The sequence below is a fragment of the Homo sapiens genome, chromosome 13, assembly GCF_000001405.40.
Source record: "Homo sapiens chromosome 13, GRCh38.p14 Primary Assembly".
In the NCBI taxonomy this organism is placed as follows: Eukaryota; Metazoa; Chordata; class Mammalia; order Primates; family Hominidae; genus Homo; species Homo sapiens.
In genome coordinates, this window is record NC_000013.11 from 80,934,086 (window position 1) to 81,004,578 (window position 70,493).

Consider the following 70,493-nt stretch of genomic DNA (forward strand, 5'->3'; position numbering starts at 1 on the left):
AGTATTGGAAATCAAGAATTGGGTGCTAGGTATGCTTTTTGCTACTCAGGTAACACTTCTTCTATGCGTTCTCTATTCGTCCATACTCGCACTGCTATAACGAATTACCTGAGACTGGGTAATTTATAAAGAAAAGATGTTTAATTCACTCACAGTTCCACAGGCTGTAAAGGAAGCATAATGGTTACTGTGGAGGCCTCAGGAAACTTTCAATGAAAGCAGAATGTGAAGGGGAAGCAGGCACATCTTACATGGCTGGAGCAGGAGGAAGAGAGAACAAGAGAGGAGGTGCTACACACTTTTAAACAGCCAGATCTTGTGAGAACTCACTCACTATATTGTACTAAGGGGGACGGTGTTAAACCATTCATGAGAACTCCACCCTTATAATTCAATCACCTCCCACTAGGCCCTACCTTCAACACTGGGGAGTAGAATTCAACATGAGATTTGGATGGGGACAGAGATTCAAACCATATCACTTTCCTAACTTACAGAACAACTAATCCATGTGTATATACATATATGTGTAAATATTTCCATAGTATGTACCCCCTGTAGGTATATTGACTTAAACATGAGTTTTTAGAATATCTCCAACTCTAATATATTACCGTTTAGATAATTTGAGCATTTTCTCCTTGCCGTACTCCAGAATTGCCACTACAAGACTAACAAACCTGGATCCCACTATTCACAATCCATTTACCTAAATCTTTAATTTCTTTCATTAGAGCTTTGAAGTTTTCTATATATAGAACCTCTGCATATTTTGTTAAATTTATTCCTATGTATTGATTTCATTTTGGGCTACTATTGTTAATGTTCTTAATTTCAAATGTTCTTAATTTCAAGTTATCATTCATTGCTGCTCTATATGAAAGCAATTAACTTATACATATTACCCTTGTATCATGTGACCTTGCTATGATCCCTTATTAGTACCAAGAGAATTTTTATTGATTCTTTGGTATTTACTACATAGACAATCATGTCATTTATGAACAAAGATTTATTTCTTCATTCCCAAGCTGTATACATTTTATTTTCTTGTTTTGTTTTACCGCATTAACTAAAGCTTTCTGTATGTTGTCGAATGGGAGTTATGAAAGGGGACATTCCTGACTTGTTCCTAATCTTAGGAGGAAATTATCTTGTTTTATACCATTAAGAATGAAGATGATAACTACCGATTTTTTGCAAATGTTCTTTATCAAGTTGAAGTTCCCCTGTATTTTGTTTGCTGAGATTTAAAAAAATTATTAATGAGAGTTGGATTATGTTGAATGTTTTTGCTACATCTATTGATATGATCATATGATTTTTGTTCTTTAGTCTATTGATGTGGAGGATTAAATTAACTGAATTTCTGGTGTTGAATTGCTTTTCATACCTGGAATAAATACCATTTTGCTGTAGTATATAATTCTTTTTGTACAGTGTTGGATTAAATTAGCTAATGTATTGTCAAGGATTTTGCATCTATCGTTTGAGATATTGGTCTGTGGTTTTCATTTCTTGTAGTATTTTGTGTGTGTGTGTGTTTCAATAAGGGTAATGCTAGCTTCAAAAAATGAATTAGTAAGTATTCCCTCTTCTTTAATTTTGTGGAGGAAATTGTAAATAATTGTTATCATTTCTTCCTAAAATGCTTGATAGAATTTACCAATGAAATAATCTGAGCCTTCTGTTTCATTTTTAGAAGATTAATAGTTACTAATTAAATTTTAATTTATTTAACTGATATAGGCCTGTTTGTATAATTTATTTCTGTTTTTGTCAATTTTGGTAGTTTGTCTTTCAAGGAATTGGTCTATTACAAATTAATTATCAAATATGGAGGCATAAAGTTATTTCTTTATTTTCCTTTACTGTTCCTGGAATCAGCATTGATGACCACTTTTTCATTTTTAATATTAGTAATATGTATGTTCTCTATTTTTTTGTTAGCCTAGCTAGAGACTTTTCAATTTTATTAATCATTTCAAAGAACTGGTTTTTTGTTTCATTGCTATTATCCCTTGTTCTTCACGTTTTCAATTTTATTGATTTCTTCTCTAATTTATTTTTCTGTTTACTGTAGACTTAAATTGTTCTTTCCTCTCTAGTTTACTTTGTTTATTTATTTATTTTGAGACAAGCTCTCACTCTGTCATCCAGGCTAGAGTGTAGTGGTGCAAACAGGCCTCACTGTAGCCTCCACTTCCTGGGCTGAAAGGATCCTCCTAACTCAGTCCCCCACAGTAGCTGGGATTATAAGCATGTGCCACCACACCTGCCTAATTTTTTTCTTTCATAGATAGTGTCTTATTATGTTACCCAGGCTGGTCTCAAACTCCTGGGCTCAAGTGATCTTACTGCCTCAGCCTCCCAAATTGCTACTATTACAGGTGCGAGCAACTGTACCTGGCCCACTATGTATAAGTTTAGATTAATTATTTTATACCTTTCTTCTTTTCTAATACATGCATATAATGCTATACATTTTCTTCTCATCACTGTTTTCTTTATATTTCACACATTTTTAAAAGTTGTATTTTCACCTACTAAAAAATATTTTTAGTGTCTCTAGTTTTTATTGATATAAATATTGATATACATATTTATGGGCTTCATGTGAAATTCTGTTATGTGCATAGAATGTGTAATGATCAAGTCAGGGTACTCAGGGATCTATCACCTGAGTATTTATAATTTCTATGTGTTGAGTACATTTCAGGTCCCCTCCTCTAGCTATTTAAAAAAAAAAAAAAAGCAATACATTGTTGGTAACTATAGTCACCTGACTCTGCTATGAAACATTCGAATTTATTCTTTCTACCTATCTATATGTTTGTACCCATTAAGCATCCTGTCTTCATCTTCGCTACACCCAGTATACACCCTTCCCATTTCTGGTATCATTCATTTCACACTCTACCTCAATGTGGTCAACTTTTCGAACTCCCACATATAAATGAGAACATGCAATATTTGTCTTTCTGTGCCTCGGTTATTTCACTTAATAACTCCGGTTCCATTCATACTACTGCAAACGACATGATTTCATAAGTTTTTGTGGTTGAATAATATTTTACTATATATATGTACCACATTTTCTTTATCCATTTGTCTGTTGATAGACACAAGTTAGTTCCTTATCTTTGCTACTGTTAATAATGCTGCAATAAGCATGGGAGTGCATGTTTCCCTTTCATATATTGATTTCTTTTCCTTCGGATAAATACCCAGTAGTTGGATTGCTGGATTTAAAAAAAAATTCTGTTTCATTTAGCTCTGTTTTATCCTTATTACTTATCTTTTGCTATTTTTTCTCTTGCTTTTATACTCCTTTGATGAGTATCATTGGATTGTTTCTTTGAAAATTTCCTACTTCTTAATGAAGGTGTTTATTGCTATAAAGTTTCCTCTTAGCACTGCTTTTGCTGTATGCCACAGGTTTTGGTATATTGTGTTTCCATTTTCAATTTTTCCAAAAATATTTTTGATTTCCATCTTCATTTCTTCACTGATCCGGTGGTCATTCAGGAGCATGTTTTTGTTCCATGTATTTGTATGATTTATGAAGTTACCGTTGGTATTGATTTCTAGTTTTATTCCATTGTGGTCTGAGAAGATAGTTGATGTAATTTTAATTTTTGTTAATTTGCTGGGACTTGTTTTATGTCTAACATATGCTCTATCCTTGAGGATGTTCTGTGTGCTGATGAGAAAAATGTGTACTTTGCATTTGTTGACAAAATGTTTTTTAAATGTTTATTAGGTCCATTTCATCTAAAGTTTAGTTTAAATTCAGTGTTCCTTTGTTGATTTTCCATCTAGATGTTCTGTCTAATGTTGAGAGTGGGATGTTGAAATCCCCAACTATTGTCGTATTGCAGTTTATTACTCTTTTTAGATATGGTGCAATTTGCTTTATGAATCTGGGTACTCCAGTGTTGGGTGCATGTATACTTAGAATAGTTATATCCCCTTGCTGGATTGATCGTGTTATAGTTATATAATGACCTTATTTGTCTTTTTGACTGTTTTTGACCTAAAATCTGTTTTATCTGATGTAAGTATAGCTACTCCTGTTCACTTCTGGTTTCAATATGTGTGGGATAACTTCTGCCATCTCTTTATTTTTAGACTATATGTGTCTTTATAGGTAAAGTGCATTTCTTGTGGCAGCATATAGTTGGATCATGTTTTTTAATCTATTCAGCCAATCTGTATGTTTTAAGTGAATAATTTAATTCATTAACATTCAAGATTATTATTGATTTGTGGGTTTTCTTTCCTGTGATACTGTTCTATATCATTGTCTCTTTTTTTCCTTATTGTTTGTCATTGTGATTTGGTGGTTTTATATAGTAGTACCATCTGAGCCCTTTTTCTTAATTGTGTGTTTGCTTTACCAGTGAGTGTTGTAGTTTCATGTTTTATGATAGTAAATTTTATCCTTTTACTTTATGTTTAGGACTCCTTTGAGAATCTCTTATAGGTCTGGTCTAGGTGATTAATTCTGTCAGCTTTTGCTTGTCTGGGAAAAATTTTCGTTTATGAAGGATAATTTTGTTGGGTATAGCACACTGGCTGGAAGATTTTTTCTTTCAACACTTTTAATATATCATCCCATTCTCTCCTGGCATGTAAGGTTTCTGCTTTGGAATCCACTCTTAGTCTGATGAGGGTATCTTTATGGGAAATTAGACACATTTTTCTTGCTGTTTTTAGAATTCTCTTTATGTCTTTCATTTTAAATGGTTTGACTATAATATGCCATGAAGATGACCATTTTGCATTTTATTTCTTCAGAGATTTCTGAGACTCTTCTATTTGGATGTCTAAATCTCTTGCTAGACTTGAAAAATTATTTTCATCTATTACTTCATGAAATAGGTTTTCTTACCCTTTTGTTACATCTTAGCCTTCTGGAATACAGATAGTTCAAGTATTTGGCCGTTTTGTAATGTCCCATGTGTCACAAAACCTTTGGTTTTCTGTTTTTATTCTTTTGGTTTAAATTTTTATCTGACTAGGTTATTTCCAAAGACAAATTTACATTATGGGTATCTTTTCTGCTGATTGATTTAGTCTATTGTTAAAACTTTCAAATATATTTTGTATTTTATTTAATAATAAATATTTCATTCCAGAATTTCTGTTTGACACTTTTTAATGGTATCTATCTCTTTGGTTAATTTCTCATTCATATTCAAATTTGTTTTTCTGATTTCTTTGTATTGTTTTTCAAAATTATCTTTTATCTTACTGAGTTTCATTAGTATCAACATTGTGATTTACTCTTTCAAGATTTTATGAATTTCTTTTTGTTTGGGTCTGTGGCTGAAGAATTATTGCATTCCTTTGGAGATGTCACATTTCCTCAATTTTTCTTTTTCTGTATTCTTATATTGATATCTGCATGTCTTGTGTAACAGTCTCTTCTTCCAATTTTTTGAATTTGCTTTCATAGAGGGGAACTTTTTTTGAAGATATATCTTTGATGCTGGTTGGGCAGGGCACTTTGGTTTCGATTTTGAGTGCATGCAGTAGTGTAGTCTCTGTATGATTTATTTGCCTGAAGGAGCGTCAGTGATGTCTATGAGTATCTTAGTGGCTTAGGGTGTTGTCAGTGGAGGCTATGATGAAGTTTTGCTAGGGACTAGGTCACCAAGTAGGCCAGTCTTTGGGCCCCAGTGGTGGCAGCAGTGAGCTGAACATGCCTGTTCTTGGGCCCCAGGTAGTGTACACTAGCACTTGCATTACTGGGTCCCAGTGGACCAATTTTGGGGCCTTCAGGTGGCTTGTTTGGGTACCAGAAATGGCAGCAGTGGGCCAGGCAGGTGGGTGGGTTCTTAAGACCCTAGACAGTGGGTATGGCACTGGTGATGGCAGTAGAAGTAGTGAAACAACCCTCCTTTCAATGCATTGGGAAGTATCTCCCTGCTCTCAGCTGCTCCTGACTGAATAGGCTGCCTCACTTCCTAGAATGACTCTTTAGACTCTTCTTTGACCCAGGTGTTACTTACACATTTTTTGATTAATATGCAAATATTTCAGAATTTTTCAACTATCCTCTGCTTATTGATTTCAAATATATTTCCTTTGTGTACCACAGATATCTTTTGTATGACTTTATTCTTTTACATTTATTAAGATGTGTTTCATGGCATAGTCTGTACCACTTTTCACAAATGTTCCTTATGAGCTTGATGAGAATATTATGCTGCTTTATTGGATACAGTGTTCTATAAATACCAATTAGACCAAATTGCTTCATAGAGCTCTTCAGGTCAACTATTTTCTCTTCAATTTTCTGACTCCTTCATGTATCAATTACTAAAAGAGGGGTTCAAAATCTTCAGATATAATACTGAGCTTGTCTATTTTTCTCTAAAATTTTGTCAGGTTTTTGCTCACGTATCTTTTATCCTCTATTATTAGGCACATACATATTTAAGGTTGGTATATTTCCTTGGATAACTGGCCTCTTTATTATAATGTAATATTTCTTTTTATCACTGATAATTTTTATTATTCAAAAGTTAGCTTTGTCTAAAATCAATGTACCTATGCCAAATATTTTTGATTGATATTAACATGGTATGTGTTTTATTATCCATTCACTTTCAATCTGTCTGTCCTTGTATATAAAATGGCTTTTTAATAGTTATTTTAAACTTATTTTTAAGCTGCTTTATTACAGTATAATTGGCACATGAAAACGTATTGTTATATAATGTATACAACTTGATTTGTTTGGGGATAAGTATACATTCATAAAATTATCAAACTATCATTTCTCAATGCCATGAACCTACCCATCTGCTCAAAAAGTTTCCTCCTGTTCCTTTAAAGTCACTTGTTTTCAGACTTTATATACTTGTGTGTTATTTGTATTCACTCCCTAATTCTCTGTCTTTAACTGGTGTGTTTAGATCATTCAAAATTAAAGTAATTATTGATATAGTTGCTGTAACATCTGTCATGTCTGTAACTGCTTTATATTCTTTGCACTTATCCTTTGTTTCTTTCATTTTCTTCCTCTGTTTTATAGCTGTTTTCCATTTCTTATTTAGCATGCTATATGATTTCACTTTCTCCTCAGCATATCAGTTATACATCTAACACATTTTTGTAATAGTTGCACTAAAGCTGACATATATTTAAAATCAATCCAAGATTACTTTTAAATAACAGTATACTGCTTCATGGGTGGCGCAGTTATTTTAAAATAGACTATTCCCAATTCTCCTCTCTTATCATTTGTAACATTCCTAACATTCATCTCACTCTTCCATATTTGCAATGACACAGTGCATATTTGGAATTATTACTTTGACTAATTATTTCTTCAAAATGAAGGAGAAATAAGAAGTTTTTTAGACAAACAAAATGTATGTTGAGATAATTAACTGCTAGCAGTACTGCAACAAATGTTGAAAAAGCTTCTCAGGAAGACAGAAAATAATATAGGCCAGAAACACATATACACATAAGGAAAGGAAAAGTATCAGAAAAAAATAAATAAATGAAGGCAATTTTAATTTTAGACAAAGCTAACTTTTGAATAAGAAAAATTACCAGTGACAAAAAGAAATATTACACTATAATCAAGAGGCCAATTATTCAAGGAGATATAACAACTTTAAACATGTATGCACCTAACAATAGAGCATTAAAATATATAATAATACTCATATTATTGCTAATATTATCTATGACATCAATCAAGAATAAGAGAACTATTTTATTTTACCTTCATTTAATTCTCCCCAAATCCATTTGTTTGTCTAAGAAACTTCTTGTTTATCCTTCATTTTGAAGAATGATTTCACTGAGTGTAGAATTCTGGGTTGATAATACTTTTCTTTCAGTAGTTTAATTTTTCTGTTTTTTTGGTTCCATTGTTTCTGACAATTAGTTTTCTGTAATTCTTATTCATTTTCCTCCTTATCCATTTCCTCCTTTGTTTAGTTCTTGCTTTCTTTCAAGATTTTCTCTTTGTCTTAATTTTTGTCGTTTTGAATATGATGTGCCTATGTGCATATTTTTAAATATTTGTCCCATTTGGTATTCTCTCAGCTTCCCAGGTATATGAATTGGCATCTGTTATAAGTTTTAGAATGTTCTCAGACATTATTATTTTAATATTTCTTCCATTCTATTTCCTCTTCCTCCTGCTTTCTCCTCCTCCTCTTCTTCTTCTATCTGAATTACACGTATTTTGCATATTTTTAAATTACCCCAGAGTTCCTATATACTATGCAGTGCCTTTTTAAATTATTTTTCTCTCATTTTATTTAAGTTTGAGACATTTCATTTGACATATATTTTAGGTTACTGATTATTTCATCAGCTGTATATACACTGTTGAGGAGATAATCGAAGCCTTTTTATTCCCTTTTCTGAGCAATTTTCCATTACATTAATGTAGATTATTTTTTATTTTATTCAGGTATTTAATTCAGATCGCTATTATCTTATCCAATGCTATTTTGACATGGCCTAAGATTTGATGCTACATAAGATTTACTAACTACTCAAGAATATATTACTTGGACATGAAAGAACTCAGGTTCAAGTTTATTCATTTACTAAGTTAGTTAAATCATGTGCCTTCTATGAGCCTTCATTTGGTAACTTGGAAAATGGAAATAATAACACTAGTCATATATATTCTACACTGCTACCATATGGACCAAAGGGATTATAGATTACAATCACCATCATTCCTGCTGACAGGTATATAGAAAACAATTTCATTGAAGAAAAGTCCTTACATTTATCCTTTTCCTAATATCTGCATGGGTAAACTAATAAATATAGTCATTAGAAAACCCTTATTATTATTATTAGTTCAATGTGAGAACTGCTGCAGAAAAAATATGCTTTATAATATTTTCTTGAATATACATAATATTCATAAATTTTCAAATCATTGAAAATTACCTTAAAATTGGAAAAAATGTGCATTTCTACTCATATAACAGTATAAAATTCCTATGTCAATCTCTTTTTTTTTTTTTTTGTTTTGAGTTGGAGTCTCGCTCTGTCGCCCAGGCTGGAGTGCAGTGGCACAATCTCAGCTCACTGCAACCTCCACCTCCCAGATTCAAGTCATTCTCCTGCCTCAGCCTCCTGAGTAGCTGGGATTACAGGCATGCGCCACCATGCCTGGCTAATTTTTGTACTTTTAGTAGGGACAGGGTTTCACCATATTGGTCAGGCTGATCTCAAACTCCCGACCTCAGAGGATCCACCTGCCTTGGCCTCCCAAAGTGCTGACGTGAGCCACCGCTCCCGGCCCCCTATGTCTATCTCTAAAAAATAGGCACTGAATTTGTTTCTTAATGTAAAGAATGAATGAATACATATTATTTTGTGAAAGGTATTTCTCTTTCAGTTGAAAAATATAGTTCTTGTATTTCTTTGTACATCAGAGAATTTTGTATATTTTCTACAACATTTATTTTTCTCTTCAGAATTGATCTAGACTCTGGAACAAATGTTTTAGCAAAAAGTATGAGGATAAAACTAGACCAATGGTTTTTAAAGCAATTTCAACTTAGTAGGTTTATTTTTAAGTAAAAATAGTCCAGTGAATTTGTTTTCAGGTGAGCAAGTCTTAATTATAGCATTTATTTGAGTCTCAGCCAATTTGAAACTATTAGAAAATTAAATACTACAAGAGAGCACAATTACTTAAATGCAGTCTTTGTTTCATTCAGTTTTTGATAGCATTATAAAAACTCATTTCGTTGTTTACAGATTTTAATTTTATTATAAATTTAAAATATTTTATATGGTGTTAAATATATAGGGATGCTGACGAATATGCATTTTTGTTTAATGTGTGCTTTCCTTGTAATGTAAAATCTTTATGTTTAATTTATCTTGTTTTTATATATTTATGTCACCATTTAACTTTGCAGAGTTATTTAATCTGTAAGGGCTTTGGAGATGATTTGTAGACTTTATTTTTGGAATCTAGTAGAGAATCAATAATTGAATACAAACGTGTGAAGTAGTTTCAATAAAATAATCAAAGTTAGATCTCTTCCCACTGAAAAGTTACATTCTATTAAAGGGAAAATCAATCATCCCTAGAGGATGTATAAGGCAAATGACTTTTTGCCCACTGGATAAACCTCATGATTTTGAATCAGTCCTTATCTTTTTACTAACAATCAATCCAGCAACCTCATTAAGATAGGTGTGATGAAATGTTAAATTTGACTCTTTGAGTTCCTCCTCTTTTCATCAAAAGTTTTATCACTTTAACAGGTGACACCTATGTGTTTATTATTATTATTAAAAGACATATATGCTTTATAGAAAATGTTTTACTAAACATGAGAAAACGTAAAAGTTTGATACAGATATATTTCTTTCAATTTGCATATGCAAGTACCAGGGAACTTAGCACTGTTTATAGTCTATAAACCATAATACACTTGCAACAATTAGTTTTAGTTAAGATAATCTCTCTACTAAAACAGGTAATATATATGTCTTATCTTTGAGAATAACAGTCTTCAATGACATTTTGAAGTTTTATTTTTTAGTCAAGTTTTCCACTCGTATATTTAATACTCAATTTTAGAGGTCAACATTGTTTTCATAATGAATAGTGTAACCAGCATGTAATAACATTAAAACTATGTTAATGCTATAAACAGAGCCACTTTCTTCCAGAAAACTTCATTTTTCCTTACAGCACTGAAATGAAGATAAAGCTCAAGTAACAACCCACACTTTTATTTCTTGTCAATAATAGTAAAAAGATAACTAGAGAATTTCATTAGCACTTTTTCAAATATAAGATATTTCTTTGACCTCCTTTCACACAGTATTTTAAATTTGCCTGGGGGAAGAACTAAAAGATTTTTCTGTTTTAATTATATTTTAATAACTTTTCCAAAGACAAATGTTGATGTTTATTTTACTGTTCCTAGTTTAAATAATATGTTTGAAGTTTAATATGATGATCTTTATGTTTATATAATTAACAAAAAAAATCTTTCTCATACTCTGAAAATAAACTAATGCTGTGCTTTTCCAACAGTTCTCTAAGCTGATTTATTTTTTTAATTTGGATTTTTGCATATATTCAAATTCCAGAATGGGGAGGCTCATAGAAATAATGAGCATTGCACTGAATGTTGCAGAATATGTATATAGTTAGATTAATAAAGAGAGAGGAACCATTTATACATTATTTAAATTTTCTTAAAATATATACAATCATTTATAATTTCTGATGACTCTCAAGAAGTGGGTCAGATAGAATATCTTTAGTACTGATTTTCTAATCTTGTACATAATACACTAATTACCCTGCAGCAGTGAGGGCATTCAGTGCTGGGACCTTTCCCAGGCTCTGAGCCTCACTCTTTCAATGTGCGCTGCCGGTCTATTAGCCATTAACAGTGTCTCAAACAGCAACTGCCAGCAACTGCAAACATCCGGCCTCTGGTGAGAGGTATAAAGGGCCAATTGATAGGAACAAACTTCAGGATGCCTAGAATTGCCAGGACAATAGCAATTTCATTCTTTGGGATTTAATAGAGAACACAAGTAAAGGAAAAACAGAAACTACTGTTGTCCTTATGTAAGATGCCATTTTAATTTGACATAATTGCAAAGATTATTTTTAATGTGGCTTTTCAAAAAATTCCTGGACGATGGCTATTTCATTCTATGAGTTAAAAAATACTTAATGGAAAACATAAATATAAAATAAGAAATTAAGAAAAAAAAACCTTGTCGTTGAGCTTATTTAACATTCTAGTTCAGTTTGACAAAATTGCACTAATATTTTTCATGTGATTTTTTTCTAAAGTTTTTTTTTAATTCAAGTATCATTGTAGAAAATCTTAACATATTTGACATGATGTTTAATAAACAATCAAGTTGATCTTATAGAAGACTGCAGATTTTTGATGTATCTGTTTTTTCCTGGTCAGAAAGCAGCTAAACAGTTATGCAGCTTCAAAGTTAGCAGGTAATTTAATAGACAAATAAATCTGTTTTTTACAACTGTGGCTTAATGCCCTTTTAGGATTACTCATTTAGTTGTTCTTCCTGTTTCCTGATCAGTTATAAATTTCCATTATCTCTGGATGACTTCTCTGCTATGATTACTTACATTACATCCCTAATTCAAAATGGTAAAAGAAAATGTAGTCTTTTTAATTATGTCATTATCTCTAACAACATATTAAATCATAACATGATGCAATCTTACAATTTTTGAATAAATTATGAAATGTTAGGAAAAAAGATAATCTTCATTTATCAAATAAATATAACTCCAGAATACATATTTTAAAACTGATATTCTCTTTCTATAAAGCAAAACTTAAAACAATGAATTATGGGTTGTCCCAATTTTATGTTTCTTAAGACTAGCTATTGTGACTAAGTAAAACATAGTATTGCATGAGATGCTACGATTAGCTGTGACATCGCTGAAAATTGTTCCTTGAGTTTGTGTCCCATTTAACTAGAATCTAACTGTGGTATATCAATGTATTTGGTGCCCAGCCACTTGGGTATGCACATGAAGAGATTGAAGAAATATAATAACCAGAAGATGTGTTTTGCCAACAATTAACTTCTAGTTATTTGATGTGAAGAGTTGGTTGATTTAAATGGTTTCTTTCTTTTTCAAGCATGAACAGAGTTTAACCTCCTTTTCGTTACGTTTCTGATAGATAGAAGAATAACAAAAAAATCCTCCAAAAATGAAAAATAAAAAAACCCTGTATCATATTATTTTAAACATATTCTCAACATTTGAGATTTTATTGAACTGTTCAACATTTTGTTTGTTTAATTAGTTAATGAAGATAAATAATAGATTAAATAACGACCGAGATGTTTTCAAACATAATACATTTTCAAAGTAGTAATTCTAAAAGATAGCTTTTACATAATGTAATAATTACTGCAGAGGAAGAAGAATGTGGGTATAAACTAAACAAAAATATATCTGTCCTTCTCAAAGCTAGAGAGGATTAGAAAATAGAAGAAAAAGATTAGAAGAGAGGAAAATGGAAATAACAAAGGAAAACAGGGTGTATATTGTTGATAGAAGACATCTCTCAAAGCGTTTCATTTTATTTTTCAGGCTGTTTGTACATGTTAAGGGAAAAACTTCATGTAAGAATTCTGGTAACTGCAACAAGATTTGGCTACACCTCTAAAATTTAGACAAGTAGAGCTCTGAGTTTTCATTTTTTCCAAAGAACATCTCAAACACTCTATACTCCAAATTATCTATAAATAATGCCATGCTAATGATTGTCTCAATCTTTTTTCACAAATGAACCAAAAATTTCTCTTGATAATACTATTTCCTTCTCCATGCAGCCCATATGCCATCGACTGTTGCCTAATGTTCATAAATGAATAATTTCTATATTCATTTTTAACAAGCAATAGATAATGTGATCATTTTAACAATTAAATTATCTCATATATTAAACTTTTAAATTTGATGAATGTCGGAGGTTACTTGTTAAATGATCAGGGATCAATAAATTGTGGCTCATAGATCAAATTTAGTCTACCACCTGTTTTGTGTAGCTTGTAAACTAACATAATTTTTGAAATTTTTAAACGAATGAAGAAAAAGGAAAATGGGGTTTTGCAAAACATGAAAATTGGCCAGTGGCTTGCGCCTGTAATCCCCACACTGTGGGAGGCCAAGGGGGCCAGATCACTTGAGGTCAGGAGTTTGAGACCAGCCTGGCCAACATGGCGAAACTTTGTCTCTACTAAAAATACAAAAATTAGCTGGGTGTAGTGGCGCATGCTTGTAATCCCAGATACTAGGGAGGTTGAGGTGGGAAAACTGCTTGAACCTGGGAGGCGGAGGTTGCAGTGAGCCGAGATTTGGCCACTACACTCTAGCCTGGGCAACAGAGTGAGACTCAGTCTCAAAACAAAACAAAAAACACATGAAAATGATATGAAATTGAAATTACCGTGTCCATAAAGTTTTATTAAAACACAGGCATAACCATTTATTTATCTATTGTGTTAAAATTCTTGCACATTATAAAAGCAGAATTTAGTATTTGCTATAGGGACTACGTGCCTGCAAATTCTAATATATTTGTTATCTGTTGCTTTTAAGATCTGGCCCTTTTACAGAAAATTTTGCTGATTCCTGGTTTAGATAAATCTATTGTAAACATGGACATTAAGCTATTGTTTGATGACTTGTTCATTTGTCCAGTAAACTTATACATATATACTTTCTTGTATAATACCTTTTAAAATATATTTTATTAGTTTCTAGGTCTACATTTTTTGGGACATATAATAATATGCTTCTTGCTTTTAAGTAAAATAAAATTAAATATACATGACTGTTAGAAATCTTCTAAGAGTTAAAGAGAATAAGACAAACTAATGATAATAATACCTTCAATTTTTAGAAACGTTTAAGGGTTTAATTCAAAATGCAGAATCACATATTTAATATCATTTGATTCCAACAGAGTTTTAGTGAAGTAAGCAAATCAGATATCATGTCTGTGTTATATGAATGTACACATTGACTGAAAGTTATGACTTTTCCAAGATAAAGCATCAGAGGTAACTTTACCATGACAAAGTGATATACTTTTCAATATATTACAGTGACAATGGTCATGAAAAACTTCACTATAGTATTTTAATTGGGCAGTGAAGAATCTTGCAGTTGGATTCAATAGAGAGACACTGGAAAAAGAATACACAGAAGAGGCAAAACTGAAATAGCACTAAGTGGAGGTACAAAGATTTGTTAGGCAAATGATAAATAATACACAAATATTGTTGAAGTGTAGTGTTTAAATATTGGTAATTGTAAAATGATAACGTTTCAATGACAAGTGTGACTTTTGGAATTCTTAATAAAAATTTGAAATTAAATCACTTAAATATAACATACAATCTCCGATTCAGATAAAACAATTACATTGGGAAACCCTGCATTTGCTAACTGTGGGAAGAATAAACATAGTACATGGTGCTGGAGGAAAGACAGAAAGTGGGTGGTCTTGAATGCTAGACATTTGAGGTACTATATGTCCATAACATTTTACTCAAAGCCTTTTGTGACATTTTTCTTTTGTTTTGTTTCTTGTCATTTTCTTTCTTGTCTACATTACCTTCTTTTCCTCTATCTTTCTTTCTTTCATTGTTCTAGTTTTATTTCTGTGATTGCTGTTAAAATGGTACATATGAAGTATATTAAATGTATGGTACACAAATGAACTCAGAGGCAGTACCTTATGACCAAATACGGTACTATATCTGCAACAAAACATACAAATATTATTTCTGAGTGGAAAAAAATGACTAAACAGTCTAAGTACAATGTAGGTCAGGCATTACTTTTAAATGAATTTGCCCCAAACATATACATATTTTTTTTTCTTTTCACAACTACTGGCATATTTGCAATTATGAATAAGAGATTGAGAATTTATACTAAATTTTGGAGAAATGTAAACTATTAAAGATCTTTGAGCAAAATTTTGGTAGCTTGTTTCTTAATTATTTCCTTTGTTTTTGAATACAGAATAGAACTGAAGTGAGAGAGAACCTACAGGTAGAGAGAACAATCTATGAACTATAGTATAATTTGCACAAAGTGCTATAGGCTTGAACTAAATGCTAAAGATAGAAATCAGAGGAATAAATTGATCTAAAAGAGGTTGGAATAAATTTGACAAGATTTAATGGCCCCTTCATTATACTTGTTGATGCACTTAAATCTCTATAAATCCAGATTGCACATTCTCAGAATAATAATTTTTAAAAATTTTTAATATTTAATCTCTGTGATGAACATGGAAAGATTATGAATGGAATCAGTTAGTAACAAGTCAGATCACTAAAGATAGCTTCAGAAAGATCTACCCCTGTCTAGTATCAGCACAAATAAAAAATAATTAAGTCCCTACCATTAAATAAACTTTTATTTAACACTTACTATTTTCCTCATGCTATGTGAGACAGAGGACACAAATGTAAAAAAGACAGTCTCTTTTTTTTAAGCCACAGTATTGGAGAAATAAATATATACAAATAATCCCAATTTAGAGTGATAAATGGCATAGCAGTTGAGTATAAAAGGTAGAAAAGGTGAAGGGAAAAAAAGGTAAATTCTTTCTGATGCCTCTAATTACAGAGTAGGGAGAGTGAAAATCAGAAACATTTAGATAAAAAATATACAGCTGAACTGAATCCAAAAGAATGATTTCCACATAGAAAGGAGAGTAAATAATGTTTGCAAACATGCAGACCTGCAGAAGATCACAAGGTGTATAGCGGAACCAAGTAACTTAAAATGTGCAGAATGTGAGCTAAGTTTAAGAAAGAGCCAGAGATAAAACTGAAAAGAAAGGAAAGGTCAAGGTTAAAAAAAAGGCATACTTAGAAGCTCACTTTGGTTACTCTTTATAGGAAAGAATTGGATTGGGAGGGTGAAGCTTTGTATCTTGGCATGAGTCTAGTTTAAAAAAAAAAGACTATTCAGAAATTGAGATAATGTATGTATTATGAAAGTGGAAGCAGAAATGAGTAGAAAGAGATGGATTCAAGAGCTATTTTGGAATTAGAATCCATAGGAAATGTCACATAAAATATTGGTAGCAGGACAGTTGAAAAAAATACATAGGCTACCTTCCACATTGTAATTCCATTTGCTTGGAGGATATTTGGCTCAAAAATCTCAATAAGAAATATAGAAAAAACTGAGTTTGGAGTGGAAATTATTAATATAAGTTTGAAAATTTGAGTTTCAAACACCTATCACACATATAGATAGATGCCAATATGGTATGTAAACAGAGGAACCGATATTATGAATAGGACATGTGATTGATAATCTAGAGCAAGTAGGTAGTAAAATCATGCTATTGATGCTGGAGCCATTGTACACCTCTTGCTTTAAAAAAATAAACCTCAACCTAAACTTCATATCTTATTTAAATTTATCTCAAAATGGACCATTAAATGTAAAATGTAAAACCATTACAATTTTAGAAAAAAAGAACAGAAATAGTCATCATCATCTAGGCTGAGGGAAAGGTTCTGAGACTTGACCCCCAAAATTATCCATAATAAAAAAATTGATAAATTGAGTGCATCAAAATTAAAATATTTTGCTCTACAAAGACTCTGTTACATGGATAAAAAGACAAGCTGTAGACTTGGAGAAAATATTTGCAAACCATATACCCAACAAAAGAATAGTAACTAGAATATATAAAGACATGTCAAAAGACAATAGTATAAAAAAGAAAAATCAAGTAGAAAATGGGCAAAAGACCTGACACATAGTTAAAGCAAAGAGCACATACAGATAGCTAGTAAGTGCGTAAAAAGGTGCTCAACATCATTAGCCAGTAGAGAAATGCAAATTAAAAACCACATTTCACTGCCAGAAGCAGTCTGCATTATACAAAATTAATAAAAGTCACTAATTTCTGCAACTTTCTATTTTATTTGCTTCCATGGCAAATTGTTGATTTTTGTGTCATTTCTCCATTTCTTTTTGAGGTTCCTTCCTTCTTCTTCCCTAAATTGAATGTGACCACTACTCAGCAATATTTTTTTATTTCTGTCTAAAATATTTCTTAGAGATTTTATGTTTATGACTTCAAATTCCAAATTTTCATTAATGATTTAGTGTGAATTGTTTCTTTAAGCTTTAAGTGAGTAAAAAGTAATATCTATCAGAATGGCTAAAATTTAAAAAAAATGACATCAGATGTGGGTGAGGATGGGAAGAAACTAGATTGCTGGTGGGAATATAAAATAGTATAGCCACTCTGTATAACAGTTTGGCTGTTTCTTATAAAACTAAACATTCAACTACCATATTACCCTATAATCATTTCCTTGGGCATTTATCTCAGAGAAATAAAAACTAACATTTATGCCCCAAAATTACATAAATATTTGTATTAGATTTATTTATAATAGCCAAAAACTGGAAAAATTCAGATTTCCTTCAACAGATCAATAGTTAAAAGATAACCCCCAAAACTCTGGTACACGCATATCATGAAACATTACTCATCAATCAAAGTAAACAAATTATCAATACAATGCGATAACCTGGGTGCATCTATAAAGAATTATATTGAGTGAGAAAAGTCAGCTCCAAAATGTTACATACTACGTGGTCACATTTGTATAACATTCTTAAGATGAGAATAATGACAGATATACAAGACAGATTGTTAGTTGCCAGGGGTTAAGATGGTGTGAAGATAGGAGGGAAGTAGGTGTCACAGTAAAAGGGCAGCTTGTGTGAATAGAAATGTTCTGTGTCTTGACTATGTAAATGTCAATATCCTGACTTGCAAGATGTTACTATTAATAGGGATGAAGTAAAAGGCACACAGGATCTCTCTATATAACATATCATAAATGTAAAACTATAATTATCACAAAAGAAAAAGTTTAAAAAAGTAGAAGTTGATGGATTTGCAGTTGTATCCAGGAGGGTAATGTACATTATTTAGATAGATCAAGTAGACAAAAGTGACAAAGTATAAATAATGTTAATTATAAATTAACAAAACTAAAAAATACCATTAATACTTACAAAATATTATTAATTAAATGTTTATCTGAATTATGCAAATACATTTTATAAATCTATATAAAATTTTCTATCATGAAAACTGAACATATAGCCTTTACAAGTGCCCAGAGAGGAGTAAAAAATAAACATATCATAATGCACATATATATGCTGTGATAAATTCAACAGCACTGCCCAAATTTTCAGGCTACAATATTACAAATTAGAATTGTTAAAATTATTAACAAAGTTCAATCAGTTAGAAATTTATCATACCCTCCAATAATTCTTACAGTGAAAACAGGAGTAAAATTAGACCATGTAGAAAATGAATGTTTGTGCCACCAACAATCATATGAAAAAAAGCTCCAAATCACTGATCATTAGAGAAATGCAAATGAAAACCACAATGTGATATCATCTCACACCAGTCAGAATGGCTCTAATTAATAATTGAAAAAATTGTAGATGCTGTTGAGGTTGTGGAGAAAGGGAACACTTACATGCTGTTGGTGGGAGTTTAGGTTAATTCAACCATTGTGAAAAGCAGTATGGCAATTCCTCAAACAGCTAAAAGCAAAACTTCCATTTGACCTAGCAATCCCATTACTGGTTATATACCCAGAGGAATATAAAGCATTCTGCCATAAAGACACATGCACACAAATGTTCATTGCAACACTATTCACAAGAGCAAAAGCATGGAATCAACTTAAATGTCCATCAATGATAGACTGGATAAAGAAAATGTGGTACATATACACCATGGAATACTATGCAGCCATAAAAAAGAATGAGATCATGTCCTTTGCGGGAATGTGAATGGAGCTGGAGGCCATTATCCTTAGCAAACTAACACAAGAACAGAAAACCAAATACTGCATGTTAGTGGGAGCTAAATGATGAGACCACATGGGGACGTAGAGGAGAACAACACACGCTGGGGCCTGTCAGATGGTGGAGGGTGAGAGGAAGGAGTGGAGGGAGAGGGTCAGGAAAAGTAACTAATAGATGCTAGGCTTAATACCTGGGTAATTAAATAATCTGTACAACAAACTCCCATAACACAAATTTATCTATGTAACAAAACTGCACATGTACCCTTGAACTTAAGACAAAAGTTTAAAAAAGAAGAAAATGAATGTTTGCATATGCAATTAAAAACATATATATTGCATATAATACATGCAAGAAAGAGATATATAATAAAATAATCAGTGTTTATATATTTTAATGCCTTCAGAATACTTTGGTATCTCTACTCATAGCCATAAGTGCTCCCAAATGAAGAAGCTAAAGGCATTCCGATGTGTAAAGTAAGTATTAAATAGGGATGCCAGAGAAGAACATTAAAGCAATCTTAAATGGTAATGAAAATAAAGATAAGATGAAGCATTAATGAATCAATAATGGAATTAATAAAACATAAAGCCAATAGTTGTTTCTTTACAAAAAAGTTTATAGTCAAATAGAAAAATCAATTATACCTCAGAAAAATATAACCATAGATTCTGAAAAAATTAAATATAAGCAATATTAATGACAACTTTAATCTTTTACATGAAAATTTCAGCCTCATCACAGTTTTACAAGATAACAAATGTCCTAAAACTTAACAAGAGAAAGTTAAGAAACTTGAACTCTCCACTAAACATAAAGAAATGTGGCACAGGCTCATATTACTAGTAATCACTTTTAATTTCCCAATACATAGGTAATTGCTATATACAAATTGTGATATTATTTTAACTTTGTATTAATCTCAAAGAATATCACACTTAGAAAACTGCTAAATATGATACCATTACAGTTAAAATATATGCTCTTTGGAAAGCTGAAGTTATATTTCCTCTAGGCTAAATGATACTAACAAAATCTCCAACCATTGGAAATGTGAGCTGTTATTTTGAGCTGTTAAAGAGTAAAAAAGACAGAGCAAGAAAAAAGTAACATAAGTTATTCCTGATTTATTTTATTCCCAACGTTAGCAAAATTCCATGGAATATGTTTTCAATAGTGATGGACACTATACATAGTCATAGGCAATGTCTCTGCACTTTCCCTGATAAGTTAGTAGTGAGATTGAACTCATCAAGTAAAATGAAGTCAATTGCATTTAGCAGAGATTTGCAGCTATTCACGTATCTGGAAGAACTAAAGGAAGAGTTAGCCTTATTTTAACTTTTTGGCAATTGCACCACCTGTCTCTTCAAAAAGACCATATTTAAATGTCCTTTTACAATGTCACTATAAGGTAGCTTAACTCTTAGTTGGTAGTCACCTTTCACTAAAATTTGCATCAATTTTCCTCTAAGAGTTCAATATTTATCAGGCAATCTACAGAAAATTCAACTACTATGTAATTTCCTTGCTGATGAATACATATTTAAAAAGTATGCTATCATTCAAACAGTAATCAAATATAATCATACACCAGAGTATATTTTACCATATAACTCTATTAATATAATGAAATGCAGAGGTAAATGGAAAATATTTACATAGGTATAAAATAATTGGCATATATGAAAGGTTTTCAGAATATTTTCTTTAATATATATAGATATCTTTGAAAGGCAGGAAAGTTTTCTTGGATATCGTCTTGTGCCCTTTGTCTGCCTCTTTCATTAAACCATCTTAAATCTGTTCTTATGTGTTCATATGCCAACCATGTGCAATCTGGCTGTTCGTACTCGTACATTTAATGCATAGAATATCTTTACTACAATAAGTTCATACCCACTGAAAATAGACTAGAGGGAGACAGCAAGTAGGTCATTGCTAGCAAGTCATTGCTAGCTTTGAAATTATCCCTAATCTGATGCTAGATTTGCACTTTGCCATCCATAATTTTCTTGATATTTAACCAGTAATCCATTTGAAATTGACAGTGTTTTTATATTTATGTTACATTTGTGATTAGCTTCTGAACAGATGTACTTCTCCCTGTGATTCATTGTGTGTTTCAATAGGATTTATTTCTGAATTTCTTTCTCTTGTGATGCTGACTCACTAGGAAAACCATATCCTGACCTGTTTCCTCCACTCCACTCAATCTCCTCTATAAGGAAGCAAAATTAAATTATGACTATGTTAATTGCTAGAGATATGCCAAAAAAAAAAAAAAAAAAGCTCCTGGACCAGGAGTCAGAAGCCCCACAACTTAGTCTAAGTTTAACCTGTTGGTGTAACATAGGCCTTCTCTGAGTCTTAATTTCTTTAGTAAATAGAGAAATGTAGTGACATAGATGGAGCTGGAGGCCATTATCCTCAGCAAACTGCATTAGCAGTAGCAGAAACCAAACACTGCACCTTCTCACCTGTAAGTGGGAGCTAAATGATGAGAACACATGGACACAGAAAGGGGAAAAACACATACTGGGGACTATGGGAAGGTGGGAGGTGGGAGGAGGGAGAGGATCAGGAAAAATAACTAATGGGTACTAGGCTTCATACCTGAGTGATTAAATAATCTGTGCAACAAACTCCCATGACACAAGTTTACCTATGTAACAAACCTGCACATGCACCCCTGAACTTAAAAGTATAAAAAAGTACAAATTGGGTCATATCACCCCGCTACCCCCTTTCTAAATCCAATCAATGCCCCTCTTCCTTATTGAATAAAACCTCCTCTTGTCCACATGAACGCCCCCTCCAAAAAAAATTAAAGATTGGTATGTTGAAAGCTTCTGGAGTCCCAAAAGTCTTTAAGACTTCAGGCATCAAAGAAATAAGCCTTAAGGGAATACTGTTAAGTCAGAACATTTGAGAAGATTTGCCTTGAACAAGAGTCCTTGAAATGACATCATTTAAGTAGCTATATATTCAACCTATGCACAAATGTAATATGAAGATATGTTCAATTAAGGCTTGTTGAGTATCTCAGTGCAGTAGCTAAAATTACATTATTAAGTAATGGCAAAAAATTAACTGGGTGTCTTGCTTTAGTGCCAACTAAAAGGAATGGTGAAGTTTGCCCAATCTGATCAGATGTGTTTTCAAAATATTATTTGACTTCAGTTTTTATTAACCTGCTCAGCAAAAATCCGTTTGTATAGCACTCAGAGAAAGGGTAGTGTGTTATCTTGTTCAACTAAAGACATTATATATTCAAGTTATAATTTACTGCCTTGGTGTAATAAAAAGCAAATACATTTTTCCCTAATATTTTTGTCACTCAAATACAAAGTTTTTCAAAATCAAAATATGTTTATGTTTATCTTATATGGTGTTTTACAGCAGGAATATTGAGAATTAGGTTATTTTCAGAGTTAGATTGTGAAATTAAATCTCATAGAGTTAATTTAAATATTTACTGTGGATAAGAAGGGGTGTAACATACTAAATCTAATATATTAATAGTAATAGGCACAGCTATCTAATTTGACTTGTTCTTTTGTTATCTACACATATAATATAAAAATCTTTAGGTTAGATAATTTCTTTTCCGAAAGAATTAGATGTTTCAGTTTTATCTTACTACCTAGGTACACAGACAATCATGGCTCTTTCCCATCCCAGGAAAGGTAAACATTTGTTTTCCCTAGAAATCCCTTAATGCTTATAGAGCAAAGTACTGTTATTTTAAAAATGCATTTCATCCTAACAGCCATACTTTCTAAGTATTTACTTAATACAAAGGAAGTAAGCTACAGTTCCTTTTAAATGTAGGTTATTACTTCAGTCTCCAACCCATTAAGTTTTCTAAACTAGGGCTTGCGGTATTTGGCATCAATTCTCCTATTCTTTTGATAAGTACCTAAACAGGATGTCCTTGAAAATTATATAAGAAATAGCTCTGCAAGTTTTCCGCCCTCAGGAATAAGCATTAAGATTGGCAGATGGCTTAAGTGGAAATACACAGAAATGCACTTTAGCCAGCATTAGAAAGTGTTCCAGCAGATATTACTGAGGTTAATTCATGAAGGACCATCTCACTTCCTTCTGAACTGAAATGTTTTAATGGCCTCAAGTTGAAGATGCTTAATTTGTGTAAACTATTCCAAGTTAGTCTCAGTGAGGGGAACTGGTATATAACTAGCATTATAAAAATGATGTTTGATTCTTTACCACAGGAATTTTATTTTTTGATAATGAAGAAAGAAGAAATATCCCAACTCAAACATTTTCCTAAATCTTGGACTGCTAAGTCATTCTGCATACAATTTAAATTCTCTATCTTTTTATATTTTTTCTCTTCTTATTCCCCTATTCAAGCACATAAAGTTAAAGTAATATGGCAAATATTTCATTATACTCTCAGAATTAAGTGTTCATAAGTTCATGAAAAATTTAAGTGCTCAGTAGTAATGTTATGCAAACATTTGAAACATTTCAATTAATTTTCCAAGTTAAAGATGTCATGTATTAGAAATAATTGGGGAAAGTCCATGAATATGGGAATTGGGAAAATATTAGTGTTTGAAAGTAATACCCTATTTTTATTTAATTCAGTATTTCATAAGCAGCAGGTATCCCTGTAGACTATAATAATTTTTGTGTTGATATTTCTAAAAGTATGAACATAATATATTCAACAAATAGGAAAGTCCTCAGAATTAACTCAAATGGGCAAAACGTGGAATTGTCCAGCATACTCCAGCAGTAGCATTTTTAGTGACATAAATTGAGCTTTCCTGTGCTTAAGTACCAACTAGGTAAAGCATAGGAAAATGCAAATAGAAAATATTCAAGGAATATGAAGAATTTTTAAACTTTTAGTATTAATTTTGTCCTTCAATCTACCAGCTTACTAGCAAGTCAGCTATCCACATTTCATTATGAGGATATACACATATTTGGTTAAACTGGAGGTCAAAAAATAAGGAACAATTAAAAAAATATTGATAATTGAGAGATTTAACTTCTAGGATTTTTCTTTCTTATTTAATTCAAATTGTATTACATAATTTCCTTTCAATCACTCTAACCTTTTACATATTGTATTGCTATCCTGAGAGTGTGTGTACTCTCTTCCCCGCTAACTTCAGTTTAATGGGAACAGAATAGAGTAGAATTCAGCTAAACACTAAACACTAAATGGACACTTATTACTATTTTATATACAGCATGTTCAGCTACCAGACATTCCCTACCTCCATTTATCCACATACTAAATTCTGCCTTGAAATTATCAGTAATATATAAGAACTTGGGGAAGTAAATTCTGTGAGCTAAAATGATCTACGTTCACATGAATCAATATATTTATAGATTTCGGTAACTGTTTTTAAAAACTAAACTTTAATAATAAAAATCACAGGAAAATAAATACATTTATAATTCATGTCATTAAAACAGAAACATTAAGAAACATGCAAAATTCTTCATAGGATATTTTCAAAATGTGTTATAATGCTAACTTGCTCAATTTGTGTGTGTTTATGTGTGTTTGTGTGTATTTTTCTGTATGTGTGTTGATTTTGGCTTTAGTTGTAAATTGAAAACAGAAGGCAAAATTACTTCCTTATTTCCTAAAAATATATACTATATTATCTTTTAAATAAGAGGTTGGAAATGTTTTTATTCAATGAACTACTTTTTTAAAAAAGCGAACTTAATGGTGTTTACATGAATATGAATTGCTATGGTTGTAGTTCTAAATGAGTCCAAATATCTCTGAGATTACCCCACCTTTTCCTTCTCTACTCCCAAGAAACCAAGAACTTTGTTTCTCAATTATTTCTTGTATACATCAAAGCTCCCATATTTCCAGTCCACACCTCTGTCATGAGGCCCAGAAAAGCCAGCTTCAATAAAATAAACCCTACACTGAAATCACTATAGTCATTCTCTTCAATCTGGATTTTTCTTTTGTATTCCCCAGACAATTCCATAGTATTACCCAAGATTATTACCCAAGTATTATTGCAAGAGTAATCTTTTAAAGCAAATATAATTATGTCATTCCTGCCAATAACATCCTTTCTAGAGCTTCATAACCTATACGAAAAAGTAGAAACTCCTCATCATAGCATAGTAGGTCAAGGACTTCCTAATCTAAGATTGTCTACCTTTCCAATTTACACCATACAGTAAGGAGATTCACACTCAACTGCCCTAAAATGCTATGGATTTTTTTTTTTTTTTTTGAGTCAGAGTCTTACTCTGTCGCCCAGGCTAGAGTGCAATGGCACGATCTTGGCTCACTGCAACCTCCATCTCCCAGGTTCAAGCAATTCTCCTGCCCCAGCCTCCTGAGTAGCTGGGATTACAGCCGCCTGCCACTGTGCCTGGCTAATTTTTGTATTTTTAGTAGAGACAGGGTTTCACCATATTGGCCAGGCTGGTCTCGAACTCCTGACTTCATGATCCACCTGCCTTGGCCTCGCAAAGTGTTGGGATTACAGGCATGAGCCACCATGCCTAGCCGCTATGGTATTTTTTATCAAAATTTTTCTTTTGCAGTATGTCATACTGAAATCAAAGTGTACAAATGAAATCATGCCAGTATGGTTGTGTATTTTTCTCTTTCTTTTTTAAGACCTGTCAATTTTTCCTGTGTGTATATTGATCTTAAACATTAGCCGCATTATTACAATTACCATTGTTCACAATTACTAAATTATTAAATTTTTTATTGGATTAAGTCATTTATCATTATAAAGTGTATTTTCTCACCTTTGCTATCACTTATTGCCTGAATCCTACTACCAAAACATCACCACTTTGATTAGTGTTTGCATGCTAATATCCTTTGAGTTTCAGCTTAAAAAAATATTTTTGGTATATTCTCTTGTAACCAGTATATTTTTGGATATTTGTCTTTAATCTAGTGTAAGCATTTCTATTTTTATTAAATATTTGATCTATTTATGTTTAATATATTCACTAATGTAGTTGGTTTCAATTTTGTCATTTTATTATTTCTGCCCTACTCATTTTGTTACTTTAGCTTTCCTTCCCTCCATTATTTTGGGTTAATTAAGTGTTCTTTCATGACTTCATTTTTTTCTCAGCTAGTTATATACTAAGAGTGTCCAAGTCTTGTTCCTGTTTTTCAAAAACAATTCTTTTTTAACTTTTAAAATTTATTTTTATTATTATTTTTTAATTTTTGTGGGTACATAATAGGTATATTTAGTTATGCAGTACATGAGATGTTTTGACACAGGCGTGCAATGTGACATAAGCACATTATGGGGAATGCGGTGTCAATCCCCTTAAGCATTTAACCTTTGAGTTACAAACAATTCAATTACACTCTAAGTTATTTTAGAATGTACAATTAAGTTATTATTGCCTATAGTCACCCTGTTGTGCTATCAAATAGTAGGCCTTATTCATTCTTTCTGTTTTGTTTTGTACACGTTAACCATCCACACCTCCCGCCAATCCCCCTGCTGCCCTTCCCAGCCTCTGGTAACCATCCTTCTACTATCTCCATGAATTCAATTGTTTTGATTTTTAGATCCCACAAATAAGTGAGAACATGCAGTGTTTGTCTTTTTGTGCCTGGCCTATTTCACTTAACATAATGACCTCCAGTTCCATCCATGGTGTTGCAAATGACTGGACAGCATTCTTTTTTATGGCTGAATAGTACTTCATTGTGTATACGTGCCACATGTTCTTTATCCATTCATCTGCTGATGGACACTCAGGTTGCTTTCAATTATTGGCTGTTGTGAACAGTTCTGCAACAAACACGGAATTGCAGATATCTCTTTGATGTATTGATTTCCTTTCTTTTGGGTATATACACAGCAGTGGTATTGCTGGATCCTATGGTAGCTCTTTTCTCAGCTTTTTGAGGAAGCTCCAAACTGTTCTCCATAGTGGTGGTATTAATTTACATTTCCACCGAAATATACAAGGAAATCTGTATGATTTCTGTATGATTACTCATCATTCACATCTTACTCCAAATGCAATGGCCTTTTCTCTAAATTCTTGCCAGCATTTGGGATTTCCTATCTTTGGGATATAAGCCATTTTAACTGGGGTGAAATGATATCTCATTTTAATATTCACTTGCAATTCTCTGATAACTAATGATGTTAAGCACTTTTTCATATGCCTGTTTGTCATTTGTGTGTCTTCTTTTGAGAAATGTCTATTCAAATCTTTTGCCCATTTTTTTGAGAAGAGTATTAGATTTTTTTTCCGTAGAGTTGTTTGAGCTCCTTATATATTTTGGTTATTAATCCCTTATCAGATAGGTAGTTTGCAAATATTTTCTTCCATTCTGTGGGTTGTTTCTTCACTTCGTTGATTATATCCTTTGCTTTGCAGAAGCTTTTAAACTTGATGCGATCAAAAGGAATTCTTCTAACATTACCAATATATTTGTAATAGGTAGTTAGTGAATAAAATGGACATATTTACAAAGCAAAGAAGTTCTCTTCTGGTAATAATTTTAATCAGCTCTATCATGTTTAATAAAAAGATTTATTGATTAGCAAAGCAAGATCCTTCCTTGTTCTACCAAATATGCTTTTTTTCTACATCTTTGAGAAGATCAGACAGTTTGCTTCTACCTAAAAATGTACAGGTAGAAAAAAAATTCCAAGGGCTAAGCCTGATAGCTTCCGTCAGACAGCAAGGCTCCAGCCTCGCACTCCTAATACCCGTATTCCACACAGTAGCCAGAGTGACCCTTCTAACGTTCAACTCAGATCATGATTTTCCTATGATTAATAATGCATTCCAATTTCAACAGTAATTAAATACATATTTATTACTATGGTGACAAGATCTTAGAAGATTAGTCATCCATCTGTTTGCTTGATTCTCATCTCTCGCCTTCCTTCCCTTATTCACTATATTTCAGTCATAATGGCCTTCCATCTCTCAAAATAGTCAAGTGCATTTTTATCTCAAGGCCTTTACATCATCTCTTCCTTTAGTTCGGAATATTTTTACGTATCTAGGGATTACTCATCATTCACATCTTACTCCAAATGCAATGACCTTAGAAGGCGATTTCTTAGCACTATTTCATCCCCATAGGGTCATTTTTTACCCCATATTACTTGTTTATTTATCCTGTGTTTATTTTCTGAATTATACCAATTCTTGTACTTGAATACTTAAATACTAGACTCTGTCTGAGTAATTTGCTGCTATATTCTCAATTTTTCACAGTGCTGGATATACAGTAGGCAAATATATGTGGACTATTTGACTACTTTAATTGCATGTCAAAAATAGAATCCGTGATTATTCCTATCCCAATTTGCTTCCCTCTTAGCACTTTTCCATTTAAGTAAATGACAACATTACTGTGGGTGTGTAAAGTTAAAACTTAGGAGTCACCTTACTTTTTCTTTTCAGTTCAATTCATTTACTAATTCTTGATTCTTTCCACAAAACATATGCTAATACTGTCTACTGATGTCTGTGTATTCTGCAATCATACTATTCCAGGCCAGTGTCATATTTCATTTGTTTGGGTATAAAGGCCCCTTGTGGTGGATTTATTAGTATTCAGAAATAGGTTCTGCCTCTCTCCTGGGAAGCCTTGTCTTTCTTCACACTGATGCTCTGGCTTGGCCGTGTAATTTCCTCTGAACAATTGAATGTGAAAATAAGTGTTACTTCTAGGCAGATTCACTAAGAATTAGAATCTCTAAAGTCAGTCTATCCTTTCCTCTGTTATGAAACAAGAAATTTTTTCAGCCAGAGTCTTCAGCTTCACCCACCTTGTTCTAGAGTGAGGATGAAGTTGAATAGGACTTTAGCCTACAGTGCACATACGATTTGTGCTTATAAACCCCTCATGATGATCATCTATTTGTTTTGTTATTGCAGTCATCTAGAAGTAAAATAACTAGGTCAAAATAATTAAGACATATTACTACAGGTGGTTACAATTTCTATAAAAATTCAAAGCTAAAAGCAGCACTGAGGTCTAGAAATTATATAAATAAATAGTAGTAAACAAAAAAACTATATTTGATTTATGGACTCGCAGAAGATTCATTATATCATCTTCAAGTTACTTATCAAGATGTTACTATCATGCTTAATTTCCTCAGCTAATTTTAAGATACTGTATGTTTGTATCATTAAATATCTCAATGACACTTTAGAGTATAAAGATGTTATTATTCACCCTTGTTTCCCCAGAACTGGAAGAGTATTTCTGTATAGTGAATGCTCCATTCATAGGAATTACTAAAAGAAAGATACATAGACAATGGGTAAATGAACAAATGCATATAGCAAAGCAAACTGAAATAACATATTCCAACATTATATGCATAACTAATTAAATCTTAGATACTGATAAGTGGAAAATTATAGTTGTATCCAAAGACAATATTAAAACTATTTCTTTGATTTGTCTGACGTAATAGGAGATGTCCCTTGTATATCTTCCTTCCAGAACATTTATTTCAATTATACCTGAAATTCCACCATTTGAGGATTGTCCCTTGTTCTCATGCATAGCAGTTTGGTATGGCTTTCTGTATATATGCAGAAATGATATTGTGTATTTTCCAGCTACTAAAATGAATTATTATATAATAATTTATTCCTTCATTTAGCATTTATGAAATGTTTAATATAAACAATAATGTTGGATAACTAAACTAAAAAAGTAAAAAGAGACATAAACCCTCATTTCAATTAAGCAACAGTTTAATGAACAATGTTTTCCTACATTAATGAGGATAACTGAAATTACAGGATTATTTAAAGCTGGCAAACAAGAAAACAAAGAATGAAAGAAAAATTCTAAGTTATAAGAACGAGTCCATGGTATTGAAAAATGAGAGAAAAGTGAAAAAGGGGATTTCAAAATATGAATTTATATTTATAATTTTAAGTAGTTAAAAATAAAGTCTTTGATCTGATACAAAGTGACTTTCTCTGCTATTCAAAACTTTTATCTGCTAAAATACTGATTTAGCCCCAATTTACTCTATCATATTCAATTCTAGGTGCTTTACCGGTGAAGAAATTGAGACTCAGAGCCATTGGTAAATTTTCCTGTCTACACAGTCTTAAGTAGTTGGTCAGTCAGGCTCCAAAGTCCATATATTTTCCCCTACCTAGGTTATTATTCTATAAAGTCAGACATTGTTGATTCAATGATTAAAGTACTGTTAGATTTAATTCTTGTAGTATTCATAATCCTTATTTTCCAGAGGACCAGAAAGGTGAAATAACACAGAAATATTCTGAAAATTACTTATCCTTACCAAAGAGTGTTGCTTGTCTTTTGGAAATCAGAGACATAAAGAAAGGTCTAGTGTCCAGCTGTATGTTCTTTAAAAAATCTTATCTAGCTTTCCCATTCATGCTCACTATTCTGCTACCTTTCTCACTTATGCCTAATTCTATAGTTTGAGACCTCGTGGTTGTTTGTTCGAACACAAAATATAAATTCTGCACTCCATTCTTCAAAGCTTAAAATATTTCAATGTTCAAAGTCCTTGTTTCCAAATGGTAACATACAGTCAGAATATACTTACATATTTTACTTCAGGATTTTGTTTTAAGAATACATACCAAACAGATAGTCAGGATTGTTTTAGAAAGCATGCATAAGTGTGATTTTTGTATTTTCTATTTTAAAAGTCTCTTGAAAAATGAATACCACACTTTGAGTCTAATGTTAGATTACTTTCCCCCAAATGAGAAGACTTTGACTTGAGTTCTTAAATCTGATGACTAAGCACATTTCTTGACATAAAGTGGAGTCTCCCTAAATATGTCTTGACTAAGAATTAATTCTGTGAATAGATATGGCTTTTGATATAGGATTCCTAGTAAAACTCCAATCCTACAGAATGAGCTAGGGAGAAAAAAGTTAAATAATTCTTAGTAGGCTGAAAGGCAAGAGATCTGTCCTAACATATTTAACTCCCTCTAAGGCATACAGATGTTCTTCTCCCAAAGGGAGGAAAGAAGTGGAAGATGAAATTGAAGAGATAGTACTATGTCTTGTCAGCAGTTTCGGAACAACTGCCAATGAGATTCACTATTAGCAAAGAGGTTTCAGAGATAATGCATTGTTACAACTGGCATCCTCACACAGGATGCTTGGCTTTTTAAAAGAATCAATACTTTGCTATTTGCAATAAAGTTAAAGGTAGAGTGCACAGAGACAGAGAGGGATGTGGGGAGAGAGAGAATTCAATTATTGTACAAACACTGAGAGAACCAGGTACTTTACTAAAATGACAATTCTCTATATTTGCTTCTCTAAGTAAAATTTTGCAAGTTAAATTATTAAAAAAATGAGAAAATGTAGGCAGATATAATTCTCATGAGAGAATGATAAGAAATAGGATGGCCTTTTGTCAAATTTCCTTCCTTTTTTCGTCCTTCTTCCTCTCTCATTTTCGTACCTTTTCCTCTTTCTTTCTTCCTCTTTTTCTCTATTTCTTACTTTCTTTTTTTCATTCTCTCCCTTTCTATCTCTTCCTCTCTTATTCTTTCATGTTTCTGTGATTCTTTCATTTTAAAAGTTGTTTTTTAAACTACCAATGGAATTATTTCCAAGGTCATTAGTGGCAGCATCTGGTATTATTGATGAAAGTGGGATGCCTAGGATTATGTATGGGGGGGAAGAGCAAGAATTCCCTGGGCCCTGTGAAGAAGCAAACTTCTCTTCCATCTGGTTGTGAGCAGCATCCCTAAGGGACAGTGGACAGGAAAGACACTTAAAGGGCAAATTCCTCTCTACTCCAAGATCTGTACCCAGGGCCAAGCTTTCCCACACCTGGACCATGAATGGATTTTTCAATTATAATTAGATAAGAAAGAAACTTTATCATCTATTATTTTCAGGAGCAGAAGTTGGATGGAAATGTTAGTAGCTAGAAAAGAAGAAAAATGAGCTACAGAGTATGCTATTGTGTCTTACTTGGATGAAATTTTGAAATAAATTGGCAATATTAAAATGAAGTTTGATTCTGATTTTCAAGAGATATTGCTTTCAGATTCTCAACTTATTCAGTATTTTTTAAAAAAACTTTTAATATCTTACTACAAAAATACATTGCATTTTGCATATTGATGAGTAACACAACACTTAAAAGAATCCCTGTTCTCTGTTTCCACAGAGGAGATTTATATAAAATAGGTTGTTTTTTGATTTAGAAACAGAAAGTTTTCAACTTACTGTATTCACTTGATACAATAAACACAGCTGTCTATAGAAACATCAGCAGTTGAATTATCAAATACTTTCAAGTAAGTCAGAGTGAGATAAATTTCCTAGACTTTTAAAATTTAACACTCTATGGAATTGAGTGGCCTATTTAAAAAACCTGTATTTTAAAATATTATGTTTATGAATCCCTGAAATCTTACCCATTGTGTAACCGTACTATACAGTCATGCACTGTAATGACGTTTCAGTTAACAATAAACACCAGACACAAGAGTGTTTCCATAAGACTATAATGTAATTGAATAATTTTTATTGCCTAGTGATGTCATAGATGCCATATTCTGTAGCACAGCACATTATCTTTTCTATGTTTAGATATGTTTACATACATAAATATGTACCATTGTGTTACAATTGTCTTTGTTATTCACTACAGTAATATGCTGTACAAGTTTAGCTTAGGAGTAATAGGCTATACCATATAGCCTCGGGGTGTAGTAAGTTATACCATCTAGGCCTGTGTGTACTCTACAACGGTCAAACAATGATGGAATGGCCTAAAGACATATTTCTTAAAATTTATCCTCATTGTTAAGTGATATATGACTACATATCTGTGTGTGTGTGTGTGTGTGTGTGTGTGTGTGTGTATGCATGCATGTGTGTGTGTTCTAGTTCCTGAGAGTTAGGGACTTAAAATTATCACAGGTTAATATATATGTATTCATGTTTTTGTGCATGTTTGTTTGCCTTAGACATTAGGTCAAGCTAAGATTTCCAAATAATCATGTATAAAATAGAAATCATTGGTTTAACATTTGTTATTTGTATATAATCAATTTTCAGGGTATTCTCATTACATTGTGGAAAATAATAGAGGAAAAATAGAGACCTTTCATAGACTAGGTCTATTTCAACTTGTAAACAAGAAGGAATTGCTTTTAATCTGAGACAGTGAAACCACTGCAGAAGATAGGCATTGCTATACGGTAGAGGATGTCAAACCTCAGACGATTTGACTTTGAACTGGTACATGTGCCAACAGCTTTAACATAGAGAAAGTCTCCGTGTGTAGACATAAATTCGGCTGCCATAACAATTACCTGTTTGAACAAGAAATGAAACCAGTAATGATAACCCAAAGATCAATAGGTGAGAGGGGTTACTTCTGGTGAATGGCAAAGAAAAAAATAACCTACAGACATGAGTAAGTGTATAATCATTTACACAGAGAGAGTCAAGAGTAGAAATTTTGGGGGAGATTTGTCTCAAATCCTGGCAAAGAAAACATAAAGAATCTAGAGATAAACATTACCACATTAAACTTTGCTTTAGATTGCCTTTTGTTTCATGCTCTATACTCAGTCATGGACCCCTAGATCTTTATGTAGCTGGTTATAGTCATCATTATAGGGATAGATAGACACATTTAAAAGCCCATTGGAATTTCTGCATGGCCTTAAGTTATTGTATACTTGCCTAAGACTAATTTCTGTCGGCCAGGAAGTATTTATTAACCAACTAACTAGAAGAAAACTGTAACTTTATATCTCTAAGTTAATAAAAATGCCCATTAGTAAATAGCATTCTGCATATTTGCATGCCCCAAACCATCTCATGAAGTTCTTATCCTAAGTTAAAACATACTCTTGTCTATCCATGAAAGTGTTCTTTTAATCCCTAAGGTATAATGTGGCTTTTCTGGCCACTAATATGGCTGGAACTGAATCCAAACCAAGCCACAAATTTAAAAAAATTCCAAATTACATAGATTACAAATAAATTTCTTACAGTCATTTCCTTGGAAAGTATTAAACAAAATTGTTTTATTTTTATTATTATTTTCTGACTTTTGGATTTGCAGACTTTTTTCAGTATTGCTGTGCACTGCTTTTTTATACACAAAGAAGGGTCCTGATATTAAAATTTCCCTTTTTATTCTTACATTTCTTTTTATTTCTTCAGTAGATTTATTTTAATGCAATTCTATTTAAATTATAAAATACTAATAGAGTATTCTTTATTCAAAATGCTTGAGACCATTTCTGAACTTAGGATGTTTTGGATTTTTGGAATATTTGCATATACATAATAAGATATCTTGGAAATAGGGCCCAAATCTAAACACAAAATTTATTTATGTTTCATATGTTAGTTTCATATGTATGTTCATATATATGTTTCATATATATCTTATACATATACATATATGTATTCTTATACATATGCACTTATACATAAACATATATATGTATACACGTACATATACAAGCATACATATATGTATATGTATAAATATACATATATAAGTATATGTATAGGTATATATACTTATACATATACATGTATACTTATACATATATACCTATACATATACATATATGTATACACATATGTATACTTATGCATATACACATATGTATACTTATGCATATACACTTATGTATACTTATACATATATGTGTACTTATACATATATATGTGTACTTACACGTATACTTATACTAGCCTGAAGGTATTTTATACCATATTTTAAATAATTACATGCATGAAACAAAGTTTGTGTACATCGAACCATCAGAAAGCAAAGGTGTCACTATCTCAGCCACCCATGTGGACAGTCTGTGGTTGTTTGACATCATCATTATTTCTTACTCTCAATTTATATGCTATTGATAAGCAATAATTTTCTAACCCTTATTCACACATAATTACTTAACAGTAAAAAAGATATATTAATATAGCAAAAAAATAATATATTTAGAATAATTAAGCAGCACAATAGCATCACCAGAATACCTGAATCATTCTTTAAACAACAGCAATAACAAGCAACAGCAGTCTCCACCTATGACGCTGTGTTTTGATTAAAAGTTTACCGTTCACTGTGTTTTTATTTTCAAGATGAGAAGACACGTCAGAAGCAGGAAATGGGTCCTCTAGGGATTAGGAGGCATTCTGCTAGATGGGTCTTTCAATGTTATTTCTAGAGTCATTTGCCTCGTTAAGAAACATTTTTGTCTTAAAGTGTTTCTTTCATTTTGAAAACCGAAATGATTTCTTGTTCAGTTATGAACGCAAGCTGCTCTAGTCCTTCAATAAGCCCATTATATATTTTCATTATATCATCTCTAGGCACTATTTCTGCAGTGTTGAAGGGGTCATCTTCATCATCACTATTATCACTATCTCCTTGATTCAGAACCATTTCAGTTATTTCACTAGTCAATGAATTAACAAGAACTTCATTATTAATGTTAAAAACATCTTCAATGTTCACTTCTTCGAGCTTACTAACACTCTGAAGGAGTAGTTTTTGCATATGTAAGGAAGTCAGATATCATCTTACTCTCACTTGACACATGGAATCCTTCAAAGTCAACATCTTGTTCTTTATTATCATTGAAAGTAGTCACAGGCCAGTGGTTGTGCCAGGCATGCTCAACTGTGTCTTTAGTCATCGTGTTCCAAGCATTGGCAATAGCATACATGGCATCCTTCATGCTTGTGACACCTAGTTTTAGGTATCCAATTAATTGGCTTAAGGAATACCTAGAAACCTGGTAAAGCATTATTTTTGAGTGTCTTTATGAAGGTGTTTTCAGAGGAAATTAGCATGTAAGCCTGAGTGGACTGGGTGGGGAATATGTGACCTCAACATAGGAAGACACCATCCCATCTGCTGGAGGCCTGGGGAAAAGAAAAACAGAGAAAAGGCAAATATGTTGGTCTATCTTCTAGAGCTGGGATACACACTCCCTCTCCTGTCCATGGACAACAACTCCAGCTCTGCAACCTTTAGACTCCAAGACTTACATCAATGGTTTGGACTGAGAATTACACCATTGGCTCTTCTTGTTCTGAAGCATTTGGACTGATGCATGCAATTAACATCCTGGGGTCTCCAGCTTGCAGAAAGCTTGTCATGTGACTTCTCAGCTTCCGTAATCACATAAGCCAACTCTTCTCATAAGTACTCTTTCATATATATATGTATATGAACTCTGATGAATACAATGCTGACTTCTTTGAAAGCCTTCTGCACCCTTGCCTTTGTTCATTACTGCTAGCATGCTGCTCAAGAAGGGGTTTTTATATTTACTTGTTATTGATTATAGATATCTTGGTTACATGGTTGGATGAATGAATTCACATTTGGAAGTATAACTTGTAATGAGTATTTCAGCTAGAGGATGAGCAGACAAATTTGTCAAGGAATAACAAAATCTCTCATAATAATGAAGTGGTAGGAAACTTACTACTTGAAAAAAGCAAGGATGCAAGATTTCCCCGATCACAGCTAATTTACACTTATGCTTGCCTGCTGCATTAGCACATCCCAGTACAGTTATTCTATCCTTAGCAGTCTTAATTCCTGTAGCGGGTGTCTCATCAGCTGTAGTAAATGTCTTTCTGGGGCAAGAACACAAAAACAGTGATGTTTCATCAGCGTTATTTACTTGGTCTTGTGTCATATTTTTATCAGCAGTTACTTTGGCAAATCAATGAGTTTTTCTGCCGCTTCATGATCAGCAGATGCTTTATTATCACAAATATCTAAAAATGTAATGCCGTGTTTTTTTCTTAAATGTTTGCAACTAGCCTGTTGAGTATTTATAGTTTCCTTCAATTTTCAGTTCATTGTGATAGACCTTTGCTTGTTTCATGATCAGCATACCATTAAGTTGTATGTGTTTACTGCCACACTGATGGATGTACTCCTCTAATACTTGATCTCATTTTTTAGCTTTATGTAGTAGTTTTTTTCTATTTTTCCTTAACTTTTTTTTTTAGACAGAGCCTTGCTCTGTTGCCCAGGCTGGAGTGCAATAGCACAATCTCAGCTCACTGCGACCTCCACCTCCTGGGTTCAAGGGATTTTCGTATCTCAGCCTCCCTAGTAGCTGGGATTAGAGGCGTGCACCACCACAGCTAATTTTGTATTTTTTGTAGAGATGGTGTTTCACCATGTTGGCCAGGCTGGTTTTGAACTCCTGATCTCAAGTGATCCACTTGCCTCAGCCTCCCAAAGTGCTGGGATTACAGGCGTGAACCCCTGTGCCTGGCCTATTTTTCATTAACTTCTGTTCATCAATTTCATCCTAGAACTTTGACAGTTTATCCTTCTGTTTCCTTAGGTCACATGTAGTGGTTATGCTGACATCATAATTTTCTGTAAGTTGTTTTACGTGCACACTGCTGTCCAGTTTCTCCAACAGCTTTACTTTCTGTGAGCATAAACTCATCCTTTTCCTTATCACTGTTACCCACAGGGGCATCATCCAGGCCCTTTGGACATTTTCAACAAAGTCATTTTCAACACCATACAGCAGAAAATAAGCAAGAGCAGTGAGTAATGCACATGGATCTTGGCCCCATGTGGGGCATCGTGTGGAGGCTGCCATTGACATATTCACCCTGCACACATGGCATTTTATTACCCTTTGTGTGTCTCCTTCATGGGGGAATCCGGGTGTGTGTGGAAAAGATATATCACAGATGAAGAAGGCTGGAAAGATTATTTTTACCCCTTCAGGATACTAAGTAAACTTTGTGGTATGCACCTGCATTTTGACTGCAACTCATCACATAATGACAGGCGTAAAATTTTCCACTTGTGGCATCATGTTGGTGCTCAAAAGTTTCAAATTTGAGAGCATTTTGGATTTCAGATTTTTGGATTAGGTATGCTCAACTTATAGTACACATTTAAATAATTTGGGGGTGATATAGAAAAAAAGCCTATTTGTAAAAAATTGTGCTATTGGTAAATTAATTTAGCAAAATTTTAGTATTTTAAAATATGCAGTGAACAATTGCTTTTCAGGTCAGTTGCTAAAATATGAGGAAATATAGAAGCAAATCTAGAACAAATTAATGTTCAGAAAGATTATGTTAATGTGTTGACCATGTTGGAGTTTGCCTGAGCCCTTGCCGTTGGAAAACAGCAAAGATGATAAATTCCCCCACCCTTCCACCTTTTGTGTTCCAAAATGTCTTATCCCAAAGAACTACTGTATTCCCACATATACTTCAATATTCTTAAGTGACTCAGATACGATTTCTATCCATCTTGCTTGTGATTCCTTTGTTTTATAATATCCCAGGTTTTCAATCTCTTCCTTGAGATGTTCCCCATTAATGAAGAATCTCTCTGTTGCAATGACCTGAGTAAAATCATCTCCTTAATGGCATGACGCATTTTTGTCTTTCACTGTGTTGAATTTATATTATTACTCCTGGCAACTGTCAGTTAGAGAGACAACATGACGGCTAGGGTTCTGCATTTTGAAACCATCACTCTGGACATGAAATATACTCTTTTAAAGTAGTGGGTATTTTAAATCTATTTTTAAAAATCAATGTATACATGTACCCTGTTAAAAAAAGAGGAGATTTGGCAGTTTTTTTGTTTTGATTAGCATAGATCTTCATTCAATTATATATTTGTTCATGGCTTAATTGTGCTCAAGAATGAGTTATGTGACTTACAGGTTATATAACTTATCAGCTGTGTAAACTCAGGGAAATGACTTAGGCTTACTAATCCTTTGTTTCCCTATATTCCTTATTTCCTACTTCATAGGATTATTGTGAAGATTCAATTAGGTAATATAAAAACTGGCACTGTTGGAGTTGGCTATTGTTATATAATCTATCATTTTATTAAATCTTTAAGTTTTTTTTTTTTTTTTGAGACAGAGTTTCACTCTTGTCACCCAGGCTGGAGTGCAATGATGCAATCTTGGCTCACTGAAACCTCTGCCACCCAGGTTCAAGCAATTCTCCTCCCTCAGCCTCCAGAGTAGATGGGATTATAGGCGCCCACCATCATGCCAGGCTAATTTTTGTCTTTTTAGCAGAGATGGGGTTTCACCATGTTGGCCAGACTGCTCTTAAACTCCTGACCTCAGGTGATCTGCCCACCTCGGCCTCCCAAAATGCTGGGATTACAGGTGTAAGCCAACTTGTATGGCCTAAGCTTCATTTTTTAAAGGTGTAGATTTCATTATTTCAAGCTCCATTCAAGGAGACTTAAGTAAAGAGGTTCCAGGAAGATTTCATTATAGACCACCACTCTAAATTCCTATCACAGTCCTTAGGATTTTGATTAGCATAGATCTTCATTCAGACAATTATATATTTGTTCATGGCTTAATTGTGCTCAAGAATGAGTTATGTGACTCACCGGTTATATAACTTATCAGCTGTGTAACCTCAGGGAAATGACTTAGGCTTGCTAATCCTTTGTTTCCCTATATTCCTTATTTCCAACTTCATAGGATTATTGTGAAGATTCAATTAGGTAATATAAAAACTGGCACTGTTGGAGTTGGCTATTGTTATATAATCTATCATTTTATGAAAGCGCTAAGATTTTTTTTTTTTTTTTTTTTTGAGACGGAGTTTCACTGTTGTCACCCAGGCTGGAGTGCAATGACGTGATCTCGGCTCACTGCAACCTCTGCCACCCGGGTTCAAGCAATTCTCCTGCCTCAGCCTCCACAGTAGATGTGATTAGTAGAGAGTGCTGAAAACCCTGCTCTACATCATTTATTTGAAAAATAACTAAATATATATTATGTTTTTATAGAATATTTTCAGAATAATCATTTTATTCCATAAAGGCAGATTGTTTTTCGTTTTGTTTTATAATCATGATTCCCCTTTTCTAGGAGTTATATAATAAAATAATAAACAAAAACGACCTGGATTCTTGGGTGGAGCTATGCAGCATTAAAGATACAGCTCAACAAATAAACAATTGTACAAATTAAATTTTACCCACAATTCTAAGTGACTACATAGGTGAGTAAGCAAGTTGGCCATGATTTTCCTGTAGCTGATGGAACTCTCTAGATTAGCAATAGCCTCCTATCAGCTTTTCTGCATTATTAAAAATAAAAATTATACTTTTATTGTAAGATGCGGACCATGCATACCCCAGAAATTAAATTATCAGACCTAAGTAGGATTTACTGTTTTGAAGAATGTTAGCAAAGTAACATGAGTAGCAAATTTAGTTGATTGGCTAGACGTATGCTAAAAATGTTTCTAGAAAAAAAAGGAACGAAAGAAAGAAAAAAGGAAGAAAGAAAATAAAGAAAAGTAAAAAGCTATACTAGAAATGATCATATCTTTTAGTTGAGAGTGAGTGACTTCAGTATGTTGCCAATTGTAAGTGCTGCTCTTTGTCATTTATGGTATGAGCTATTCTTCTTGAATTCAGAAGTAAATGTAGGCCAACTGGATATACGGTTGTTACTGCTTTAAAAATATTATTCAACAAAATGTGAACAACATTTAAATGAGTCATTCGGTTTGGAATTGAAGTCTGAATGCATTTTAAAAACTGAACTATGGGCCAGGCACAGTGGCTCATGCCTGTAACCCTGCACTTTGGGAGGCCAAGGCGGGTGGATCATGAGGTCAGAAGTTCAAGACCAGCCTGGCCAAGATGGTGAAACCCCGTCTCTACTAAAAATACAAAAATGAGCCAGGTGTGGTGGTGGGCACTTGTAATACCAGCTACTCGGGAGGCTGAGGCAGAGAATTGCTTGAACCTAGGAGGCAGAGGTTGCAGTGAGCCAAGATCGCGGTCACTGCACTACAGCCTGGGTGACAGAGCTAGACTCCATCTCAAAAAAACAAAACAAAACAAAACAAAACAAAAACCTAACTGAACTATACATGAACGTTTACAATTGTATTTATTTGTATTAAATTATACACTCCACAGCTAACTGTTGAGATAGCTCTTTTTCACAATTCTTCATATCTGCTTTTCAGGATAACCCATCCTTTAAGGTATGTGTATAAAGAGAGAACCCCTGGCTACTCTTGCATATAAGCAGAATGAATTCTGCCTAATTGAATAAATTAGCTGTCTTAATCAATTTCGTACTGCTGTAACAGAATACCTGAGATTGACTACTTTATAATGAACAGAAATTTATTGACTCACAGTTCTGTAGGCTGGAAGTCAAATATCAAGGTGCTGGCACCTTGTGAGGGCCTTCTTGCTGTGTCATAATGTGGTGGAAGGCATCGCATGACAGAAGTGCAAAGAAAGGGCATGAAACAGAGCAAGACAGGGCAAAACCCACTCTCACAATAATGGCATTGGTCCGTACATGAAGTAAGAGCCTTCACGACCTAGACACCTCTTAAAGGTCCCATCTCCCACTATCATCACAATGGCAATTACATTTTAACATGAGTTTTGGAAGAGACAAACACAAAACCATAGCCGTCTGCTCCTGGCCCTCAAAACTTATGTTCTTCTCACATACAAAATACATTCATTCCATGCCATTAGCTCGAAATATCTTAGCTCATTGCAGCATCGGCTTGTAAGTCTAAAGTCCAGAGTTTCATGTAAATCAGATATGGGTGAGACCCAAGGCACTGAAACCACCTCTGCAGAGGTTGTAACAACGAGAAAATTATGACAGTGAAAGAGATCTGTCCTAACTGACTCCATCTTACCTTTAACCTCCAAGCTGCCCTTGTTCATTCCTGAGCACAGGCCAAACTAACTTTGGGAGGAATTTAGTTTATACTTACACTTTGAAACAATGATGATAACAGCTCCCTCCCAAAACAAACCCTCTCCTGGTCTCGAGACCAGATTGTGTTTGTAAAACTAACAAATTAGCCACAATATTAGAAATTATGCAGTCTGAGGCCACAAGATCATTAACCCCCCCAATTGTTCCTATAGCTAACACTAATACTATAAAACCTAACATTGGTGTTTGAGGTATTTTTCAGACCCTGGGTCCTGATGGATCAGCTGGCTTCACCTAGATCAGTAAACTGGCTCTTCTGATCTTGTGGCCCTACCCAGTAACAGATTCAGCACAAGAGGACAGCTTGACTCCCTGTGATTTAGTCCCTGACCCAACAAATCAGCCCTCCCCTTTCCTAGCCCCCTGCCCACCAAACTATCTTTTAAAACTCCTAGCCTTCAAATTTTCAGAAAGGCTGATTTGACTAATAATAAAACTCCAATCTCCCATTTAGCTGGCTCTGCATGCATTAAACTCTTTCTCTATTGCAATTTCCCTGTCTTAATAAATCGGCTGTATCTGGGAAGCAGGTGAGAAGAAACTGTTTTTGGGTGGTTACAGCACTATTTATCCTGAGGCAAAATTACCTCCAGCTGTGAGCCTGTAAAATCAAATAAGTTTTATATTTCCAAATTGCAATGGTGGAGCAGGCATAAGATAGACATTACCATTCCAATAAATAAATAAATAAATAAATAAATAAGTAACAAAAAAAAAGATAACTGGTCTCAAGTAAGTGCAAATATTAACAGGACAAACAGCATTAAATCTTAAGGTTCCAGAACAACCTTCCTTGACTCCATGTCCCACCACCAAGACACATTGGGGTAGAAATTGAAACCCCAAGGGCTCATGCTGCCCTACCCCCGAAGTTTTGCAGGGTGTACTCATGCAGAAGCTCTCCCATGCTGGAGTTGCATGCTGATAGCTCTACAGTTCTGGGGTCTTAGAGGTAACCCCACCATTGTGACTGCACTAGGCATTGCCCTAGTGAGAACTCTGTGATGACTCCATCTCTGTGGCAGGTTTCTTCCTGGACCCTCAGGCTGTCTGACACACCTTTTAAAATCTAGGTGGAGTCAGCCATTTTTCCACAGCTTGCAAGCTCTGTGAGCCTGCGGAATTAGCACCATGTGGACACTGCAAAGGTTTACAACTTGTGCCCTCTGGAGTGGCAAACCAAACCACACCTGACCCTGCGTGAGCCACAGCTGGAGCAGTGCTGAGGAGCACTGCACTGGAACGCCAGAGTAAAGTCTCAAGGTGGTACTGGGCAGTGAGCCTGTGGAGGGCACCCCAACACTTCCCTGAAAACCATTTTGCCCTCCTAGAGCTCTAGCCCTATGATTTTATTTTATTATATCAATAGAGTCTAAAATAGCATGCTGAACACAGAAAACCATTTCCTGATTATAATATGATTCAAAAAGGAATTTAAATCACAATTTGAAATATAATTCTAAAATGAGAAAAACGAACTAAATCTCATCTACAAAATGTGGTCAGAGAACAACATGTATGAAGACATGGTCACCTATTAATTCCCTTCAGTTATCAAACAAAAATTCATGTATTTACTTTGAAAATATAATACAATACATAATTCAGGATGAAATAGAAGATTCCATAGCTAATAAAAATGTTCTGTGGGTGGTATTTATTTACAGTCATGACTGAGTTTAAACATTCTCTCATTTAACTAGACAATTTATCATTCAGTTAGGATTTTATTTATTAAATATTTATCAAGATATTAATAAGTGTCAGGCACTTGTAAATGCTTAAATACACTTAAATAGATAACTCGATATATATAAGAAAATAGTAAAACAAGGTTAATAAGGAAGTTTTAAAAGAAAGGCAGGAAGGGAAAAACAAAAGCAATGGTGGATGAATGGCAAAGAAACTAGAACTTCTTTCTATTAACAAAATAACTTTATAACAACTTTGTATTTAATTAATTAATTAATTTATTTATTAGTTTTTGAGACAGGGTCTAGCTCTGTCACCCAGGCTGGAGTAGAGTGGTGCAAGCACGGCTCACTGCAGCCTCAACATCTCAGGCTCAGGTGATGATCCTCCCACCTCAGCTTCCCAAGTAGCTGGCACTGCAGGCATGCACCACCATGCTTGGCAAATTAAATTTCTTTTTTTTTTTTTTGAGATGGGGGTCTCTCTTTTTTCCTAGGCTGGACTCAAACTCCTGGGTGGGCTCAAGTGATTCTCCCGTCTATACCTCCCAAAGTTCTGGAATTACAGGTATAAGCCGCCACGCTTGACCACAAAATAATACCTTTATAACAACTTTTTTTTTTTTTTTTTTTTTTTTGAGACGGAGTCCAGCTCTGTCGCCGAGGCTGGAGTGCAGTGGCACCATCTCTGCTCACTGCAACCTCTGACTCCCTGATTCAAGCGATTGTCCTGCCTCAGCCTCCCGACTAGCTGGGATTACAGGCACGCGCCACCACACCCAACTGCCCAGCTAATTTTTGTATTTTTAGTAGAGACGGGGTTTCACCATGTTGGCCAGGATGGTCTCGATTTCCTGACGTCGTGATCCGCCAGCCTCGGCCTCCCAAAGTGCTGGGATTACAGGCGTGAGCCACCGCGCCCGGTCTATAACAACTTTTGTAGTTTCTACAAAGCGTGTTTACTATACCAATGTTTATGATTTCTACATAATAGTATTCAGTTAAAAAAATACTATTGCAATAAAACTTTCTATAATTGAAAAAATGCTTTGATAAATTTCTCCTTTATTTGAGTTTTTCCAAGAATTGTAGAAGAAGGCAATTTATTTGTCCCCTTTGAAGATTATTTCCTTTATTGGAAAAACAGGAGCTTCTGTGGAAAATCTATAGTGGTGACGTAGGCTGCAAATTGCAGCTTCGCTGGCTGTTACTGACTGAAAGACCACTAGAGGGCACTCAAAACACGTGCTCCGGTGATGTGCTTTGTAAGTCATAAAATGGTTGTATTCCCTATCAAGTCCTAATCACAAGAAAATAAGAAAAGTGTTTCTAACTAAAATTGCTTTAACATTTGACTTAATGTTAAAGCAATTAAATTTGTTTGAAAGAACAAAGTGCGAGAAAAATTTTGTTGTACAAATAAAAAAAGGCTCCACTTTAAAAAATTTTCATTTAGAGCGTTTATGCAAATAGCGATATCTAGGTAAACTTTTATACCTGTGATATCAATAGTAGAATAATGAAATAACCGTAATGGAATGATCGCAGGACTTAGAATCAGAATAATAATGATAGATATCATTTATGAGTGCTTAAGAGGTACTACATATTATCCCACAGACTTTATATATAATACTTTATATAATTCACTTACACACACATACACACATATGAAATGTGTTACACTGACTCAAAAATATTGTCAGAAGGGATAATGCAGAGGACCAACGAATTGAAGGCCTTTAAAGTGATCACCAGACACTATGTTGCTAATTGTGTTTTTATAGAAAGTTGTCAGCTCTACAAATTCATATGAACTATGTTAAAACATCACCATTTTGGCCGGGCACGGTGGCTCACACCTGTAATCCCAACACTTTGGGAGGCCGAGGCGGGCAGATCGCGAGGTCAGGAGATCGAGACCATCCTGGCTAACACGGTGAAACCCCGTCTCTACTAAAAATACAAAAAATTAGCCGGGCATGGTGGCAGGCGCCTGTAGTCCCAGCTAGTCGGGAGACTGAGGCAGGAGAATGGTGTAAACCGGGGAGGCGGAGGTTGCAGTGAGCCGAGATCGCGCCACTGCACTCCAGCCTGGGCAACCGAGCGAGACTCCATCTCAAAAAACAAAACAAAACAAAAAAACAAACAAACAAAAAACCCACCACCATTTTAATAGAAAACTTATTTCTATCTAAAATGGCATTTTTCTTGTAAATAACCTTTTACCAAATAGTAAAATGTACTATGTAGTTGTTTATGTCTGCCCTTTGTTTAAATTTTTAGCCACCAAGAAGTAAAACTTTGAATTTTAAAACTAAAGATTCCATAATAGATCATGGTAAGACTGGAACCTGATGGAAAAATGTTCATTAAGTTTCCAAATCATAGTTTTTAGTTCAAATCAATCATTCTACATTAGTTAGAAATATTGGCTGGGTGTGTTGGCTCATGCCTATAATCCCAGCACTTTGGGAGGCTGAGGCGAGTTAATCACTTGAGGTCAGAAGTTCGAGACTAGCCTGGCCAACATGGTGAAACCCTATCTCTACTAAAAATACAAAAATTAAATGGGTGTGGTGGCGCACATCTGTTATCCTAGCTACTTGGGAGGCTGAGGCAGGAGAATCGTTTGAACCTGGGATGTGGTGGTTGCAATGAGCCGAGGAGATCAGCCACTGTACTCCAGCCTGGGCAACAGAGTGAGACTCTGTCTCAAAAAAAAAAAAAAAAAGAAAGGAAGGAAGGCAGGAAGGCAGGAAGGCAGGAAGAAAGAAAGAAGAAAGAAAGAGGCCGGGCGCAGTGGCTCAGGCCTGTAATCCCAGCACTTTGGGAGGCTGAGGCGGGCGGATCACAAGGTCAGGAGATTGAGACCATCCTGGCCAACATGGTGAAACCCCATCTCTACGAAAAATACAAAAAATTAGCCGGGCATGGCGGCATGCACCTGTAGTCCCAGCACTTGGGAGGCTGAGGCAGGAGAATGGCATGAACCCCAGCCCGAGCAACAGAGTGAGACTTCGTCAGAAAAACAAACAAACAAAAAACAAAACGAAAGAGAGAGAGAGAGAACGAAAGAACGAACGAAAGAAAGAGGGAGAACTGCACTCCATCCTGGGTGACAGAGTGAGACTCTGTCGAAAAAACAAGAAAGAAAGAGAGAGAGGAGGAAGGGAGGGAGGGAGGAAGGAAAAAAGGAAGGAAGGGAGGGAGGGAGGGAGGGAGGGAGGAAGGAAGAAAGGAAGGAAGGAAGGGAGGGAGGAAGGAAGGGATGGAGGGAGGGAGGAATGAAGGAAGGAAGGGAGGGAGGAAGGAAGGGAGGGATGGAGGGAGGGAGGAAGGAAGGGAAAAGAAAATTCATGAAAAGGTTTATGGTCAACATTACCTTATTCTGTTGCCCATGAAATAATGTTAAGAACATACTCAACCTGTCACTGTCTCTATTGTTGTGAGGCCTCACAACTGTCAGATTTTATCCCCACTTTATTCATGAGAAAACCAAGGTTCAGAGAGTTTAAGTTTCTTTTTTTTTTTTTTTTTTTTTTTTTGCTTTCTCAATTTCTTTAATTCTCTGTGAGGAGAAAAAGTTAATTTGAAGATGTTCTAGACCCCTATATTCAACCTCAGGATTTTGTTCTGAGTCATGATCTGGTGAATTTGGTCAAGACACAAAGGAAAGGAATAAAGATGCCAAAACATACAGAAAAGAGGCTCACAAATGTTGGCTAAGAGGGTTTAAGAACTAAGAGGAGACCCTCTAGTTTTTGTTTGTTTGTTTGTTTGTTTCTTGAAACTGAGTCTTACTCTGTTGCCCAGGCTGGAGTGCTGTGGTGCAACCTTGGCTCACTGCAACCTCCGCCTCCCAGGTTCAAGCCATTCTCCTGCCTCAGCCTCCCGAGTAGCCGGCATTACAGGTGCAAGCCATCACCCTTGGCTAATTTTTGTATTTTTAGTACAGACAGGGTTTCACCATGTTGGTCAGGCTGGACTTGAACTCCTGACCTCAAGTGATCCGCCCACCTTGGCCTCCCAAAGTGCTGGGATTACAGGCATGAGCCACCATGCCCAGCTGACTCCCTAGCTTATTTATTTATTTATTTATTTATTTATTTATTTATTTATTTTTATTATTATACTTTAAGTTCTAGGGTACATTTGCACAACGTGCAGGTTTGTTACATATATATACATGTGCCATGTTGGTGTGCTGCACCCATTAACTCGTCATTTACATTAGGTATATCTCCTAATGCTATCCCTCCCCCATCCCCCTACCCCACAACAGGCCCGGGTGTGTGATGTCCCCCTTCCTGTGTCCAGGTGTTCTCATTGTTCAATTCCCACCTATGAGTGAGAACATGCGATGTTTGTTTTTTGTCCTTGCTATAGTGTGCTGAGAATGATGGTTTCCAGCTTCATCCATGTCCCTACAAAGGACATGAACTCATCATTTTTTATGGCTGCATAGTATTCCATGATGTATATGTGCCACATTTTCTTAATCCAGTCTGTCCTTGTTGGACATTTGGGTTGGTTCCAGGTCTTTGCTATTGTGAATAGTGCCACAATAAACATATGTGTGCATGTGTCTTTATAGCAGCATGATTTATAATCTTCTGGGTATATACCCAGTAATGGGATGGCTGGGTCAAATGGTATTTCTAGTTCTGGATCCCTGAGGAATCGCCACACTGTCTTCCAGAATGGTTGAACCAGTTTACAGTCCCACCAACAGTGTAAAAGTGTTCCTATTTCTCCACATCCTCTCCAGCACCTGTTGTTTCCAGACTTTTGAATGATCTCCATTCTAACTGGTGTGAGATGGTATCTCATTGCGGTTTTGATTTGCATTTCTCTGATGGCCAGTGATGATGAGCATTTTTTCATGTGTCTGTTGGCTGCATAAATGTCTTCTTTTGAGAAGTGTCTGTTCATATCCTTCGCCCACTTGTTAACTGGGTTGTTTGTTTGTTTCTTGTAAATTTGTTTGAGTTCATTGTAGATTCTGGATATTAGCCCTTTGTCAGATGAGTAGATTGCAAAAATGTTCTCCCATTCTGTAGGTTGCCTGTTCACTCTGATGGTAGTTTCTTTTGCTGTGCAGAAGCTCTTTAGTTTAATTAGATCCCATTTGTCAATTTTGGCTTTTGTTGCCATTGCTTTTGGTGTTTTAGACATGAAGTCCTTGCCGATACCTATACCCTGAATGGTATTGCCTAGGTTTTCTTCTAGGCAATGGTTAGATGGTTTTAGGTCTAACATTTAAGTCTTTAATCCACCTTGAATTAATTTTTGTATAAGGTGTAAGGAAGGGATCCAGTTTCAGCTTTCTACATATGGCTAGCCAGTTTTCCCATCACCATTTGTTAAAGAGGGAATCCTTTCCCCATTTCTTGTTTTTGTCAGGTTTGTCAAAGATCAGATAGTTGTAGATGTGTGGTATTATTTCTGAAGGCTCTGTTCTGTTCCATTGGTCTATATCTCTGTTTTGGTACCAGTACCATGCTGTTTTGGTTACTGTAGCCTTGTAGTATAGTTTGAAGTCAGGTAGCATGATGCCTCTAGCTTTGTTCTTTTGGCCTAGGATTGACTTGGCGATGCAGGCTCTTTTTTGGTTCCATATGAACTTTAAAGTAGTTTTTTCCTATTCTGTGAAGAAAGTCATTAGTAGCTTGATGGGGATGGAATTGAATCTATAAATTACCTTGGGCAGTATGGCCATTTTCACGATATTGATTCTTCCTACCCATGTGCATGGAATGTTCTTCCATTTGTTTGTATCCTCTTTTATTTCATTGAGCAGTGGTTTGTAGTTTTCCTTGAAGAGGTCCTTCATATCCCTTGTAAGTTGGATTCCTAGGTATTTTATTCTCTTTGAAGCAATTGTGAATGGGAGTTCACTCATGATTTGGCTCTCTGTTTGTCTGTTATTGGTGTATAAGAATGCTTGTGATTTTTGCACATTGATTTTTGTATCCTGAGACTTTGCTGAAGTTGCTTATCAGCTTAAGGAGATTTTGGGCTGAGACAATGGGGTTTTCTAGATATACAATCATGTCATCTGCAAACAGGGACAATTTGACTTCCTCTTTTCCTAATTGAATACCCTCTATTTCTTTCTTCTGCCTGATTGCCCTGGCCAGAACTTCCAACACTATGCTGAATAGGAGTGGTGAGAGAGGGCATCCCTGTCTTGTGCCAATTTTCAAAGGGAATGCTTCCAGTTTTTGCCCATTCAGGATGATATTGGCTGTGGGTTTGTCATAAATAGCTCTTATTATTTTGAGATACATCCCATCAATACCTAATTTATTGAGAGTTTTTAGCATGAAGGGTTGTTGAATTTTGTCAAAGGCCTTTTCTGCATCTATTGAGATAATCATGTGAGTTTTTGTCATTGGTTCTGTTTATATGCTGGATTACATTTATTGATTTGCATATGTTGAACCAGCCTTGCATCCCAGGGATGAAGCCCACTTGATCATGGTGGATAAGCTTTTTGATGTGCTGCTGGATTCAGTTTGCCAGTATTTTATTGAGGATCTTTGCATCGATGTTCATCAGGGATATTGGTCTATAATTCTCTTTTTTTGTTGTGTCTCTGCCAGGCTTTGATATCAGAATGATGCTGGCCTCATAAAATGAGTTAGGGAGGATTCCCTCTTTTTCTATTGATTGGAATAGTTTCAGAAGGAATGGTACCAGCTCCTGCTTGTACCTCTGGTAGAATTTGGCTGTGAATCCATCTGGTCCTGGACTTTTTTTTGGTTGGTAAGCTATTAATTATTGCCTCAATTTCAGAGCCTGTTATTGGTCTATTCAGAGATTCAACTTCTTCCTGGTTTAGTCTTGGGAGGGTGTATGTGTCGAGGAATTTATCCATTTCTTCTATATATTCTAGTTTATTTGCGTAGAGGTGTTTATAGTATTCTCTGATGGTAGTTTGTATTTCTGTGGGATCGGTGGTGATATCCCCTTTATCATTTTTTATTGCATCTATTTGATTCTTCTCTCTTTTCTTCTTTATTAATCTTGCTAGCAGTCTATCAATTTTGTTGCTCTTTTCAAAAAACTAGCTCCTGGTTTCATTGATTTTTTGAAGGGTGTTTTGTGTCTCTATCTCCTTCAGTTCTGCTCTGATCTTAGTTATTTCTTGCCTTCTACTAGCTTTTGAATGTGTTTGCTCTTGCTTCTCTAGCTCTTTTAATTGTGATGTTAGGGTGTCCATTGTAGATCTTTCCCGCTTTCTCTTGTGGGTATTTAGTGCTATAAATTTCCCTCTACACACTGCTTTAAATGTGTCCCAGAGATTCTGGTATGTTGTGTCTTTGTTCTCTTTGGTTTCAAAGAACATCTTTATTTCTGCCTTCATTTCATTATGTACCCAGTAGTCATTCAGGAGCAAATTGTTCAGTTTCCATGTATTTGGGTGGTTTTGAGTGAGTTTCTTAACCCTGAGTTCCAGTTTGATTGCACTGTGGTCTGAGAGACAGTTTGCCGTAATTTCTATTCTTTTACATTTGCTGAGGAGTGCTTTACTTTCAACTATGTGGTCAATTTTTGAGTAAGTGCGGTGTGGTGCTGAGAAGAACGTAGATTCTGTTGATTTGGGGTGGGAGAGTTCTGTAGATGTCTATTAGGTCCACTTGGTGCAGAGCTGAGTTCAATTCCTGGATATCCTTGTTAACTTTCTGTCTCGTTGATCTGTCTAATGTTGATGGTAGGGTGTTAAAGTCTCCCATTATTATTATGTGGGAGTCTAAGTCTCTTTGTAGGTCTCTAAGAACTTGCTTTATGAATCTGGGTGCTCCTGTATTGGGTGCATATATATTCAAGATAGTTAGCTCTTCTTGTTGAATTGATCCCTTTACCATTATGTAATGGCCTTCTTTGTCTCTGTTGACCTTTGTTGGTTTAACGTCTGTTTTATCAGAGACTAGGATTGCAACCCCTGCCTTTTTTTTGTTTTCCATTTGCTTGGTAGATCTTCCTCCATTCCTTTATTTTGAGACTATGTGTGTCTCTGCACGTGAGATGGGTTTCCTGAATACAGCACACTGATGGGTCTTGACTCTTTATCCAATTTGCCAGTCTCTGTCTTTTAATTGGAGGATTTTGCCCATTTACATTTAAGGTTAATATTGTTATGTGTGAATTTGATCCTGTCATTATGATGTTAGCTGGTTATTTTGCTTGTTAGTTTCTTCCTAGCATCAATGGTCTTTACAATTTGGCATGTTTTTGCAGTGGCTGGTACGGGTTGTTCCTTTCCAAGTTTAGTGCTTCCTTCAGGAGCTCTTGTAGGGCAGGCTTCATGGTGAGAAAATCTCTCAGCATTTGCTTGTCTGTGAAGTATTTTATTTCTCCATCACTTATGAAGCTTAGTTTGGCTGGATATGAAATTCTGGGTTGAAAATTCTTTTCTCTAAGAATGTTGAATATTGGCCCCCACTCTCTTCTGACTTGTACAGTTTCTGCCAAGAGATCAGCTGTTAGTCTGATGGGCTTCCCTTTGTGGGTAACCCAACCTTTCTAGAGAGTTTAAGTTTCTTAAAAGTAAAAAGTATAATGGGTTCAAGTACTTATTAAATGTCATCCTTCATATACTTTCCCTTTTGGCTCGGAGGCATAGAATTTCATTGTTCTTATTCATTAAACACCTTCTTGTTATTTTGCTGTGTAATCTTATAAAACTCTTTACACATTCATCCCTCCCCTTAATGGTTAATATTGTATTTAAAGCATTTTTTCCCATGATAGCTATGACTCAGGAAAACTCTACAACATTCACATAACAAACTGAAGTGTTATTTTAGTAAGGCAAGAAGGTCTGATGAATAAAGGCAGCAAAAAGTGAACAGATAATTAAATTGGTGTGCTGACATTGTGATTTTTGTTCTTGGTAGAGGTGTGGCTCAGAGGGCATTCTTGCAGGAGAACATCTCTTCTAGTTCAAAGGACAAGAATTGAGTCTCATCAAATAAAAATGTGAAAACTGTTGAAACTTTATTAATATATGCTTCTCATTTGAGGTAAATCCTTTTAATCCCAGATTCCACATTATGGTCTAGGAAATTATAGTTCTGAAGCCTTGGGCTTTGGCTACCTCTAACCTGTGGTAGAAATCTAAACTAAAAGATCCTGCTGAGAAAAATCTTGAGTTGTATGGACTCCCTAATGCTTGGCACATCAAATAAATAAATAAATAAATAAAATGCTCTAGAAAAATGTATAGAGTATAGTTTGCAGAAAAGTTGTCAACATTGATGAGGGTGGTTGGGCTTCCCTTTTCAAAGAGATGACTTTTAAACAAAGTTCTAAATGAAGAGAAAGAGACACCCCAAATAACACCTCAGAGGGAGGTTTTCTAGGCCTAGGATCATTAAGTCACAGCACAAGCTCAAAAAAGCGAGTGAGCATTGGGTGTTAAAGGAATACAAACAATGTCTTTGTGGATGAAGCCAAGCAAATAAGAAGAAGAATTAAAAGAGATAAAGTCCTAATAGATGAGGCCAAATTCTGTAGGACCTTGCAGGACATGATAAGGAATTTTATTTTTAACCTAATTACTATGGAAGCCATTGGAAGAAAATGATATAATTTGATGTCAATTTGGAGACATTATTCTGACTGCAAATGAACTATTTTAGCTAAGAGTAGAAACAAAGAGACCAACTAGAAGGCTCACATGCAGTCCAGGGAAAGATTGGAGGAAGTTATTAATGAGCGACTGCTAGGTTTGACATATATTTTGCAGCTAATGAACAAGAAGTTGAGTATAAGAACTTGAGAGGAATCAAGTGTAAACCCCAAGGTTGAGCCAGAGCTACTCAGTTGATGGTGATGCCATCAACTTATCTGGAGAAGAGTGACAGGAGAAGACATTTACTGTGTAAAGAAGACATTTACTATGTACCTTACCGATCCACTGGAATATCACTACCCTGAATTCATTTGCTTCCTTGTAAATATTTTTTATTCCTTACTAACACATCACTGGTGTATACAAAATACAAATATATATTAGCTGTGTCCATCATATAGAGTATAAAGCAGTAACAGTAAACAGGAAATTCATATTTTGCTAATATGGATAACATTTGCAAGACACATCCAGATTCAAAATGAACTGAAAATGAAAATATAATCTTATTTAGAGAAACTCTAAATAAACTTTAATGACTGTATAAATTAGAAAATAGTTTACTGATGACAGAAAAATAGGGGAGGGGTAATTTCTTATTTTTCAAAAACGGAGAAAGATGACCTAAAGCACAACATAAAAATTTAATGCTATTGGACAGAATCTCTCGATTTATAAAAAGTAAAAAAAAACGGTAAAATGATCAGATGTATGTACAAAGACATGAGGAAGAAGAATAGGCATGTTAGAAAAAATTATAACAAACACAAGAGTAGAAATAATTCAGGAGCTTTAAAGCTGTGAAATTTTTAAAAACATATCACAGATCCTCTGTCATGATATATTATAAAAGTGAGTGAGGAAAAGGTGCCCTTTAGTAAATTTTTAATGCCGTGACAAATCTTATGATTATGGAAGTTCCTGCTCTTGTAAAACAAAAACAACCAGTGGGAGTCAAAATGGGAAGTTCACTGAGTATTTCAAAAAAAGAGAAGACTTCTGGAAGTAATAAATAAATCTTAAAGCGCTGAAGAAAGGAGTATCGATGCATTAAATAAGATGTGTATGGAAAACTGGAAATAGTCAAGAGTGGCACATAATTGTAAACATCCACCCTGCAAAGAAAGGATAGCTTAATGATTGATCAAATTACCAGGTCTATTTCTCATGTATGCTTTGATCATCCACAGAAAAAAAGAAAGAAAAGAAAACAAAAAGAGAGAGAAGAGGATAGAATTAGAATTGGCACCAACATGTGGTAGAATGAGTTCAACTGACTTGAATTGAGCCGCTTTGAATTGAACTGCATTGAATAAAATTGAATTGAGGGATTTGTACTAATTGTGAATAGCTGGCTGTGTGGGGGAGTGGCTGGGTGACTAGCCAGGAGCTTTATACCAAAGCCAACTATGTGAGATCGCTGCAGAGTGAGTGGAAAAATAAAATGAGGTTTCACTTGTAACAAGAATTAGATATTATGACAATAAAGTATAATCGTTAGACTAGCAGAAGAAAAAGCTATTTAGAGAAAAGGGAAAAAAAGTTGATACAAACAGATTCCATAAAGCAAAGAAAATGAGGACAAAAAAGACACGTAGGGATGAGAAATGTTGAAAAAGAAATCTATTGAAAGATTTAACATATTATTTATTATTTGATTTCACTATTTTCTAATTCATGGATAGATATTACCAACTCTAAGTCGAAATGGCTATTTTTTCTTACAGCAGTTGAATGTGATACACAAATCCTCATTCCCAAATGAGATGAGTCACTAAGGAAGGAATTGTCCATTGATGGCTCTTGAGCAATGGCAGAGCATCTCTGAGTGATCGCATTGAAGTTGACAATGTCCCGTGTCCTTTCTTTATAGCTTCACGTTCACTATTGTTATTGAACCAAACTGGGGTCCACAAGCCCAGCACAGGAAGAGCAGATATCCATACCAAGGTTTGCAGTGGGAAAAGGAAGGTGTTTAATTGCAAGGCGTCAAGCTGGGAAAATTGGGCAGCTCATGCTTAAGACCTGAGCTCCCAGTTGGCTTACAGGTAAGGATTTTTAAATGTGGGGGAGTGGGGAGGCAGAGGCTACAGGCAAAGTAATAAATCAACACATGAAGGCTACATTGGCTTGACCTAAAAAGGAAGGACATCTAGAAGTGGGGACCCACAGATCATAAGTGGATTCAAAGATTTTCCAATTTTAATTGGTTAAGGAAGCCAAGATTTGCCTAAAAATTTGAGATCAGCAGAAAAGAATGTTAGCTCTGGCTCATGGGCATGACCTCATCCAGGAGTCTAAGGAAGAAATTCAGAACAAAGAACTGTAGTCAGAGTTTGGTCTTCAGTTCCCCCCTATCTGAGGTCTGTGTGCCAATAGATCCACGTCATGTGGGTCTGAGTTTCTGAAGACAACACAGGGACATATATGTTAAGATGCTTTCTTTAGTTTCTTTCTTTCTTTTTTTTTTTTTTTTATTTTGAGACACAGTCTCACTCTCTTGCCCAGGCTGGAGTGCAGTAGTGAGATCTCAGCTTACTGCAACTTCCGCCTCCTGGATTCAAGCAATTTTCCTGCCTCAGCCTCCTGAGTAACTGGGATTACAGGCGTGCACCATCATGCCTTGCTAATTTTTGTATTTTTAGTAGAGATGGGGTTTCACCATGTTGGTCAGGCTGGTCTCGAATTCCTGACCTCTAGTGATCTGCCCACCTTGGCCTCCTAAAATTCTAGGATTACAGGCATGAGCCCCTGCACCTGGTCACTTTCTTTAGTTTCTATAAGGAACTTAACATTCTCGTGATTCTAACTCTGTTGGCTATTGTTTTAAGCTACTATTACCTTCCCGCTTATTAAGTTGCTGATTTATGTCTCAAGGCTAGCTAGGTGCCTGGGATTTCTCTTTAAGAAACTTAAGATTTTCCTTTATTTCTATGCTTGGAGACCTCACAGGCCCCTAAGAGGGGTCCCTGCTCCATCCATTTCACTGTCTTCCTAAATTTAGAAGAACAAGAATGATGAAAATCTGAGTTAGCTGTCTCATAAGTGTTAACTAGGAGCAAAGCATATTTGCTTAGAAATTTCTTCTTCCAGATACCCTAAATCATCTCACTGAAGTTCAAAGTTCCACATATCTCTAGGGCAGGGGCAAAAAGCTTCCAGTCTCTTTACTAAAACATAACAAGTTTCACCTTTGCTCCAGTTCCCAACAAGTTCCTCATTTCCATCTGAGTCCACCTCAGCCTGGATTTCATTGTCCATATTATTATCAGTATTTTGATCAAGGCCATTCAACAAGTCTTTAGGGTATTCCAAACTTTTCCATGTTTTTCTGTCTTCTTTTGAGCCCTCCAGACTGTTCCAACCTCTGCCTGCTACCCAGTTCCAAATTCAATTACACATTTTTGGGTATCTTTTCAATAGTGTCCCACTCCTGGTACCAATTTCCTGTATTAGTCCATTTTCATGCAATTGATAAAAACATACTCGAGACTGGGCAATTTACAAAAGAAAGAGGTTTAATGTACTCACATTTCCACATGGCTGGAGAGGCCTCACCATCATGACAGAAGGTGAAAGGCATGTCTCACATGGTGGCAGATAGGAGAAGAGAACTTGCGCAGGGAAACTCCCTTTATAAAACCATCAGATCTTGTGGGACTTATTTACTATCACAAGAATACCATGGAAAAGACTTGCCTTCATGATTCAATTATCTCCCACTGGATCCCTCCCACAACACATGGGAATTATAGGAGCTACAATTCAACATGAGATTTGGGTGGGGACACAGCCAAACCATATAACCCTGGAAGACAACCTATGTAGCATCATTCAGGACATAGGAAGAGGCAAAGATTTCATGATAAAGACAAAAGCAATTTTGCAGCAAAAGCAAAAATTGACAAATGGGATCTAATTAAACTTGCCAGGGTCTGACCCACAGACCCAGGCTGTGTGACAGATGAATAACATACTCAGACACCAATATTCAGTGAAAGCGGGCCAGGGGGCTGGACCACTCACAGAAAGAGTTGTGGCAGCTGTGCACCCTAACTAGCTGGCCCTGCAGGCATTTATTCAGCACTGATTTAATGACAAAGGCTTTGAGTCAGCACATCTGTGGGTAATTAATTGGGTTGGCCTCCCCCCGGGAGATCAGTCCTGCCCATGAATGACCAAAGGTCAGTCTTAAGACCACATAAGTAAAAAAGCTCTTCAGATAAACTCCCTTACATCCCTTTGTACCTACTCTAAACTATTAGTTGAAGGTAAGATGATTAGGCTGCTTTCAACCATAACCCTATCCTGAGGCTTTTGCAAAACCTTCCGGCCTTCCAAGAAGGTTTGTGTCTTTCTACAATTTTTCCCACCACCCTGACTGAACTCCTACGTAAACTAAAGAGCTTCTGCACAGCAAAGGATGCTGTCAAAAGTGAAACACACAGCTGATAAAAAGAGAGAAAACTCTTGCAAACTGTGCATCTAACAAAGGTCTAATATCCAACATCTATAAGGAATTTAAATCTACAAGAGAAAAACCAAACCACCCCATTACAAAATGGGCAAAGGACATGAACAGACACTTTTCAAAAGAAGACATACATGTGATCAACAATCATACGAAAAAAAGCTCAATATCACTGATCATTAGAAAAATGCAAATCAAAACTACAATGAGGTATTATCTCATGCCAGACAGAATGGCTATTATTAAAAAGTCAAAAACTAACAGATGCTGGTAAAGCTTCTGAGTAAAAAGAATGGTTATATGCTGTTGGTGGATGTGTAAATTAGTTCAATAATTGTGGAAGAGTGTGGCAATTTATCAAAAACCTGAAAACAGAAATACCCTTTGACTCAGCAATCCCAGTACTGGGTACTTGCCCAGAGGAATATAAATTATTCTATTATAGACACATGCACATGTATGTTCATTGCAGCGCTATTCACAATAGATAAGACATGGAATCAACCTCAATGCCCATCAATGATAGATTAGATTTTTAAAAATGTGGTACATATGCACTATGGAATACTATGCAGCCATTAAAAGAATGACATCATGTCCTTTGCAGGAACATGAATGGAACTGAAGGCCATAATCTTTAGCAAACTAATGCAGGAATAGAAAACCAAATACCACATGTTCTCACTTATAAATGGGAGCTGAATGATGAGAACGCATGGACACAATAAGGGAAATCACGCACACTGTGGTCTATCAGAGGATGGAAAGGGGGAAGAGGGAGAGGATCGGGAAAATTAACTAATGGGCACTAGGCTTAATACCTGAGTGATGAAGTAATCTGTACAACAACCCTCTGTGACACAAGTATATCTACATAACAAACCTGCACATGTACCCCTGAACTTAAAAATCTTGGTTTTGTCACAACTCAAAGTGGCATCAACATATTTACAAACTAGGAGACTCATTTTTTATCTGTAATTTGAGAAGTATAAATTACAATGATTTCTTCCTATTTTAGCTCAGACATTCTCTACATCACATTATCTTTTGTATTTTTTTTTTTTTGCACAGGAATACTTTCCATTGTTATACTGGTAGTGAAAATTAATATTAATGCAGCATATGTATATTACAAATAACTGGTTCCTAGAATATAAAAAACAGTAATGTGTCAGGAAGATAAGCATATCCTAATATTAAATATTTTTTATTGAAGGATTCTAATAACTTACAGCAAATGAAATATTTTGATCCACTTTAAAATGCAGTTTTAAATCATTCATGAAATGTTAGCAGAATTGCAAATATATGACACTTAAGTATCAGTCACAGAGACTGGCAATCTATGGCTGTGGTCAAAATTCAGTCAATTGCTCATCTTTCTAAACAAAGTTTTATTGGAACACTACTACATCCATTTGTTTATGAATTGCTTATACCTACTTTTGCTGTATCATGGCAGAGTTGGCTAGTTTTGAGAGAGACCTTATGGTCTTATGGTCTGCACAGACTTAAATATACAACCTGGTCTTTTACAAAAATATTTGCCTATCTTTATTTTATTTTATTTTGAAATAAAATATACCACCATCATTGTTACTACAATGAGTAATTTTTATGTTAGGATAAATAGTACAAATATTTACTGAATATAAAGGCTATACTGAAAAAGAATACATCATGGTGCAATTTGATACAATAGACTTTAAAAAATTTTGAAGCTTTCACCTTGCTTAATATTTGCTCTGTTTTCTACCCTAAGCAAGTACTGCAGCTGCAATCTCAATCAACAACTTAGCCTTCTTAAAGTAACTTTGTAGGCTTCCCCTTCCTGTTGCATTGTTATAATTATATGGGTTAAATGCCTTAGAGATTTATCAGTCTTAAAATCATAGATTATTTATAAATCATTGCTTTGTTTTTTTTTGTATTGCCCCTTACATTTTATTTCAAAGAAAATTAAGAACAAAAAATTATTTTATTAAAAATGAATTTAATCAGAGACACTTTTCTATTTTAAGAATACAATATTGAAGGCTTGCTTGGGTTCAAATTCTGTTATTAACAGTAAAGTAAGAAGTGATGCATTTGTGTTTCTGTGACCCAGTGTCTCTGCATGGGATCTGGGGTGTGGTAGAAATGGGTTGATGAGGGGAAAGGCAAAGTCCAAAGGGAAAAATTTCCCAGGCACATGGCAAGCCCCAGAAGTGATGGGCATAATTCTTTCAGAAAATCCAGTGTAGTGTTCTCCCTAAGGCCATAATGAAGTAAAATATTTTAATGATATGTTTGTGGATATCATCTACAGAAAAAAAGTGATGGTCTTGCAAGGAATGTGGGACCCATGAAGAATTATGCAGCAAAATTTGGGTATATAATTATATTTTTTAATCTTTAAAAATACAAGGTGCTTGAAATTGAGCATGAGTCTTTATTATGCTGTAATATATAAGTGGCCATTTTGCTACTAATATTTTTTACCTTTGTGCTTAACTTTCTCGATTCTTTTTTCCTTAACTTTAGTGTTGACACATGAGATATCAAATATCAAAAAATCTATACTTAAGTCTGACAGTGCATTTACATGCACTTAAGTGTATTTATCTGGAAAGCCCTTAAAACTCCCTGATTTGTACATAGATAGTTTTTTAAAAGTAATGTTCCCAATTATTCATTAGCTAATTTTTGATTATTATGGTCTAGTAGATAATTCCAAGGCCTTCCTTATTTACTTCTTCAAAAAAAAAGGGTATTTCCTTCAGTCACTATTAATATTATATTTAGAATACACTCAAATTCCAAAACTGTGCAGTAACAGAAATAGAGGAGAATTTAACACTTTGCAAAAGTATAGTATTTCTTGTGAACTGAAGCTAATTGGCCTACACAATGAATATGTATTTAGTTATATCTGGCAATAACTATATCACAATTCTTTTATAGTTAGATCAAGTTAGGACTTATACAATAAACAAGATGGTGATATGCAGAACCCTTAAAATGAGTCAGGGTTGGGAAGAATGGGAAAGATCAAGTCACAAAGTGGCAACACATATTTTCATATAAGGGGTCATTATTTTTAAGACATAAAACATATCAGTGTGCAATATATAGTCATATAATTTCTTGAGTTCCACCTAGAGTGGTTGCCTAAACTTTTCTTGTACAATTGATTAGAAGTTTTAATGTAATTCTTGCAAATCCTCCTTGAAGCCAGCAATTATAGCAACCCTAATTTCATATAATGTTATATATCAAGATAAATATTATGTTAATTATTATGAATGCGAACACCTGGGTAATCTTTGAAATATTAATTCATTGTGCTTCTTAGACACTAGAGGAAGTGTCTGACTTAAAGGCAGCAACACTTTATAATTCTAATGCAGGACAAATAATTTTATGATATGTTAAAATTTTCCTACTAAAAAATAATCTTTATGTTGATATCAAAGTGTGGTATCCAGAGAAAGTAAGTAACATCATTCTAGGATGCCAACTTTCTTGCTAAAATTTTAATTTCCATGATTAGCATTCAATTCCTAAAATCTCTGTAGTCTGATTTTCATTTATGCATTTATTCATTTAACAACTTACATTCTGTTGGTGACATTCACATAACATTTTCTACTAGGAATTAATCTTTTAAACCTTTTATAGGTTTTTCGTGTTTGTCCCCATTTCTCCATGTTTGAAGGGTAATTTTTCTGGATATAATATTCTGGATTATATATAATATTAAATATTATAACTCTATAATATTGAAAGAATTTTCCCTTCAGTTCTTAGAATATGTCATCCCCCTTTCTTCTAGCCTGTAATGTTTCCACTGAATATTTTGCTGCCAGATGTATCAAATCTCCTTTACATGTTATTTGCTTCTTTTCTGTTGTTGCTTTGAGATCCTTTCTTTATTCTTGACCTTTGTAAGTTTGATTATTATATGCCTTGAGGTAGTCTTATTTGGGTTGAATCTTCTCTGTGTGTTTTGACTTTCTTTCACAACAATCTCTCTTCTACCCCAATCTCTCTCTCTACCTCTACTTTAAGGTAAAAAAACTCTTGGATGTGCCCTTTGGAGGCTATTTTCTAGATCTTGTTAGTGTTCTTCCTTCTTTTTCAAATTCTCTTTTCTCCTCTGACTCTGTATTTTCATATAACCTGATGAGCTCACTAATTCTTCTGCTTGATCAATTCTGCTATTGGGAGACTATGATGCACTTTTCAGTTTATCAATAGAATTTTTCAGCTCTAGAATTTCTGCTTTTTTATTATTTCAATTTCTTTGTTAAATATCTCCCATAGGATTCTTAATTCCTTCTCTGTGTTATCTTGAATTTCACTGAGCTTCCTTAAGACAATTATTTTGAATTCCCTGACTGAGAGGTCACATATATGTCACTCTGGGATTGGACTCTGGTGCCTTATTTAGTTTATTTGGTGAGGTCGTGTTTTCCTGATGTGCTTAATACTTGTGGACATTTGTCAATGTCTGGGCATCAGCGAGTTAGGTATTTATTCTAATCATTATAGTCTGAACTTGTTTATACCTGTCCTTCTTTGGAGGGATTTCCAAGAATAGAAGAATAGAAGCTTTCCAGCTTCTATTTTAGAAGCTGAATACTTGCTGTAACCATGCTCTTGGACTTTCCAGCCACCATAATTGTGAGCCAAACAAACCTTTTTTCAAAGGGCATTGAGTGTTGTAACCTAAACCTATAGTCACTGAAGCCATTTCTGCACTATGGGGTGCTGTAAACCCAGGAACACTGCATCTTTCAGTCTCCTCGATAAACAACCTTCGTGGACTTAGGGAAGATGGGAAAATTTTCTGGCTTACCAGGAAAAATGTCTAATACTGTTTTTTCCTTTGACCTTTTGGTGCTCATGAAGATGCTTTCTGTGTCAATATTTGTTTGATTTGATGCTCCTGGAGAGGAATGATAACTGGAGCGTTCTATTTGGCCATTTTGTTAAACCCTTCTTCCTCTTTTGTGTATTTTAACCCATTAATTTAACACTGTAACCTATGAGATAAAAACTATTATGAATAGGTTAATCTTCTCCACACCAAATTGAAAAGTGACAATGCTAATTCTTGAAATTCGGATGTTGGTTTCATAGTCTTTGTTTTATACCACTGCATTATTGGCAGCATATGAAGCATGCAGGAATGAATATATTTTAAAAGGCAGAGATCCAGTAATAAAAGTTGTATTCATTTACTAAAGTCCTGAAAGACATTTTAGTTTCTAATGCTGTGCAAAATTTTAATATTGTAAACTGTGAGTTTTTTAACTTTGAAATACATCTATGCCTTAGTAAGGCTAACCTGTAAATTGCCAGAGTACTTAGCGCTTAACAATTTCTTACTACAATTCTAACTAATTTTTATAAATTCCAAAGAGAGAAATTCTTATTTCCTGTATACTGGGAGGAAATATTTAGATATTGGCAGGATATTTAGGTAATCATAAGCTATGGTTTGAGTGTCCCCACCAAACTCATGTTGGAACCTTACTACCCAGTGCACCAATGTTGCGAGGTAAAACCTTTAGAGGTGTGACCTGCCTAATGGGAGGCATTTGGGTCATGGGGCTCCACTTTCATCAATGGCTTGATGTCACTCTTACAGTACTGAATGAGTTTTTTGCTCTTGCTCTCACTCTTAAGGGACTCATTAGTGACTGCACTAATCCATGGGAGTGGATTAGTTCCTGCAAGAGCAGGTAGTTATAAAGAAAGGATGCCCCTCATGGTTTTCCCCTTCATATGTGTCCACTTTCCTTTTGACCTTCTACAATGTTATGACACAGCACAAAAGCCCTCACTAGAAGCTGGACTGATGCTGGCACCATGCTCTTGGACTTTCCAGCCACAAAAATTGTGAGCCAAACAAACCTATTTTCTTTAAATATTACCCAGCCTTAGGTATTATGGTATAGCAACACAAAGTGAATGAAGACATATACTTTCAAATGCTACCCATGGGTGTGAGAGGCAAGGTGTGTTTAAAATTATACCTATTAATGTGAAATACTCTTCAAGTACTTTATATTCCCCAAATGGCTTAATGAGTTGCATTCAATATATCAACACAGGTCCACCCCTGTCAGGAGACAGAAACAACCGATAGGTTTTTATATGAAGAATTATTAACTAAGAATACTGTTGCTGTTAACTAGGCTATTGAAGAAGCAATCAGAGAACACTAGGTTAGCAGAGAGGAAGTAACTGCAACTGAGCTAAGACTCAGGAAACAAAGAAAGGAGATTGGAACATTAAAAATTGAAAAATTTAGAGAAGGGGTACTGTAGAGCTGAAACTCAAATCTCTGAGAAGCGTGTGTTCCCTGATGATGTTAGAGTTTTTGAGATAACAGAAGGAACTCATGGGTCTGGGATTTTAGGAGGGAGAGGCAGTTGGTGATGGCTCCAGATAGAAGCATTCTTCTATGGAGAACTAAGATGTGCATTCAGTGAAAGTCAAAGTTGAGACTCACCCACTTCCACCTCCTGATTTTCAGAACAGTGTACTGCATTCTGGCTTATTGCCCCTTCTTCGCCCCTGCTTCCAGCAGGAAGCAGCTAGCCGCTCTGAGTGCAGGGTCCCCCGAGCCCACGCCCACCCAGAACTCACGCTGGCCCACAAGCACCGCACACAGCCCTGGTTCCCGCCCGCGCCTCTCCCTCCACACCTCCCGCAAGCTGAGGGAGCCGGCTCTGGCCTTAGCCAGCACAGAAAGGGGCTCCCACAGTGCAGTGGCGGGCTGAAGGGCTCCTCAAGTGCCACCAAAGTGGGAGCCCAGGCAGAGGAGGTGCCGAGAGCGAGTGAGGGCTGTGAGGGCTGCCAGCACGCTGTCACCTCAATTCTCTTAGAATGTTGTTATTTTTGTTACTGGCACTGTAAGTGATTCTTGATTAGTTCATTTCACCTTTCTATTAGGACAACTGCTTCTAGAAGGGGCCCTGCAGTTGTAGTGTCCTCCAGATGGGAGCTCTCCAGACCAGGGGAAGTGCCAGAGGGTGGGTAGAAGTTGTTAGTTGAGACAATTCTTCTTTTTCCAACGTGGCCCAGGGAAACTAAAGGATTGGACACCCCTACTATAGAATCATTATCCCTTTTTGGAGTAGCCCAGTGTCAGATCTATATTGATTCTTGAGAAGTTGCTACTAATTTACATGAATGAGGATGTCATAAAAAGAACAGGACATAAAGATTAGTTAGAGAACCTTTGTGTCCACACTCTATATCTAGCTAATCTACTGGGGACGTGGAGAACCTTTGCATCTAGCTCAGGGATTGTAAATGCACCAATCAGCGCCCTGTCAAAACAGACCACTCGGCTCTACCAATCAGCAGGATGTGGGTGGGGCCAGATAAGAGAGTAAAAGCAGGCTGCCCGAGCCAGCAGTGGCAACCCGCTCGGGTCCCCTTCCACACTGTGGAAGCTTTGTTCCTTCTCTCTTTGCAATAAATGTTGCTGCTGCTCCCTCTTTGGGTCCACACTGCCTTTATGAACTGTAATACTCACCGCGAAGTTCTGCAGCTTCACTCCTATGGTCCTATTGGAGTCTCAGCTTTAAAAATGTAGCAATAATAGAGTCCCCAAAATCTCATCATCTAAATAAAGTCCAAGTAGTCCAAGTATTGATTGTTTCCCTGGGTGTCATTATTTAAGTAGATCCTGTGGTACTGTTTCATCTGTCCATGAACTTTTGAAACTAAAGAGACAAGTTATCTGCCATTCCACACCCAGTATTTGATGGGTAAGGAGTATAGGTTACAGCTATAGACATCTTCCTTTAAAACTGAGTGGAAATGAATGGTAAAATATGCTGGTCCATAGCAGTTTTGAAATACAACCTGGAAAATATTGGGAGTTTCTTGATTAGGTTTTTTGTTTGTTTGTTGTTTGGTTGATTAGTTGGTTGTTTGTGTTTGTTTTGAGATGGAGTTTCGCTCCTGTTGCCCAGGTTGGAGGGCAATGGCACAATCTCGGCTCACTGCAACCTCCGCCTCCTGGGTTCAAGCGATTCTCCTGTCTCAGCCTCCCGAGTAGCTGGGATTACATGCACATGCCACCACGCCTGGCTAATTTTTACATTTTTAGTAGAGACGAGGTTTCATCATATTGGTCAGGTTGGTCTCAAACTCCTGACCTCAGGTAATCTGCCCACCTCGGCCTCCCAAAGTGCTGGGATTACAGGCATGAGCCACCACACCCGTCCTCTTGATCAGATTTTAAGAATAATGAATAACTTTACTAAAAATAAAAATCTCTCTCTTTTTTCTAATGATTTCTGTTTTGTGTATAATATAATATGGCTCCATTTTCTGGGCTCTTGACTCTGCTCTCTGGGTTCTTGATTTTACCTTCTGAATCTTTTCTTTTTTATGAAAGGCAACATGTGCTTGCAGCTGAGTAGATTTATCAGCCTGCTTTGTGTCAGAAACTCGAGACTCTGAAAGACTCCTTTCTTTTCATAATTGGTTTCTTTCAATTCAAACTGGTTGTGTCCCCACTGAAATAATTTTCTCAAGAATCATGTGGGTTTCTTTTGAATTTCAATGGAATTCACTCCATTAAACCAAATTTATACCTACATATTTTTTTTGAGATAACTCCTTGTCGAACCTTCTGCTGAGATGGTTGAGAGACCACAACTTAAACCACTTAGAGACCGTATGGTTTTAGAGAATCTGTAAAGTACATCCTTAGTCACTCAACAGGTCCCATTGTATAACTGAATACCCTAATCGTTTACTTTTTATGTGATGTCAGTAAAGGTTTTATAGTCATATCTTTGACATTTTCTCTAAAGCATATTATGCCAGCAAGAATTTTTATTTTTCTTTCTTTTCCCATTTGGAGAGATTGATAATTTTAAAAATTACCAAGCCGTGGCTCCTTTTTGTTTAAGTTTTTCACTCAGTTAATTATTACCCTCTTGTATTTTACTGTAGGATACAAAACAACAACAAAAAACAGGTGACACCTTAAAAACTTCCCTTGGAATTTCCTGCAATATATTAATAAGTTCATCACTTTTGCCAATTATTATGCCATCTTGTATGTTAAATGCTCATGTATACATCTCTTATTGACACTGATACTTGAAAAATAATCTCCATAATATTATCATAGACTAAAAAATGTCTAAACTGCTTTACTCCATTCTAAAAATAGTATTAAGTATGTTCCTTAGTCATTGAGGAAACACAAATTATAAGATTTCTACCACTAGACTTATCTCAGATCTTAACTTGAAAAAATTATCTGTAAAGAAGGATTTGTGTTAGTCTGAATCAACTTTTATTCTGTTGTCTACACCAAAATACAATTGTTTTATTTAAAAGAGATGATAAATAAATGGGATTTTTTACTTATGAAAAGCCTTTAAGCAAATCAGTATTTTCTTTTAAATTTTCCAAATGTCTGCTGCTTATTCTGTGATGTGATATGATCTGTGTGTGTGTGTGTGTGTGTGTGTGTTGTGAATACAGACAGGAGCAAAGATGAGTGAGTGTATGGCTCAGACGTGACCCAGATTACTGAAGGCTGCCACAGTATTGCCTTTTGGTAATTCAGAGTTTGTTTTACAAATATCCTTTAAGAATTTTTATAGGATTTGGGCTAGTAAAAGTCACTGCATTTCCTTCATGGTAAGTAAGAACCGATATCTGAGGAGACATAGCCTTATACCCTTACCTGTCTTCAGACCTGTTATCAATTCTGCCACCTCAGTGGCATGCAATATCTCTACCTGTCTTCTGAATCTTGCACAACAATACTTGAAGTTCATAAAGTTTGTGACAACTTACTACTAGGGTTTACCCCGGAGTACTTCTCACTCTCATCCTAAAAGCATGTGGAGAATGTGCTTGGATTACAGGCATTTATGTTGTCAACCTAATTATTACAGACAAGATTGCATACCAAAGTGAATAATCCAATATTTCAAATTTCTAAGTGAAACAAATTATAATTAAGAGAATTCCCACATGACTCTATCAGGCCATTCTTGCATTGCCATAAAGAAATACTTGAGACTGGGTAATTTATTAAAAACAAAATAGAGGTTTAATTGTCTCACAGTTCTGCAGGCTGTACAGGAAGCATGATGGCATCTGCTTCAGGGGAGCTTTTACTCATGGCAGAAGGTGAAGTGGGAATGGAAACTTCATATGACAACAGTAGGAGCAACAAGGAGAGAATAGAGGGAGGTGCCACACACTTTAAAATGACCAGATCTCATGAGAAGTCACAATCATGAAGACAGCATCAAGCCATGAGGGATCATCTCCCATGACCCAAACACCTCCTACCATGCCTTACCTCCAGCACTGGAGGTTATCATTCAACATGACATTTGGGTAGTTAAAATATCCAAACTATATCAATGACTTAGTGATCAATGAATATTCTCAAGTTTACCAACCACTCAAAATAAATATATCACTGTGCCCTCATATTTGCAATGCCACACACCAACACAACCACTATTCCTACAGATAAAACTGCAGGAAACCATTCTTGCTGGACATGGTTACTAATGCTTGTAATTCTGGTACTTTGAGAGACCAAGGCTGGAGGACTGTCTGAGACCAGGAGTTTGAGACCAGCCTGGTCAACAAAATGAGACCACGTACACACACACACACACACACACACACACACACACACACACACACATTAAAATAAAAATTAGCTGAGTGAGGTGGCACTTGCCTGTAGTCCTACTTACTCAGGAGGCAAAGGCAAGAGGATCACTTGAGCCCATGAGTTTGAGGTTATAGTGAGGCATGATCACACATATACATGCCACCCTGGTGCCAGGGTGAGAACCTGTCTCTTAAAAAGAAAAAAAAAAAACCCAGAAACATTCTGACTTTTATTATCACAACTGAATGAAATCAAAACTTTGTAGTTTCCCAAAATGTGCAAAATTCTTTTGCTAGGGTCTAAATGCATCCCTTAAAATTCATATGTTAAAACTTAATTGTCAATGTAATATTACTAAAAAGCAAAACCTTTAGAAGGTGATTAAATAATGGAGTGCTCATGAAGGGAACTAGTAGTGTTTTGAAACCTAATAAAGAAATTAGAGGGAACTGGCGAGGCATTTTTTTCCCTTAGACCTTAAGCCATGTGAGGACACAGTTCAAGTCTCCATATTGGAAGCAGAGTCTGAATCTTCACAAGATGAATCTTGCGAGTGCCTTGATCTTGGACTTCCAGTATCCAGAACTTTGAGAAATAAATTATATTATTTATAAATTACCTAGTCTGTGGTATTTTGTTTTAGCAGCACCAGAGGACTGAGACACACTTTTTTCTTCTCAGATTTATTTTAGATAAAGGAGAACATGCACAGGATTGTTACCTGGGTATATTGCATGATGGCATGATGCTGAGGTTTGGATTGTCAATGATTTTGTCACCCAGATACTTAGCATATTGCCCAACAATTAGTTTTCTAATCCTTGTCCCTCCTCCCATCTAATAGTTCCATGTATCTATTGTTGCAATTTTTATGTCCATGACTACCCAATGTTTAGCTCCCAGTTATAACTGAGAACATGCAGTATTTGATTTTCTGTCCTTGCATTAATTTGCTTAGAATAATGGCCTCCAGCTGCATTCATTTTGCTACAAAGAACATGATTTTATTCTTTTCATGGCTACATAATATTCCACGGTACATATGTAGTACATTTTTTTAATCCAATTCACCACTGATGGCCACCTAGGTTGATTCCATGTCTTTGCTATTGTGAATAGTACTGTGATGACATGTGAATGTGTGTCTTTTTGGGAGAAAAATTTGTTTTTTAGGAGGTATATAATGATTAATGGGATTGCTGAGTCAAAAGATAGTTATGTTTAAAGTTTTTAAAGAAATCTCCAGATTGCTTTTCACAGTGGCTGGACTAATTTACATTCCCAACAACAGCGAATGAGCAGTCCCTTTTCTCCAGAGCCTCAATATCATGGGTTGTTTTTTGACTTTTAAATAATAGCCATTATGATGGTGTGAGATCATATGTCTTTGTGGTTTATTTTTTATTTTTGTGGGTGCATAATAGGTGTATATATTTATGGATTATATGAGATATTTTAATACAGACATGCGATTTATAATGAACATATCAGAGTAAATAGCGTATTCATAGCCTCCAGCATTTATTTTTTGTATTACAAGCAATCCAATTATACTATTTTAGTTACCTTTAAATGTACAATTAAATTATTATTAAATTATTATTGACAATAGTCATCCTCTTTTGTTATCAAACACTAGATCATGTTTATTCTATTTTTTGTACTAATTAACCAGCCCCGCTTCCCCTCACCCCACCCCCCATGCCCACTAGGTTTCCTAGCTTCTGATAACCACTTCTCTACTCTCTATCTCCATAAATTCAATTGTTTTAATTTTTTGCTCCCACAAA

At 35.0% G+C, this 70,493-nt stretch overlaps 1 annotated feature.

The window, feature by feature from the left end:
- Positions 11,130 to 11,790: an enhancer, noted in NCBI's record as "OCT4-NANOG hESC enhancer chr13:81519350-81520010 (GRCh37/hg19 assembly coordinates)". NCBI's record gives its function as "activates a minimal SCP1, AML or CMV promoter by ChIP-STARR-seq in naive H9 embryonic stem cells {active_cell/tissue: H9 hESC(naive)}" and the evidence as "EXISTENCE:reporter gene assay evidence [ECO:0000049][PMID:30033119]".